At 44.4% G+C, this 72,089-nt stretch overlaps 1 protein-coding gene and 1 long non-coding RNA gene across 8 annotated transcripts; both read left to right on the plus strand.

Annotated features, from left to right (window-relative positions):
* Positions 1–36,065: 36,065 nt before the first annotated feature.
* wupA (troponin wings up A) lies at positions 36,066–55,600 on the plus strand. Of its 7 annotated transcripts, none has more exons than XM_037421516.2 (10): positions 36,066–36,204; positions 40,235–40,280; positions 43,153–43,209; positions 45,138–45,272; positions 45,865–45,988; positions 46,626–46,726; positions 50,163–50,206; positions 50,374–50,403; positions 50,860–50,968; positions 55,245–55,600. In XM_037421516.2, exons 2-10 carry the CDS (start codon positions 40,272–40,274, stop codon positions 55,293–55,295), a joined length of 660 nt encoding a protein of 219 aa, XP_037277413.1. In that variant the 5' UTR covers positions 36,066–36,204; positions 40,235–40,271; the 3' UTR covers positions 55,296–55,600. The 7 variants fall into 7 exon arrangements, with proteins under 7 accessions (XP_037277413.1, XP_037277414.1, XP_037277417.1 ...); XM_037421517.2 differs by lacking the exon at positions 46,626–46,726 and adding an exon at positions 48,498–48,598; XM_075876440.1 differs by lacking the exon at positions 36,066–36,204 and adding an exon at positions 38,608–38,754.
* On the plus strand, positions 40,993–41,803 carry LOC142775108 (uncharacterized). Its single transcript, XR_012886662.1, has 2 exons — positions 40,993–41,125; positions 41,471–41,803. It is a non-coding gene; the product is annotated as an uncharacterized LOC142775108 (long non-coding RNA).
* Positions 55,601–72,089: the final 16,489 nt, after the last annotated feature.

Here is a 72,089-nt window from a genome sequence, read left to right on the forward strand (position 1 = left end):
GTTCGTGCAACCATCCATGCTTCTGTGCGTCCGTGCTTTTGTCCATCCGTCCATTCATTTATCTGCCTGCCTGTCCGTGCATGCTTCCGTCTATCCGTCCATCCGTGCTTCTGTCCATGAGTCCATCCGTGCATCTGCTCGTCCGTATGTCCGTCTGTCCATCCATTTGTTCTTGATTCCGTCCGTCCATACGTGCGTCAGTCCGTCCGTGCTTACGTCCATCTGTCCATGCATCTATGCTTTTGCCATCTGTCCATCCGAACGCACGGACGGATGAACACACGGACTGAGGCACGAACGCACGGATAAACGGATGAATTAACGGAGGCACAGATGGACTGATGGGAGCATGGACAGACGCACGTACGGATGGGCGAAGCGAGAATGAACGAACAGACGGAAGCACGAAAGGACAGATGGACAGACGGGCGCATGGACAGACGGACAGACGCTTCACCCCACTCATCATCATTCACTCCTTCGATATGATGTGATTTTTCTTTCATTAGAGCGAATAATGAACAAGCGTTTTGGGCGCGGATGCCATAGAGTAATTGTGACGGTGAATTATGACGTAATGAAGCATAGAAACATGGGCAAGTTCACAGGGCATCACTGAATATACGAATAGCGCAACCTAGAAGTAGTTAAAAGGTAACTACAGAAGAAATAAACGAGGACGGAATAGAGCGCTGACTTTCAACAATGATTTATTAGCGGAGTGGTGTACATATCTATACAAAAGAAATAAAATGGGAATTCGTACAAGGGTGCAGTTAACAAAAACCACGATACAATGTCTACAAAAATCTTGACACTTGTCGATTGAGCTGGTGAAATATGAGCCCGTGTGTGATATGCAACACTGTGACCTAATTTATGAAACGATGACAAGCGACTCAGGAGTTGCCTAATATGCGCGCATTTTGCGTTTGTTACATTCGAAGAGCTCAAGCGTGTTCTTTAATTCATAGAACAGTACGAACTATAAACTCGGTACACAGAAATCACTCCATATCTAGCGGGCTAACAATTACGTTTTCATTTGATGGACAACTATCTAACTTTTTATTTAAGCATAAGAAGTGCAATTTTTAAGCATGGTTATCGCAGTTCCCGCTTATCGGTACAACGGGACTGGGGTGCACGCACCTCATCGAAGCACAACACGAATGGGTTATTGACGTTTCTCGCAATGGATTCGAACCACGGAAACGAGGCCAAAAGATATTGGTATAACGCTAAGGAACGGCAATCGGAAACAGTATCTGAACACAGGTGGCACACTTTCGGGAAACACGCCAGTATCCGCCTCCCAGGTTAGATAAATGAAAGAACAGAGACGCTGTACAGGCCAAACAAACAAGGTGCTTCCAAAATAGCCCAAAGAGGAAGCCAACGGCACGACCCATCGAGTAGAACGAACGGTGACCGACGGTGTGCCCCGTTCGAGTGCATCGATCTCAACTAGAATACGGAGCACGGAGTCAACGTCATTTTCTATTCCGTAATAGAAGGAAGACGGTGGAAATGATCAAAGCTACTTTTGCCCTCATCGGGTTTGTTTTATATACGAAGTCGAAAAAGAAAACGATAGGTGTAACCTTGATTGATATGTGGCGTTTAATGTCCCAAAACCACCATATGATTATGAGAGACGCCGTAGTGGAGGGCTCCGGAAATTTCAACCACCTGGAGTTCTTTAACGTGCACCCAAATCTGAGCACACAGGCCTACAACACTTCGATCTCCATCGGTAATGCAGCCGCCGCAGCCGGGATACGAACCCACGACCTGCGGGTCAGCAGCCGAGTACCTCAGCCACTAGATTACCGCGGCGGAGTTATAGGTGTAACCTTAAAAGACAAGAAGAGAGCAGAGTAGATTAGGGAACAAACGGGGGTTAAGGATATCATAGTTGAAATCAAGAAGAAGAAGTGGACATGGGCCGGGCATGTAGCGTCTTGGCAGGATAACCGCTGGTCATCAAGGGCAACTGAATGAATTCCCAGAAAAAACAACCAGGTTAGAGGGAGACAGAAAGTTTCACAGCGACTAGATCTTGCCAATAAGATAAGGGAAATAAGCTGCCGCACTGACGTATTTAAAATGTCATTTTTTTCCCGGGACGCTATCTTGGTGGAATAGGTTGCCTTCTGAAGCAGCAGAGGTTACTTCACATGAAGTTTTTTTAAGATTGCTTTAGGGTATAGAGTAGTGTACTCGCGAGGATGTGTAGGGACGAAACGGTACTGTGAAGCTGCTTTGTATTGTCTACTACCACGTGTCGCTACGTATAGTTGACAATGAATAGCGTTATTATTGTGTTGCAGAAGTGTGAGTATCTGTATTCAGTGTTGAAATTTTGTATCCCCCCCCCCCAGCACTGTAATGCCCTTGGGCGCTGGTACTATGATAAATAAATAAATAAATAAATAAATAAATAAATAAATAAATAAACAAAGTTAAGTCGGCACTTGCGATTAGGAAGTTTGCGGGTATAAAGTGGCAACAGCAAGCACAGGACCGAGTCGACTGGCGGAACATGGGAGAGGCCTTTGTAATGCAGTGGACGTAGTCAGGATGATGATGATGATGTTGATGATGTTGTTGATGATGATGATGAATGAAGTCTAGGAATTTATGCCGTACGGCTTAGTAGAGAAAGTGTATGAGCATGAGTACATGGTTTGGATTTCCGGCTTCGATGGTCGCTTTCTGATTGATTGATATGTGGGGTTTAACGTCCCAAAACCACTATATGATTATGAGAGACGCCGTAGTGGAGGGCTCCGGAAATTTAGACCACCTGGGGTTCTTTAACGAGCACCCAAATCTGAGCACACGGGCTTACAACATTTCCGCCTCCACCGGAAAAGCAGCCGCCGCAGCCGGGATTCGAACCCGCGCCCTGCGGGTCAGCAGCCGAGTACCTTAGCCACTGGACCACCGCGGCGGGGCACGGTCGCTTTCTGGCCAGATCGAAAGGAATTAACACCATTGTAGAATTAGAATAAGGACAACTTTGTAGGAGCACTGGCGGTAAAAATTAATGTTGTGTCATCCACTACGGCTAGCTTCATACGATACCATGGACATATAATTAGCGAAGGCGACGGTCCATTGACAAGCGTAGCGGATAAATGGTTCTCAGCTGCGGATCAGAAGCTCGCACGTGTGATTCAGGCAGTGGTGGTCAAATGTAAATGAAGGCGAAGCGTTAGATGCTCATGTACTGTAGCTGGTCAGCGCTCGTTGAAGAACACCAAATGGTCAAAATTTTCAGAGCTCTCCCCTGCGGCGTCCCTCGAACTCATATAGTGGTTTTGGTACAATAAAACCCCAGAATTATTTACAAATACTAATTCTTCACGTAAAATTAGCTTTGTATATTTGAACCCTCTTTTTTTGATGCCGTCCCATAGAAACCTGCGATATTGACAATGTTAAACAATCTGAAGGCGTATCGTTTGTTAGCCGACTACGTGACAAGAGAGAGAGAGAGAAATAAACTTCGCCTGTGTGTGTCGGTAGCTGGGTGGCTAAAGCGCCAAGCGCCTACCCTCATAGGTGGAAAGGTTGTGCGTTCTCGTTCACCATACTTTTTATTTGTCATTACTGCTTGTGAATTTTAGCTACGCTTCTATGGTAGAATTCATGCCCGTGTAGCCTTCGGGGACCTCGGCGGTGGGCTATGTCTGCATGTATACACTATCAGAAACCCTGCATTTGCTTCAGCCAAGATTCAAGTTCTGAGCCGAGACAAGATCGCTGAAGGCGACGAGCTCGAGACCACCATTTGCGTTGGTAATTCAGAGCTGGAAGACGATGACGTAGAGCAGAAAGTGCCGCATGATTGTTGTTCTCCGTTCACCTTTCAGCACTGCATCAACCGCGTAAATATTCCAGCTAGCACAACGTTCCATTTATTGTAGCGTCTGGTCTCACAGGAAGAGGTAGGAGATCGTTCAGGTTGTAAATGCCAGCTATATTGAATGGTAGTTGGGTTTCATCGAATAGTCGCCGTTGCTTGTTCGTTCTTTACATTCTAGTTGAAATAAAACTTGATGTAGGCGAGTTTACAGTAGTGATGTTCAGGTGACACTAAAGAGCAAACGATTTTTCGCGTATCAGTAAAGTGAATTTGTACAATCCTGAAGACACCCCTCTTACCGCGACACGATGCTCAGTAAGCGACAAAATGCACGAAAGTAAAATGCGGGTGGTGCCAATACCATGAGACTCCCGAACCAAAAGCCGTGGCGTAAGATATGTTTTTCAAAGGCTGTACTGGTTCCTGCGTAGCTTGTAATCGATAAGAATGAAGAGCATTGCAATCTGTGGCTGTTATGTGGTGTTATATATTCGGAGCACTTACGGTAATACTGTCTAATACTCAATGCGGAGCCAGTCTATTCTATTGGCAGATTGAGAGAGAGAGAGAGAGAGAGAGAGAAATAGCATTTATTTATACATCCGGTGTGTAGGAAGTCCCCGGCCTCGCAGGGCGCGGATGTTCTCTTAAGGTTACTGCTATTAGAGTCCGATAGTCTCAGAGCCTAGACCTCGAGGATGTTGTGCTCCGACTAGGCGACAGTTACTCGGGTGCCTCCACGCCCGTTAGACGGGTCGTCGGCTTCTTTTCTCCGTTGCTTCGGCAGAGCTTCCCCAAGCCGCTGGATGGCCCTTTGGCGGATCGACAGTGTTCCCTGTTTGTTCCATTGGCAGATCTGGAGCAGCTCCGTCATCAGATCCGCTCCACAGAACAACCTTTTCATCTCCGAATAAATCAGCGAATTTGACCGGTAGTCGCAAGCGCCCCGCGACTTGAAACAGTGCCAACGTTCGGTGGGCCATTGGGTGCCGGTCGCGTTGGTTGCGCCTCGCGTGGGAACTCGTGTTTTGCTAACGTAGCGTCACTGTGCGCAGCGCGCCCACTCGTGCAAGAAGAGAGACGCGTGTCATCGTGTTCCATTCTGACCCTGCCACTTCCTTCAGAAGGAGTGCTTGTGTTCCATTGGTAGGTTCCCGTCAGTTGTCCTCCGCGAGAGTTATAGTGAACTAGAATACGATCATATTCTAGTTCACTATAGCCAGAGTGGAGTGCTCCGGCGCAGAGTTCGTCGGCCACTCCGCATCTGCCAACTGATGACACCGACAGACTTAGCATGCGCAGTTTGAAAACGTTTCATCGAGCCAGTGCCATGAAAGTACCGATAATACATTTCGAAATTTTTTACGTCACACACTGAGATTTTGGCATGACCCTTGATAATTAAATTGCAACCTTGATTTTCTTCGCTAGTAATGAAGTTATGATAGTGAAGCATAGGACATTAGAGTTCTCAGAGTACAGTTTGTCAATATAAACCAAGTCAGAGTTCATCTTTAGTGTCCCTTTAAGATAGAGAATGAACGTTCGTCGTAAATAGAAATTTTTGATCACCATTAATTTCCTTCTTCTTCTTCCTCTTCTGCTTCGCCAGCAGATGTGCGCAGATTTGTGCGGCGAGGTGTGAATTAACGTGATGAGTGAGAGAACCAGTATAGAGAGAGAAGGAAATAGATATAATAAGATACACAGTGAGAGAACTTCTGGGCTAAATATCTCTTTGCGAGGCGTTATTCGAACTAGCTTATCTACGATATGAGGGTGAACGTCCTAACCACTCTGCTATCCATGCACAATGGCAAAGAAGGTGATGGCCTTGTACGGTATAGTACAACAAGGTGATGGGAAATGAAAATGAGAGTGAGGAGGAAAGGTGTGCGAGGAAATGAGAATAAAATATTGATTACAGAAATGGGAAGAGAAAGAGAGAAACAAAAAGGTGAAGAAACACTAAAATAGAGGGTGAGACACAAAGGGCACAGAGAGAGAGATAAAGAAACGAAATCATAGAATGAAAGAGAAAAAAGAGAAGAAGGGGCAGAAAGAAAGCAAGACAAAAAACACAAAAATTGACAAGAAAGGAAAGAACATACACGTCGATACAAAAAAGGAATCTTTTCACAGTGACGAATATACTAGGTCTATGGCCAACGGCAGGTCTTCAGAAAGGAGCGCTTGTCGCCTTCAGAAGTATCTTGAAGAAATAAATATTTTATAGAAATATTGACCTACTGTATACGATGTCAACTTCTCTTTTATGCTATAAGAAATTTATAATATGGAAAAAAGAGTGATATTTTGTGTAATAATTTGTCTCGGCGTGAACTGACCTTGTGCCTAGAACTTGTGTACATATAAACTTACTAGGCGTATCTGAACTGCCATGTGATGTAAACTGACATTGTGTGTGGAATTTGTATACATATTAATCCATTAGCCGTATCTGAACTGTCATGTGATGTTTGGCATTCGAGTATAAGGACGTAGTACACTCTACTGTCTTGCATTTTGTGCCCTTATTGTTTTTTTACGACATATTTTGTCGGCCAGGTGAGGAAGAGTAGCTAGTGCCACCGTAATGGCACCAACCTCTCTTATTTCATCATTTAAAGAAAAAAAGAGAAATTATCGCCGTTTACACTACAATACAGCTCGTATAGTTTGCCGTGTGGCGTATAAAAAGTATACCTTCAACGAACCGGCATGCGCTGTCTTCGCTAGCTTGTTTCTCTTCTTCGTCTTTTGATTAACAGTCAGAATGCTTTCGCTGGATTATCCCCCGTTTGTCTACCAACTCCGTTGCAACACTCAGCATTGGAGGACTTCGCGCAAGCTGCACTTTTTTTTTGTTACGGCGAGAATTTGAAAGGCAATTTGTCGTGCATCCGGCCGCCCTTTGGTTCTTTTTTTTATGCTGATGGTGTCTCCTCCGTAAATTATTGTAAGTTGCCGTTTAGCGGGTTGTTGGAGAAAGGAATCATCCTTCCAAAGCTGGGCAACACCCCCGGACGCTTTATGCAACAATAACAAGCCCAGAAAAAATCTTCGTATCTATTGAGTGTTTTTTGTCAAACGCAATATAACAGCAAGTCAGGTAATATGTTGCTACCAATGGTTCACTTTATCAACTGACCAGAGCTATATATGGCCCCGCCGCGGTGGTCTAGCGGCTAAGGTACTCAGCTGCTGACCCGCAGGTCGTGGGTTCAAATACCGGAGGCGACGGCTGCATTTCCGATTGTGGCGGACATGTTGTAGGCCCGTGTGCTCAGATTTGGGTGCACGTTAAAGAACCCCAGGCTGTCGAAATTTCCGGAGCCCTCCACTACGGCGTCTCTCATAATCATATGGTGGTTTTGGGACGTTAAACCCCACATATCAATCAATCCAATCAGAGCTATATATGCCTTTCAGTCAAGCTGCGTATGACAAGATGTTGCTACGAGCGCTGCAGCAGTCGTGTTTCTCTCCCATCAACTGCAGATAAGGTGTTTGCTGGCGATCCGAAGTTAGTGCTTTTCCTCAGCCTAAGCGTTGCAACAACGCGAGGAAAGTCAAGAATCAGTTACCCGTTGTCACTAAAATTCTTGAACTGCATGCAATCTTCAGCCACTGTAAGCCGGCTTATATAAGAAGCAATTCCAAGACAAAGCGAGCGTCTCGGAATGCATGCCTGTCCTGCATAATCAAATATTTGTGTGGTATAATGCCGTTCTTATGTATGCATTATGCACTGAACGATAACTTAGGGTGCGAGAGCCTACTCGTACACTCCCGTATGTGTGCTAACCATAAATAAACACTAGAGTATTACATGATCGTATTAAATACTTTGTTCGTGGACGCTACCTAACGCAAACAATAATGAGCAGTTGTTATAAGGTCGCGCGCTGTTCAATAGCTTCGCAGAAATGCTTAAGCTGTTAGAACAGAGCGGGGAGCACGTCCGCCTTAGTGTTCGGCTGCTGACACCAAGGTTGTCTGTTCCACCCCGGCGCTCAGCGGTCCCATATCGATTGAGGCGTAATGTAAGGAGACGTGTACCTTGTAGTAAGACGGTAAGTTGGGCCAGTTGGTTAGGATCCATCGTGAACTTACTTACAGTGCAACGCCAGAAAACATACAGGACAGGGAAGGAGTAAAACAGAAAGAAAAGACGGCGCTGTTTTCTTTCTGTTTCACTCCTTCCCTGTCCTGTATGTTTTCAGGTGTTGCGCTGTAAGTAAGTTCACGACGTGTAGCTTGTAATGTCAGTGCACGATAAATAACATAAGATGGTCGAAATATCCAGAGCTTCCTCCACCTTACGGTGTGCCTTATAAATTTGTTGTTGTTGTTGTTGTTGCAAAAAATAATAAGCAAAATGTGTATAGAAATACTTTGGTTGCTGTAACCACAGAGTTTCCTAAATATACATTAGAGGGAACTATGGCGCTAGTGTCTATGGGAGCTCAACGCACGGCACTTCAGCGAGCATGGGAATGATGGGTAGTACGCGGATTTGTCTAATCTTCGTACTTCTGATTTCGTGTGTGTTCGTGCGGCTTGGAGCTGTTTTCTGATGAAAAAAAAATCAGCAAATGTGCAGCGGTTGCGCTTCACGATGTTATTGTTCTAGGCTGACCATTTCAAATTGGGCCACGAAGTTCTAAAGGGTCCGTTCTTTCTTCGGAAACAACACTGAAACATCAATAAATGAAGCCACAATTGCGATTCACCGCCCGCAAGTACTTAGACTAGGCAAATCCGTGTACTACTCATCATTCCCATGGCCGCTAAACGATCGCTGCGCGACAGTTCCCTTTAGTTTATTTTGGCAAACTCCATGGCTCGTATTCACAATCTTCATCTTGAAACTTGAACTGAAGGGATACGTGAGGACTGTCTCGCTTTGAGACTTTTGCCACCTCAAAAGTCCCAAGGATTTCTTTAGGTGAAGTTTCGAGTCGAGGAGCGTTTGTCAATATGGGCCTATGATTGTAACTACGACAGTCGAGCTCAAGCAATGGAACTCATGCGAAGCTGATGCGAGATGTTCTTTTCGCTAGATTAATTAAAATAGGGCGCATTGCACCAATAAGACACACCTGAGAAATGCAATCACACGTGTAAAGTCCACAACGGAAGGCGCAGCGAAGAACAGACGCCGAGTTTTAAACAATACCAAAAAATCAGATACATAATTCAAAGTTCAAAAAGTAACAGTTTCGCTCCAAGGGCGAAGCAATCAACGTGATAGCAACAAATAGGAATATCGTGTGAACAACGGCAAGCAAATAGAAATGTGCAGCATGCTCTTCAAGCACAAAAGATGCACGAAACGCACACACAGTTATATACATGACGAGCGAGCAGCAACAAATGTCACAATTGTTGCTTGGCTGTGTTTGAACAATGGACTTATTTTGCAAGCGCGGCCTCTACAGCTAGCGAAGTGACCTCTCTGCGCTCTTTAACCTAAACGCATTCTTTCCGGTGAAAGCACACTACGTACAAACTGCGCCTTAAAGGGCAACTCACCACCACGATTCGAAGGCAAGGGGGGATTTTCTCCTCTCCTTCATAACTACAATGCATCCTCCTCGCCTCGTAGTTGTTAAATGCACGTAAACAATATCAGCCCTAAGTGCTAGAGCATACCAGAATTTCGGGCTTCTCAGCTGCACGCTGTTATCACCGCTGGCGCCGTTGATTGATATGTGGGGTTTAACGTCCCAAAACCACTATATGATTATGAGAGACGCCGTAGTGGAGGGCTCCGGAAATTTCGACCACCTGGGGTTCTTTAACGTGCACCCAAATCTGAGCACACGGGCCTACACCATTTCCGCCTCCATCGGAAATGCAGCCGCCGCAGCCGGGATTCGAACCCGCGACCTGCGGGTCAGCAGCCGAGTACCTTAGCCACTAGACCACCGCGGCGGGGCACCGCTGGCGCCGTTGTAAACACAAAAACGAAGTCTGATGGGCTGATTGTGCACGATGTTCATGCGAGACAAAAAAGAACGGATGGGCGGCTGCATGGCAAAGTAGTGCAGGAGACAAACCACATGTGATATTTTGCGTATATCAACCAATCGAGAGCATGTACGCTGTATACGTCACAGGAACTACTGTCTATGTCACAGTATATATATTGTCGCGACGTGAAAACAGAGGTCGTATTTGAAGACGCTGAGAAAACAGCAGCGGGTCGGTCTTTTTAGTAACCGCGCACACCAGAGAGTTCCTCGTCTTTCTCGTGTTTGCGTTCTGCATAAAAGCGTGCAGATGCACGTATGCGCTCTCGCCTTCGTCTCTTTCGCGGGACACACGTGATATTTGCCTCCCTCCAAAAATAGAATCGTCCCGATGCGCAGCCAAGGCGCTCTACTTATAAAAACGCACGTATGCACCGGCACCCACAGGACGAACGAGAGTTAGCTGGACAAGTAGGGTTTCATCCGGATGACATGCACGATTTCGGGTGAGCGGTGTCGGCGACTGGAACTGCAATCGCCGTCGGGAATAACTTCGTAGTTGATGTCATTCAATTGTCGGGTGACTCGATATGGGCCGAAGTATCGTCGTAATAGCTTCTCTGAAAGTCCGCGTCGATGTATTGGGATCCAGACCCATACCTTGTCGCCTGGTTTGTAGGTTACCAATTTATGTCGTAGGTCGTATTGTTTCGCATCTTTGTGTTGCTGGTGAGAAATACGCACGCGGGCTAGCTGTCGGGCTTCTTCGGTGCGCTGACCAAATTCTTCGGCGTCAGCGTGAGTGTCGTCACACTCGTGCGGCAACATAGCGTCCAACGTTGTAGTGACTTCGCGCCCGTGTATTAAACTGAACGGTGTCATTCCGGTAGTTTCCTGCCGGGTGATATTATAGGCGAAGGTCACATAAGGCAAGGTTTCATCCCAGTTCTTGTGTTCTGTGTCGACATACATGCAGAGCATGTCTGCGAGGGTCTTATTAAGCCGCTCTGTTAGTCCGTTCGTTTCTGGGGGGTACGCCGTTGTTCTCCGGTGAGCTGTACCGCTGAGCCTAAGAACTGACTCCAAAAGTTCTGCCACGAACGCAGTTCCTCTATCCGTGATGAGAACTGTTGGAGCACCATGCCGAAGGACGACGTTTTCTATGAAGAAATGAGCCGCTTCTGCTGCTGTGGCCCTCGGCATGGCTTTAGTTTCTGCGTAGCGAGACAAGTAATCGGTGGCGACAATGATCCATCTGTTCCCTGTGGTAGAAGTTGGGAATGGGCCCAGGAAATTCATTCCGACTTGGGCGAATGGCTTTGCTGGTACTTCGATGGAATGTGATAAGCCTGCCAGCCTACCGGGTGGCGCTTTGCGTCTTTGACAGTCGGCACATGTTTGGACGTGATGTTTCACAGCAGCAGGTAGGTTCGGCCAGTAGTAACTGTTTTGCAGACAGAACAATGTTCGAGTGTAACCGAGGTGTTCGGAGGTGACTTCGTCATGGCAGGCTTCTAGAATTTCTTTTCGCAGCGATGCAGGGACGACGAGCAAGTATGGGCTGCCGGTTGGAAATAACTTTTTCTTGTATAGGACGTAATTCCTTAAACAAAAAGATGACACTCCTCTCGCAAAAACTCGCGGCACGTCTTTACGTCGTCCTTCTAAGAAGTCAATAAGCGGAAGCAGGTCAGGGTCATTGCGCTGCTTTTGTGAAATAGTGGCCGCGTTGATGACTCCCAAGAATGCGTCCATAGACTCGTCATTTATAGCGGCAGGCTCGACGGGTGACCGCGAGAGGCACTCTGCGTCGATGTGCTTCTTCCCTGATTTATAAATAATGGTCATATCAAACTTCTGAAGCCGAAGGCTCCAGCGTGCTAAACGGCCGGATGGGTCTTTCAAGTTAGTGAGCCAGCAAAGCGAATGGTGATCACTGACAACCTTGAGTGAGCGGCCGTACAGATATGGTCGAAATTTGAAAACCGCCCAAACCACGGTGAGGCACTCTTTCTCGGTAGTCGATTAGTTCTCTTCCGTGCGAGAGAGAGCTCTACTGGCATAGGCTATCACTTTCTCGCAGTTATCTTGCCATTGTATCAGTACGGCGCCCAGGCCCACATTGCTTGCGTCGGTGTGAAGTGCTGTTGGCGCTTCCTGGTCGAAGTGCGCAAGAACCGGAGGTGTTTGGAGGCGTTGGCGTAATTCGTCGAACGCTGTTTGTTTCTTTTCGCTCCGAAGGAAGGGGACATCCTCTCGTGTGAGCCGCGTCAAGGGCGCCGCAATAGACGAAAAGTTGGCGTTGAATCGTCGGTAATAATCGCAGAGGCCTAAGAAGCGTCTCACTGCTCTTTTGTCATGCGGTGCGGGAAACTTTGCGACAGCGTCGATTTTGCCCGGGTCAGGATGAACACCTTAGTGGCTGACCACGTGGCCTAAGAAGCAAAGTTCGCTGAAACCGAAACGGCACTTCTCTGGTTTTAAAGTGAGGCCAGCCGAACGTATAGCTTGTAGAACTGCGAATAATCGACTTAGGTGTTCCTCGAACGTAGCTGAGACGATGATAACGTCGTCTAGATAGACCAAGCATGTCTGTAACTTCAGTCCTGATAGCACAGTGTCCATTAAACGCTGAAAAGTGGCTGGCGCAGAGCATAACCCGAATGGAAGCACTTTGAATTCATAAAGACCGTTCGGCATCACGAAAGCAGTTTTCTCACGGTCTCTCTCGTCGATCTCTATTTGCCAATAGCCACTTCGCAGGTCCATCGATGAGAAATAGCGTGCATGCCGCAGCCGATCAAGAGAGTCATCTATGCGTGGCAGTGGGTAGACGTCTTTCTTTGTTACTTGGTTTAACTTGCGGTAATCTATAAAGAAACGCAAGCTGCCATCTTTCTTTTTAACTAATACCACGGGACATGCCCAGGGACTTTTTGAAGGCTGTATTACGTCATCTTGGAGCATCCTCTGAACTGGCTTTTGGATCTCCTCACGTTCTTTCGGAGCCACACGGTATGGATTCTGACGGATCGGTCTCGTATTTTCCTTAACGATGATTCGGTGCCGGGTCAGTGGTGTTTGCTTGAATTTCGACGTGCATGAAAACAATTTTTGAACTGGTGTATCAGCTCTAGTAGGCGCTGTTTATCCGAGGGTGAAGGGTTGAGCAAATGTTGACAGACAAAGGTGTCGAGGCTGGGATGGTCGCTTCGTCCGGTTGCAAAGCGAAGCAATCTCTGGCTTGGTCCACGTCGTCGTAGTAGGCAATCGCGGTGCCCTTCTGGATGTGACGACGCTCGTTGCTGAAGTTGGTGATGAGCACTTCTGCCCGCCCATCAATTACTGCCAGAACGCCTCTCGCTATTGAAACACCTTACGTAAGCAATAGCGTGTCTATTCGCTCCATTATCACCTCATTACGGCACGGCCGTTCACATAAGACCGAAGGCAGCAAGATCTCGGCAGGAGCATCACATCATCGGCTACACGTAAACGTTGCAGTTGTTCTTAAGTGGTGGCGTCGACATAAGTATGGGCGGAAAGGGTGACGATACGTTCTGCAATGTTGTTGACGGCACCGTACTCTCGCAGAAAATTCATACCCAAAATCAACTCTTTACAACAGTCCGGTAAAATGACAAAAGTCGTGACGAAGCTCGAATCACCGATTACGAGCCGAGTGGTGCATTCACCCGTTGGCGTCATTAGCTGACCACCAGCACTCATTATGCTCTGCCCACTCCACGGCGTCTTGACCTTCCTAAGGCGGTCGGCGAGCTCTTGTATCATAATAGAGAAGTCAGCACCAGTGTCAATTAATGCTGTTACGTGGTGTCCGTCTATAATAACGCTGAGGTTGGCACGTACAAATTCATTGGCATTAGCACTCGCGGTTGTCGTCGTCTTCGTCATCACCGTCGTCACGTCGTCTTTGTGTAGAGGCAAGGGGGTCTTTTTGGCGTCTCGGCGATTGGCAACCTTGCCTTCGGAGGTCGTGGCTGTTAGTTTCCCTGCTGGGACGGGCTTGCGGAGCGGTTTCTGACAGCGTCAGCGTAGCTTTGGAGATTCGGGGAAGTGTGACCTCGTGCAGGTGAGGCAGACCGCCAGCGACGACTTGGTGAAGACGCTTGGTTCGCCGGCAGGTGATCAGCACCATGGTCAGGACGGTCTTCAAAATAAGATGAAGCAGGCTGAGAAAAGTTTCCAAACCGGGCTTCTCGATGACGGCAGTAGCGCGAGATGTGGCCTGGTTCGTTGCAGTGAAAACAAAGGGGTCGACGGTCGGCAGTGCGCCACATGTCAGTGCGACGTACTGGTGGTCGCCGCACAGGTTCCCGCTGCACCACGGCAAGGTAACGGGCCGTGGCTGAAAGAGTGCTTCTTCTGGGGCAGGCGGATGACGTCGGACGGCATCAGCATAGGTCAGTGGACGTGGTTCGGGTGGTGGCGCCGGTGAAGGAAAGGCTTGCCGTAGTTCTTGGCGCACAATTTCCGCAACAGAAGCAACTGGGGGCTCGGTAGACTTAAGGCCGAGGGCCCGCAGCTCTTCCCGCAGAATTTGCCTAATCATTTGGCGTAAAGAGTTTTTAGAAACAGCAGCGTTTTGAGCGGCGGCACCAACAGGCGGCATTTGGTCGGGCAGGCGGTCAAAGTGGTGGCATCGTTGCTGGAGCGCCCGCTCGGTGACAGTCGCCTTTTTGACGAATTCATCCACTGTTGTTGGTGGATTTTGTACAAGGCCGGCGAAAATAGTTTCCTTAACTCCCCGCATCAGGTGACGAACTTTCCTTGCCTCAGGCATGTCAGGGTCAGCGCGGCGAAATAGACGGGATATATCCTCAGCGAACATGGCGACGCTTTCGTTCGGCTCTTGCATGCGGGCTTCAATCATCTGTTGTGCGAGATCCCGTCGGTCCACACTCAGGAACGTCTCGAGAAGCTTTTGGCGGAAATGGTCCTAGGTTTGGAAAGTAGGCTCCCTGTTCTCGTACCACGTGCGAGCGCTATTTTCCATTGCGAAGTAGGCATGGCCAAGTTTTTCCTGCACGCTCTAACGATTCACCACAGTGGTCCGCTCGAACTGGTCGAGCCAGTCCTCGACATCTTCATACGGTTCTCCACGGAAGACTTCGGGAACACGAGGAGTCTCAAAAGTTACCTGGTAAGGATGAGCCGTCTTGGCCGGAGGGAGAGCCGCAGACGTTCAAGGGGCTGCCATCTTGGTAACAGATGATGCCGTCAAGAGTTCTGGACTTAGGCCTAGGAGGCGCCGGCTGAATCGGTGTACTGGAGTCGTAAGAAGATGTTGAGGCTCCGGACTGGGTGTACGATCAAGAACAACGCTTTCTTGCATCAGGTTGCAGGCCCCAGCACCTCCACCAGTGTCGCGACTTGAAGACAGAGGTCGTATTTGAAGACGCTGAGAAAACAGCAGCGGGTCGGTCTTTTTATTAACCGCGCGCGCCAAAGAGTTCCTCGTCTTTCTCGTGTTTGCGTTCTGAATAAAAGCGTGCAGATGCGCGTATGCACTGTCGCCTTCGTCTTTTTCGCGGGACACACGTGACGATATAGTGCGCCAAGAAGGACGAGAAATATCAGAAAAGAATATTGCGCTCTTATTTTATGGGCACTAACAGCGCACAAAGTCACGGGACGAAGAGAAGAGAAGAATTTGTGTTGCTTGTCTTCGTCCCGTGAGTTTGTGCGCAGTTACTTCCCGTAATGTATCACCAATTAGCCCAACTATCAGTCTTGCTCTTTTTTTTGTATTTTGGGAGCTTGGTAAGTGGCCTTTTAACAGCGCTGCATGGGAACGAGCGGCGTGCCAAGCGCGCCCTTTGCACCTTTCACGCCATCACACTGGTAATGCATAAGGTGCACGTTGATATTCCCCTGAGATCGGCGTACCGAAAATGGTTATAATAATATGGGGGGCTTTTACGTCCGGAAACCACGATATGATTATCAGAGAAGCCTTATTGAAGGGCTCTGATTGATATGTGGGGTTTAACGTCCCAAAACCACCATATGATTATGAGAGACACCGTAGTGGAGGACTCCTGAAATTTCGAACGCCTGGGGTTCTTTAACGTGCACCCATATCTGAGCACACGGGCCTACAACATTTCCGCCTCCATCGGAAATGCAGCCGCCGCTACCGGGATTTGATCCCGCGACCAGCGGGTCAGTAGCCGGGTACTTTAGCCACTAGACGACCGCGGCGGGGCATATTGAAGGGCTCTGGAAATCTCGACCATCTGCATGGTGTTCTTTAAGGTGCACTGAAATCGTACAGTACACAGGCCTCAACAATTTTGCCTTGATTGAAATGCGACCACCACAGCCGTGGTCGAACCCGCGACCTTTCGGTAAGCAGCCGAGCACCCTATAGCCACTGCTCCACTGCGGCGGACTAGCACTAGCGGTAAATGGTGTATACAAGTAGCCCGTCATTAGTAAAGTATAATATAAATAGCTTCCTCGCAGGCTGCGTCGGGAATGTTGCTGCGAACGCTCAACTAAACCTGCTTTATTGTACAGACAGATATGCGCGTTCACTTGACCATAGAACTTCTCGCTCAGTCCTATCTTGCAATAATTGCAGTATACAATTCTCTGTAATAAGTGTTTTATTCTAGAAAAGTTACTAGGGGGTAATCGAGCACAGAAGTCATTACGGTAGCATTAGGAAAGTAGTCAGTGCCTCAAATATGCCTCAAATATGTTGTTTCGAACGTCCTTGAGACAATATTTACAATATGAATTACAAGAAGACTTCACATTTTGAAGCTCACAAAGCTAGCGATTACGCTCATACGAACAATGGCGTTGCATTTATGTTGCAACGTATTTGAAGCGAGCCGTTTTGCAGTCGCTAAACCAGAACGATGTCGTGCACGGCGAATAATATATATAGCGAATATCATTCGTATAAACAGACTGACTGCACATAGATGTTTCATAGGCGTAGAGGGGGGAGGGGAGGGGAGGAGGGGAGGTCGTTCGAATCCTCGCTAATATTTTCTAATTTAACATGTGTATATTGCCACGCGCACATCTAATCTACAGTTACGTTTCATTCGGTTTTCGGCCCCAAAGCCTGCCTGGAATGTTCAGCGCAAACTGCGCCTCATTGTTCTAGAAGGTTCACGATTAGAGTAGATCGTTTTCTTAAGATTACGTCCACTTCACAAGCACCTACGTGGCTGCCAGCGATAACGCTAGAATGTTTGACGCCACGTGTATAAATACCGACGCGGTTCACCGCTTGTCAGTTAATCACCGGCCGACGCTCCGTTCGCCGCTATCTGTGCGAGTCTGCCACTGTAATCCGACTTTTCGTTTACCGGGCACAGGTTCGCCCAAATAAACAGTTTGATCTGAACATACAGTCTCAATGTCTTCGGCCACGTCACGACCCCCCGTGACAATATGCACACGCACTTATGCTAACTGACACACACACGAACACTCACACTAAGTTTGGTAGAACACCCCTCTCCAATTATTGCTGGTCTAATTGGTACATACTTAAAGACATAACTTAGCCGCATAATAAAACACACACAAAAGGGAAAAATAAAAGGGAGGGCTAGTCTTCATGTTCCTTTCTTTTGTTGTGTTCTAATTCGTGACTAAAATTTTTCTTCAAGTAGCCCTCCACCCTTCCCTGAAAACTATTTTTGGCTACACTATATTGATGCTTGAAGCAGCTCTTTTAACCACCGAGTTTTATCACTCAATATTTACGATTGATGTGTGGAGTTTAACGTTCACAAACCACCATATGACCATGAGAGACGCCGGAGTGGAGGACTCCGGAAATTTCAACCACCTCGGGTTCTTTAACCTGCACCCAAATCTGAGCACAAGGGCCCACAGCGTTTTAGCTTCCATTGAAAATGCAGCCGCTGCAGCCGGGATTTCATCCCACTACCTCCGGTTCAGCAGCCGAGTACCTTAGCCACTCGAACACCGTGGCGGGGCACAAAAGAATCGATCAAAACTACAACCAAATGGGAAAGTCGAGGCACGTAACAACGAGAACAAGTTACAAAACGCTTCACAAAGGTGGGACAAGAGAGCCCGAAAATGTCCGTGATGTCCTGTGTATCGAGCGGGAATCGCGCGACGCTTTGAGGAGGTGGGGGCCCCGTCTGGTCGGCGCCCTCGCGGGAGATCGTTCCAGGTTTCGGACGTGTTTCGACCCCTTTCCCTTTAACTGGCATGGTCTTTAGTGAAAGCAAAAAATAGTGTCTATATAGACGTATTCTCGCGTTCACATGCGGAGCTCCGGCTGGGCGATTGCGTACGCAAGACGACTTGTGCGGCACAATTAATAATAATAATAAAGATGCAATAATAAGAAGACGTCATAATAAGGACGCAAGACGACAATGCTTGCACGTCACGCTGCCTGGTGATCTCGGTGATGTGGCGTGCGACTCACTACAGAGGAAGGAGCATTCAGATAGATACATTTAACTCCCTTGACTTCCGAAATCGAAGGCGTTAGGTCACAAAAGCTCCTTACACCACAATTACATTTCATTACAACTAAGAAACAATATAGCCAAATTAGGCATAGAAGCAGTATTTACATTTATAACTTTATTGTAGTAACTGTGATATATACGTGAAAAAATCGAAATGAACAAAAATTTAAAGAAGCCAAGCGTGGTGTCGCGCATGGGATTTGTACTATTTGATGTGTATTGCAATACTTATGAAACAATGGGAACAAATGAAAGATATATAGAAGACTTTGCATCAATTTTCATTGTTTTGCAATATCCTAATATCTACAATAGAGTGTAAAGACTGCAAATAATGACCACTATGCATTGCTTGGCTGCATCGTCTATTGGTTCACACTAATGTTGCATGAAATAAAACAAAAACAAACATTTATATTGCCTTTCTTTCATTTGTACGTCAGAATTGTCTTCAATATTAACAAATAAATGCCAGTCAGTATGCTTAACGTATGACTATGGTGAGAACATACGACAATTATATTCACGCACAACCAACTTATTTAACAACGCACAAACATAAAAAGAATGATTCATTTGGTTTTGTTTAGATAAGTAGTCCTGAAAAACATGATAACTGTCGAGGCGTTGCATCCGAAAACAACGATATGATTATAGAGACGCCGCAGTGGTGAACCCCAGAAATTTCGACCACCTGAGGATCTTTCACCAGCACCAGAATCTAAGCACGGCGGCGAGTATCATTTTTGTCTATATCGAAACGTAGTCCTCAAAAACACCAATGTATTGACAAAAATTAAGAAGAGCAATCTGCCTCTGGTCCCTCGCATTAATTGAAACCAACCTATATTTATGACCACTGACCAGTGAAAACAACTAGTACGAAAGTAAATGCCCTTCATTTCGAAGATATTGAGAGTTTTGTTTCATAAAAATATGTGAGGTTCTTTGGCAGCTTTGACTAATTTAAACCTTTATACTAATGTACATATAAATTGACGTAGTCCGTTATGATATTACCAAAACGGCCCTAGATTTACGTAGTTTTTTGTCAACTTTAACTATGGACAGCTGAACAAATGAGGTACTATAGATGACTAAACAACAAGCGTTACTATCCATGAAAGTTGTCGGTCGAAGGCCGGCCGCAATAAGTGAATATCAGTTGTGAAGATGTGCAGCCTCTCGTTCTTGTCATTTTACTTTGTAATGGACAGATCGCGGAACAAAAATAACGGCGCTCCGAAAACGAAGTACCTTGTATTAAGCTAAAACGCTAACACGCTTATAAGTGAAACATGGATGTCAAATGTGTCACTGATTTCCACCCAATTGTAATGTTGTACCCAAGAGAAAGAAACATGCCATATTATAATTAATGACGCACGCTGTTGTTGCTGCATAAGGCAGTGTGACTCGTAATGACGAGAAGTATACTGCAATTTCGCAAATATAATACAACAGCAACCAAAACAACAGAAAAGATCTTGTGAGTGAAGTTTGTACGACGCGCCTGTAGTTCAATAGTTCTTTTTTACATCTGGTTCTGAAGCATCATTTGAAATAAAGCGATTAGTTATCTTGTGAAAGAATGAAAGCAAGGAGGAAAGATGAAAGTTGAGGATGTTAACCAGTGTGACATAACGTCCATGTTGTGAGACTTGAATTTTTTTTCTGCACTTTGGGGCTGTAACATGAGCATCATAGCCTGCGACATATACACAGATTTTGTTCAGGATATCACTCTGCACAGTCTGTGTCACACTAAGGGGAAATCTTTAGGTGCATCTCGGCCAGCGCTGCATTCTCGCACTGGCAGCAACTCGCGCTTGTCATGTTGCTCGTGGAGCGCGGAATTGCACCACATCGTCGGCGATGGTGGTGTGCGCTGGTCACATTATCGGGAAGTCTGTACTTTTTTCCATCGTTGCTGCGGGAACTATAGGTCGATATTCTGTACAAAACGTTGTGCGATGCCAACCTCTCAGCCTTCATTGGCGATAATGGGTTCTAGAAATAGAGTGTGACAGCGTACGGTGTTCGCTCCCTCGAAATGCCGTGGGGCTAAGTGCGTTAATGTATATGTTTTTCTTTGTGTTCGAACCGCAGTAGGCTTCGACGTGGAGTACCATAATGAGCCCGCACCGTGCGTGGAGTTTATTTCACGCAAAAAAAACAAAAAAAAACACACACACACTATTTAGCTATTGCCCCGCAGCTACGCGTGTTCAACAAAATAAAGTAAACGAGAACGACTTGAGGAATCCTTCAGTGTGCGTCAATAGTCGACGGCATTTCACTACTTGAGGCAGCACTCGCTTGCCAGAGTGGAAATTAACGCGTGAAGCTTCTAACTTCAAATAAATACCCCATCATGTTCCTAGCAGCAGCAATGACGGCGCCTATTTTGGACAGCAGTGGCGCGTGCTGTAACACGATGAGAAATATCAGCCCAGTTCCCGTAGAAACCTTGAAATTCGCTCACTGACTGACCACCACAGCCGACCACGTGGTTCAACTATTCAAGACAATGCTCCTCAAGCGTCGACGCATGCGGGATCTGCTGCCGGTGCGCGATTGCCGTGCTGGCCGCATCATGGCCGCATCGTGAGGCTAGGCTATAGGCGCCTCGAGATTTCCTCCAAGTGTGAAACAGCCTGTACGTACATTTACAGTGTCATTTTTCGTGAAAGGGAACACGGGAGCGTGTGACCTGCGCGCTCCAGCGGTTGGTGGCAGCGCGTTCAAGTGGAAGCGAAAGCAACCACAGTCTCTTTTCGCGTCATCTCGCGGCGAGCAAACCAACCATTCGTAGCTGATACAGAACGGCGAGATTGCAAACGCTTCCCCTTCAATGTGATTACCTAGCTACTCTCGCATAATCACCCAGAAAGAGGAAATGGTCGCGATCTTGCCGCTGGTTTCATATCAGCAACGAATGGTTGTTTTGCTCGCTGCGAGATGACGCAAAAAGAGACTGTGGTTGCTTTCGCTTCCACTTGAACGCGCTGCCAGCAACCGCTGGAGCACGCACGCCACGCGCTCCCGTGTTCCCTTTCATAAAAATTGACACTGCACACTTGTTCTCGCGTACGTTGAGGTTAGATGGCTGTAGTACTGTGTTGAAAATGCCATTGAAGGGTGTCCTAATGCCTCTTTCCATCAACTATAAAATTAGCATGTTTGAAGAAGGGTAGCGAAAGTTTTATGGCCGCAAGAGATATTCAAGATGCGACTGCAATAAAGCGGTGATGTAATTCTTGGTAATCAGTTAGTAATTATTGAGAGAGAGATTCGTTAGTCAGCGGGAGTTAGGGAGGCAGGAAAATTGAGTAAACATTTTGTTCTGAGCTAGTGAATAACAAATGTTCTCTCACACACCTTGGGTAGGAATTCAATGCTTACATACGTGCCTGTAGATGTCGCTGACGTGCCACAGTTCTCCGTCCATTATTTCTTCATAAATACTTCCAAAACCTTTTTATTCTTCCGGGTACGAAGGAAACACTTCACAAAGCCTGCTTCTTGAGTAAGCTGGTAACTTGTAAACAGCAATTCATAAAGTTCTTGGATGCGCTTAGTTGACAAATACGAACTGAGGCACAAAAAACACACCTGCGTAAGTCTTTTCACTTCTCATATGCGAAGCAGCGTTTTCAGCAGCTGATTTCGGTATGAAATTTAACCAACTCGTCCATCTTTTTATAGCGTATTTGTCACTTGCTGTCCTCTACGTTTGATCAAAAATTTGGTCAGCAAGCATCGACAGCCAAGCAGCGCTTCAGAAATGGCTAAGCTGCAACGCACAGTTCTACTCACCACTATGCGGAACTGGACGGCCAGATCCTTGCCGCTGCGAGTCATCTTGAGGCCGTTGCAGATGACGACGAGAAGATAACAACGGCGGTGGTAGCAGCAGCAGCAACAACAACAACGATAAGTGACACTAGTCGCCGGTAGTTCTGGCCAACGAAACGTCCGGCTGGAGCTGTGGCCAGGTGAAGGCAATGGTGTTGCAGCGTAGCAGTCAGGAAGGGTTTAAGTATTTAGCAGGTGCGCGCACGGAGCGCTTTGGCGCGTTCCGCACGCCCGACGATGACTGGCTGAAGCCGAGCGGGCGCTTGTCTGGGCGGCAGGCTGGACACGTGGTTCGGGCCACCACACACGCGGCGTCCGACGCCGGCTCCGCCGTTGCCGGCTCCAAGACGACCCTATTGATTTGACACAGCGGGCGCGACGACGGGAACCGGAAGCCAAGGGCGTCCCCCTCTTCCTGGGAGCACTCTTTGTATACGAAGCAAGCCCGGGGCACATCATCGACTGTTCCATTCTTGGCTGTCGTGTATGGCGCACACGAACGGCGGCGTACCCTTTGCGTCCGTCTGGGTCATCCGTCTCTGTGAGAGTGTTTGGGGTCAGTGGCACGAAGCGCGTACGCGGCTTGTGCAATCTTTTTGTATATATTGCGAAAAATGTGTAGGGTTTCTGCTGTTACTACGGTTTATTAGCGCTGCCAGTTTGCTATACAGTATACGAAAATACTATACGGTAGTGGTTGGTTCGTAGGTTTTCAGTCTGCGAAACCTACATTAGCCGCCTTGATGACCTCGTCCCGTCACCGTGCACACCTCATGTGGCTAAAACGTTTAAAAAGCTTCGTGCCAACCGCAATAGTACGGAGTTTCCTTTCTTACCGAGCTGTAAGCCGGCACTGCTAAAACACACCGACGACTGGCATCAGTTGAAGTACACTACGAATTTCTTTTTTTGAACTCAAGAGCCCTCGATGGAAAGAAAAAAAAATGCTTGTTTTCATTTAGGTTATCACTTGTTGCGACGAGGAATACGACTCATCGTAGAGTGTACGCTAAAAGGAATATAGGCCAAGAACTGGAAGTAGTGTTCAGAACACGCAAAACAAGGAAGGAGTATTCAACTCAGCTGGTTTGTTTACGGCTAACAGTGGTTAGGGCAGCGGAACTAGAAAACAAGGCAGGAAGAGAGCAAAATAATGGACGTCGTTGTGCTCAAAACTGAATTTTATATCTGTGTGCACGGCCAAATATAAAGCTTTCCAAGCACGGACGCCAGCATATGCGCAGCATTGATTAGCACCTCGGGTAGTTTCTATGAGCTGATGCTAGCTGCAGGAGAGATAAGACACTTCTTGTCAGAATTGACGTTGCACTGATACACGTGCTTTCTTCTAAATCAATTTCGATGGCTTCCTCGATTTCGCCGCTTAAGTTTGTCGCTTCTTCATTCGTTAATGCAGACTTGTTGAAGATACTCCGGGCATGCGCATCCCTTGCGATGAGGGCTCATTGGACAATGTGGTAGCGTGCTAAGTAGGACAGCATGTTCCCTTGTCCACTCATTGAGACATGCCAGCATGAGATCGTTACATTGTATTTCCTTGTGATGCGCACAAATCTACATTGACCAAGGATCATAAAGTGCCTATCAAAAGCCGATTGATACCATTCGATTAGAATGTGTGAACTTGCCCGTACATTGTTACCTCTCCTTCCGTGAACATTACCATATGCAGGCTAAACAGGCAATCCGTCCCCTAAATTAAGCATAGTTTTAACGACAGGGTGCTGCTGCACTGAGCTCTTCCCTTTGCGTGTTAATTTGGCAGATGATCTTCGACTCACGCTTCAATCCGTTCGGAAAGTTAGCAGTTCTGGATGCCTTATTTCCTTTTTTTTTCATTACATTGTTATGTGATGTCTTGTTTACCTCTCCCTTACTTTCCAACGAATATGTTGTGCCCAAGTGCTACAAGTCCCTGAACGTGACCACGCTTACATATCCTATAAATGAAGTACTGGTACAGGTCACGCGAAGCACAGAAAATTAATAATTACGTCACTTCACCGTGAAAACAAAGGACTAAAATGAAGGTATAGGTAGCGCATATTTGTGCATCTTACTTGTTAAACATTATGTGAGAGCTTTACTTACCATTGCCTACATGCCACACTTACGCTATACTTTTTCGCTATTAACGCGATAGCATTTAAGGCCTCGTTTAGCAAAAATTTCGGTGTCGGCGTTGGCGTCATTTGTTGCGAAAGAAAAATCCCCGTTGTCTGTGCGGGAAAATTTGACATTGATGTATAAGGGAAGAAAACTAAAATAATATCTTCTTTCTGTGGGAATCTAGCCCACCAATTGTGCGGGGCACACAGGTGATTACTACCAGAGTGCCCCGCCATTGCTTGAAACAGTATTAAAAAGAAATGGCAGCATATCCACGGAGTGAATGATACAGAGTGGGGCGAAGCATCCGTCCGTCCATTCGTTCTTGCTTCCGTCCGTTCATGCGTGCGTCTGTGTGGCCGCCCGTGCGTCCATTCACCCGTCCATGCGTGCATCTGTTCGTGCGTTCGCACGTCCATCTGTGCGTCCTTCCCTGCATTCGTCCATGCATTCGCACCTGCGTCCGTCCATGCGTTCATCCGTCAGTGCAGCCATCCGTGAGTCCGTGCGTCCATCTGCCCGTCCACGCGTGCGTCTGTTCGTGCGTCCGTCCCTGCGTTCGTTCATGCATCCGCCCCTGCGTCCGTTCATGCGTCCATCCATATATCTTTCTGTGTGTGCATTCGTACATCTATTAAACACTTCAAGTACCACCATCTCACATCTTTTCATCATATATTCCGCATACAGAAGCACCGCCATCCAGCGGACATTCCAAGGACTAAACGAGAGGTGGCACGCGCACACTTTCTTACGGCTTGCGCTTCGTATCTACTTCCAACATTTAACCACCTTGAGTTCATGGTATATACTTGTTCACTGTATTCATAAAACTGCAGCCCAACGCTCGCTAAACCTTTCTAAAAACAAAGGAGGTTGTGCCCAGCGAGTATAACGTAGCAACCTTTTCCCTTCAGATAGTGCTCAATGTACGCGCTTATGTCTGCTAAGGGGGAATAAGAGACAAGAAAATTCGGCTTTTAGTTAACGAGAACGCTGCGAATTTTTTATTGTTCAACAACGCACAGAAGAAATCTCTCAGCGGCACCACCTTGGAAGTCAAAATGTAAGACTGGTTACAAACTACGACTACTACTGCGACTACGAGGGGCGAACGGGTGCTGCTATAAGGAGCTTCACCCCTAAAAAAAAAACTATATGAAGGCCGTGTACTGTAAGCAGTGCCTTAACGTACGTCATATAGCTTGGCAGTGGCGTAGTATTACACCAGGCGTCAAAACAACGATTGGGCAAAGGCTGGTTGGTTTAAAGATCTACCAATTACAAAGCGTGCAGGCATATGTAAGGTAAACCAGCGCGAAAATAACACCCAACGGACAGTTAAAAGACGTGACCAAGCACTGTTTGGTATTATTCCTGTCCGCCATGACCACCTTGGTCGGAAGTGGGAGTCGGACAGGCAGTAGTGGCTGAGAGTCATTTTGTGAACGGTATGCCACAGCGAAAACAATTTCGGTGGAGGGGGAAGGCACGGCCCCAGTGTTCTACCTACTGGCTACGCCACTGCTACCAACTGTCAACATGTGATTGGGATCTTTACACATAGGTTTTTAACTAGAGGTGACAATGTGTGCACATTATTAAGACATTGTGATTGTTTCAATGCTGTTCATAGGGCGCACTGAGCGTCCTCGATTGATTTGATTGATATGTGAGGTTTACCGTTCCAAAACCACCATATGATTATTAGAGACGCCGTAGTGGAGGGCTCCGGAAATTTCGACCACCTAGGGTTATTTAGCGTGCACTCAAAGCTGAGTACACGGGCCTACAACATTTTCACTTCCATCAAAAATGCAGCCGCCGCAGCCAGAATTCGATCCCACAACCTGCAGGTCAGCAGCCGAGTACCTTAGCCACTTGACCACCGCGGCGGGGCCTTCTTAAATCAGAGCAGGACAGACTGTTGTATTGGCGCGTTCGATTAACGCGGTGTTTGCACACGAGATACTATAATAGAAAGAATCAATGTATAGATTGCTTTCTATTATGGCGTTGTAGCTAACGACAGTAACTACACAGCAGTACATAACTCGTCGATTCTAAATTTGGCTCGCTCGCAATCAGTCATATTGTATGTGACATATTGTATGTGAAATTTAAGCCGTGACCATTTAAGCTCGAGTATTGCCATGATAAATATAGCTTCATTGTGCAGATTTCATTTCTTTAGAAATCATTTTTAGGAAGGGCATTCCTCAAGAACTAAAGCTCCCAGACAGTCAACCATGCATTTTTTGCAGGGGCCATAAAATAAAAAGCAATTCGAGATAGGTTTTTCACGTAACTATACTGTGTTACGTGAGCAGATTATGGGGTTCAGTGTAGCTGGATGAAGATATGATCAGGTTGGTGGTGAAATTCAAATGACATGCAAAATATAGCCCTTTTTATCTTTACTATTTGAACAAAACAGCAGCTATTTTTGAATAATATACTCACTATAAAGCTTGCAACAGTTTGTGATGGAGGAGTGACACCTCGTTTCACTAAAAGTTTCATGTTTATTCTTAGAGTCATATAATAGACAACGATGTTCTCTATGGAGATATAAAAAGTAAGTAGAAAAACCATTCACAGGTGTGAATTTTTGTATCATGGATTTCGCGTACTGATCTGTTTTGCGCAGTTTTTCCTAGCTAGCCATGCAAGGGATCAGAAGTGCGAAGTCGCTAGGAGTTTACTCGTTCAAAGTAGCGTTGTCATCTATCTATCTATCTATCTATCTATCTATCTATCTATCTATCTATCTATCTATCTATCTATCTATCTATCTATCTATCTATCTATCTATCTATCTATCTATCTATCTATCTATCTATCTATCTATCTATCTATCTATCTATCTATCTAATCTATCTATCTATCTATCTATCTATCTATCTATCTATCTATCTATCTATCTATCTATCTATCTATCTATCTATCAAGCCCCGTCACGGTGGTCTAGTGGCTAAGGTAATCGGCTGCTGACCCGCATGTCGCGGGATCGAATTTCGGCTGTGGCGGCTGCATTCCCAATGGAGGCGGAAATGTTGTAGACCCGCGTGCTCAAATTTGGGTGCACGTTAAAGAACCCTAGGTGGTCAAAATTTCCGGAGCCCTCCACTACGGCGTCTCCCATAATCAAAGTTGGTTTTGGGATGTTAAACCCCACAGATCATCTATCTATCTATCTATCTATCTATCTATCTATCTATCTATCTATCTATCTATCTATCTATCTATCTATCTATCTATCTATCTATCTATCTATCTATCTATCTATCTATCTATCTATCTATCTATCTATCTATCATTTACATTAAAAACTCCTGACCGTTTAATAATGGTACCAATACCAAACTTGGTATGGCATAACATTACTGCACGAAGAACATATTTGACTAGTCACAACATGAAAATCATGACATGTATGTCATTAACGTCATGATTTGCATTTCATGGTCCTGCAGTTCTTGAGGTGGTTTTGTTCACATGGCATTTTGCGAAACTGGTATGGTATGGCATGATTACATGGCGAACGCATACGACAGACCGTAACATGAAAATCATGACATGCATGTCATGTAACACTATAACTACATGCCACGCTCATGATGCGCTCGCGGCCGTTTCGATAGCGTCACATATACCAAATTGTGTAGTACAGTACGTGAATGAATAACGATGGTATGCGACTGGTGCAAAAATGATAATCATGAGATGCGTATCATGTAACAACATGACTACATGATACGTTCATGATGCGCTCGCGGCCGTTTCACTAGCTTCACATGTACCAAACCCTGTATTACGCGATGTGAACGGACGACATAGATAAAGAACACATCCGAACATTATAATCATGCCATGCGTATCATGCAACAACATGACTATATGCCACACTCATGACGCGCTAGCGGCCGTTTCGCTAGCTTCACATATGTCAAATTTGGTATTACGTGGCGCCAATGGATGATGAAGGTAATTGACTGGTGCAAACATGATAATGATGAGATGCGTGTCATGTGAGAACATGACTACATACTACAGTCAAGGGGCCAATACATTTCGACGTGACGCGGTGCGCGTGCTCACCGGCGTTCGTTTCGTCGCGTCACGCCGACGTTGACACGCCAGGCGCCGGTCCAGCCATATACTCGCAGGCGCGTGCCGCGCTGTGTTGCTTTGACGCATGCGCGTTTCAGCGCGTCTGACATGCCTCTGTCATGAAAAGAGGGAGACGCAGTGTTGTCTTGGTAACGCATCAGCGCGAAATGCAGCATGTCGCATTTCGCGCCGGTAGCCGTCGGGCCGCACCGATGGACGCTGGTCGCGCCGGTCGCGCCTAGCGTCAGACTATAGAGTGCTCACGTTTTGTTAACGTAGCATCGCTGTGCCCAGCGTGCACGAGCATCAACGCTTCATTGAAGTATATTGGGCCCTTCAGCTGCACTCGCGGCCATTTTGCTAGCTCTACCTATTGTCGCAACGTGCAAAGAACAGGACGCAAGGCTTCCTTTCGACGTTAACAGCAAGGCTCTATCGGCACACAAAAACTAAGCGCAAGAGCAGACGCGCAACGTCGTCTTCCTCGAAAACGCCAGAGACCGCCACACGTGATGCTGGCTTCTTCCTCCTTTTGTGCTTTCGGCTAATAACCGTGACATTAGCCTCCCTCTCCAGAAGGCATCGTCCCGATGCTTCGTCATCATGGCGGAAGGTTTTGTAGTGAGCCCACGGGTTCAATCGGACAAATAAGGTTTCATCCGAACCACGTGCACAACTTCTGGTGCATGTCGTTGACGTCTTGAACAATGTGGACTGTCGGGAATCACCTGATAGTTAACATCACTGAGACGACGGAGGACTTTACACGGCCCAAAGTACCGTATCAACAGCTTCTCCGAGAGGCCACGATGGTGAACTGGGGTCTAGATCTTAACTTTCTGTCCTGGTTCATAGGAGACAGGTTGATGACGAAGATTATAGCGCCTTGTATCATAGTCCTGGTGGCGACGAATACGTACGCGGGCAAGTTGGCGGGCTTCTTCAGCAAGCTGAGTTAAGTAGTCTACGCTTGTGTCAACGCCATCACTTTCATGAGGCAACATAGCGTCGAGCATGGTTGTGACGTCACGGCCATAGAGAAGACGGAATAGTGTCATGCGTGTTGTCTATTGCTGTGCCGTATTGTAAGCGAAAGTGACGTAAGATAGTATCTCGTCCCAGTTTTTATGTTCCGCATGCACGTACAGCGGTGAGCACTGTTAGGGTGAACACACGAGCGCGTGGCCCACGGCACTGTCAGCGCCCCGTTACGGTCATCACTGGAAACATTGCGCATGCGCATCACGCGCTTCGCGAAATATTGTTCCACCGCGCGCATGGCGTGATGAATGCACTTGTTCGTCGTCTGCTAGCCGCATTTTTTTTTCTAAGCCCATGCATCCTGCATTTTAAGATTTCTTTAAACATCTGTGCTTGAACAGAACAAGACAAAAAAAAAAACTTGTATATCTGTGGGGGCTTGTCTATTCGTTTTCTTCAAAGTTGTTGTACATGAAACGCCGTATATAAAACAACCAAACATGTTTTGCAGCCGTTCATTCTGTCACCAGATCGTATTATGGCTAGAGTTCCTGATGATGAACGGCGCTCAATTGTCGATCTTTCACTGAAAGGTTATTCCCAGTGGTATATTGGCGCTTTTGTTAATAGGCCCCTGAAGTCTGTGAACAGGATAATTCAAGCTTACAAGTATGAAGGTCGCATTCAGGATGCACCCCACGCGCCCCTCCCTAAAGCTACCACAGACGATGAAGACGCCCTCATAGTTGCAGCTGCTGTTCGTAACCCTTTCTTGCCAGCCCCAGCAATACGCGAGGACTTGGATTTGGACGTTTTGGACACTACTGTTCGACGTCGCCTGCGTACGTCGGGCCTTCGCAGTCGCATCGCAGCGCAGAAGCCACTACTAACGGCGGCATACAAGGACACACGACGGCAGTTCGGTGAGTTGCACGAAGCATGGACGTCAGAAGAGTGGGGTCACGTCATCTTTTCGGATGAGTCGACGTTTTCGACGCGACAAGACCAAAGATTGCGTGTTTGGAGACTACCAGGCACACGGTGAGGCAAACTTCCTGCTTTGAAAAGTAATTGTATTAGTTAACGTCAAAAGGCCACGCAGGAACGACCCAGACAACGTGCAAGGTGTTTCTGCCAGTGGGAGATCGAATGTGAGCGTGTGGCGTGCTGTTTCAAGATAGGGTTCAGGGCCCCTGCAACGTATACGTGGACACTTATTGTCGGAACATGACTGCAACATTTTGAACAATGTGCTGTTGCCATATGGGAGCAGTTTATTGCCAGACGGTAATTACCTGTTCCAACAGGACTGCTCACCGTTACACACGGCGCGGGCTGTCAAGGAGTTCCAGGTGGAGCAACACATGCAGCTACTGGAATGGCCTCCGAAAGGAGCGGACCTGAATGTGATAGAAAACGTGTGGGGCCGTCTGAAAGCTTCTTTGGCAAGGAAGCCCCTTTATTCCGTGACTTCGGACCAGTTGTGGGCGCAAGTCAGCAACCAGTGGGAAAGGCTGAAAGCGGATCGGGAATATTTTCGATCACTTTACGACTCGTTACCGTACAGAATAGCTGCAGTCGTTGCTGTAAGTGGTCACATGACTCGCTATTAGATTTGCTCATGTGTTTAAATTTGTTATCCTGGTCTTGTTTAACTTTAATTGCAAAAGGGCAATTTTCTTGAGTAAAAAGTTTAATATTTATCCTTCTTACACTCACTTTTTTCCTTCATGCGCCAATCTTCAATCCAGATGGACCTTGAAATGCAGAAGGTATCAGCTCAGCGAACAAAAATGCGGCTAGCAGACGACGAACAAGCGTATCGATGACGTGATGCACGCGGTGGAAAGAGTGTTTCACAAAGCACATGCTGCGCATGTGCAATGTTTCCAACGATGGCTGTTACGTGGCGCTAATAGTGCCGTCGGCCACACGCTCGCGTGTTCACCCTAACAGTGCTCACCAATGTACATGCAAAGCATATCCGCAAGTGTTTTCTTCAGCTGTTCCGTCAGACCATTTGTTTGTGGATGGTATGCCGTTGTGCGCCGGTGAGATGTTCCACTTAAACTTAAAACTGTGCGTAATAGCTCGGCTGTGAACGCTTTTCCTCTGTCAGTTATTATTACAGATGGAGCGCCATGCCTCAGGACTATATTCTCAATGAAAAACCGCGCTGCTTCACTTGCTGTGCCGCGCTCCAAAGCATTGGTTTCGGCGTAGCGAGTAAGGTAGTCTGTGGCTACAATTCTCTATTTGCGACCAGCAGCTGAAGTTTGAAATGGTCCTAGAATATCCATTCCGACTTGAGTGAATGGAGTTTCCGGCACATCAATTGGATGGAGGAGCCCTGCTGGTTTGACGGCTGGCACTTTCCTACGCTGGCACTCAAGACAAGTCCGAACGTGCCGTTGAACGGTTGCCGTCAGTTTCGGCCAGTAAAACTTCTGTCTCACTCGGCATAGCGTTCGTGTGTGGCCTAAATGACCGGATGTCGGTTCGTCATGGCACGCATCTAGTACTTCCTTCCTGAGTGGTGTTGGGACGACAAGTAAGTAGGTGTTGCCGCTCGGAGAAAAGTTCACCTTATAAAGGACCTCGTTGCGCAAACAAACGATGCTACCCCTCTTGCGAAGAGCTTTGGCATAGCAGATGTGCGTCCCTCTAAGAAATTAATAAGGGGTTGCATCTCGGGATCGTCGCGTTGCTGCTGTGCGATTGTAGACGTGTTGACTACACCGACAAACGCCGCATAGTCATCATCTTCAGCATTTGCGTCTTCTAATGGGGCGCGAGAAAGATAATCGGCGTCTGTATGTCACTTTCCGGATTTATAAACTATAGCCATATCGAATTCTTGAAGCTTGAGGCTCCAGCGCGCCAATCGTCCTGACGGGTCCTTTATGTTCGTCCACCAGCAAAGCGAGTAGTGATCACTGATGACTTTAAACGGGCGGCCGTATAAATATGGACGAAGCTTCATGACCGCCCACACCACCACAAGACACTCTTTTTCAGCGGTAGAGTATTTCTCCTCTGTACGGGAGAGAGTCCGACTTGCATAAGCAATTACTCATTCGGCGCCATCTTGCCACTGAACGAGCACAGCTCCTAAGCCGACATTGCTGGCGTCGGTGTGAACCGCTGTCGGAGCGTCATCGCCGAAGTGTCCGAGAACTGGTGGGCTTTGAAGACGTTGTCGCAGCTCGTTGAACGCTTCCTGCTGCTCTTCACCCCACACAAACGTAACGTCTTCTCGGGTGAGTTGTGTTAAAGGTGATGCGATACGCGAAAACTTCTCAATGAAGCGTCGGTAATAGGCGCACAGGCCTAAAAATCGCCGCACTGCCTTCTTGTCTGATGGCGTAGGAAAACTTGCAACAGCAGCTATTTTGTCTGGGTCAGGCCGTACACCTTCACTGCTGACAAGGTGTCCCAAGAAAAGAGGCCCTTCGAAGCCAAAGTGACATCTTTCTGGCTTGAATGTTAGTCCGGCCAATCGTATCGCTTGAAATACCGTGTGTAGTCGCTTCAAGCGCTCGTCAAATGTCGCTGAAAATAGAATTACATCGTCCAAATATACCAGGTACGTTTGCCACTTTAGGCCTGACAGGACTATGTCCATGAGCCGCTGAAACGTTGCCGGTGCTGAGCACAAGCCGAACGGGAGAACTTTAAACTCATAAAGACCATCGGGTGTCACAAATGCCGTTTTTTCTAGATCTCTTTCGTCAACTTCTATTTGCCAATATCCGCTCTGTAAATCCATCGACGAGAAAAACCGTGCATGGCGTAGTCGATCGAGAGAGTCGTCTATATACGAGGCAGCGGGTAAACGTCCTTTTTTGTAACCTGATTGAGCTTGCGGCTAATAACCGTGACAATATATCAACTCTGGTGTTACGTGACGTCAATGGATGACGAAAGTATATGACTGGTGCAAACATGATGACCTGACACGTGTGTCATGTGAGAACATGAGAACCTACCACGCTCATAGCGTGCTCACGGCCGTTTCGCTAGCTCCACATATACTAAATTTGGTATCAATGAAGGTAAACGGCACATCCAAACGTGATAATCATGACACGTAAGTCACATACAGCATAACTTACCTCGACCTCGTAACATTGTGTTGATTTTAGAGTGACAATTCAACCTTCCTCATTCGTGTTTCGCATATCATCGATTCCGACTGTACTTGGGATCTGCCATTTTTTAAGTATTCGTGCCTACTGCTGAATATTCTTTTTACTGTCTGTTGCTTATTAGCAGGTGCGTGAAAAAATCTTATACGTGTACTTGCTACTATTAAAGGCTACAAAAACATAGTATTCTAAGCTCAGGGCTTTGTAATATTAACGCTCGACAAATCCGTGCTTTAAAGAACACGCATTTGCCTCTAGGACAATGCAGTAGGAACACGAGTCTGGACGCATCATGTAACATATGCTTGCATCGCTGATACATTTAGAGCAGGGACAAGTGTTTAAACAAGTCGTGTTCCCCATAATGCCCGAGGCTCATTAAAAGGCAGTTACGTGCGACAAGAGTGAGGCGGTATGAACAAACCAGAGGCACGTGCCGAGTCTTGCCTGAAAGATTTAGCGATAACCGGGACTGGATGTCCGGACAGCATCGTTTTTCTCTCTCGTTTAATTGTTAGGGTGAGCAGCCAGCGACACCTAAAACAAAAAAAGCGGGCACGCATTTAGGACACTTCCGACTTCCGGCTCCAGATGGCGCTACTAGTGCTGTGCCACTGCAACCGCCCAACGGTTTTCAAGATGTTGCTATTTTGTCCCAGTCTCTTTTCTTTCCTTATTTCTTTCGCTTTTTCCCCCCCTGAGAAGCTGTTGAATTTTCTGCAGTGCACTCTGCCCACGGTGCAAACGCCGGCACTTGGTTGTGGAGGGGCAGGACACCAGAGATAACACATAGGGCTTCCAACGGACCCCGGGCCGCGGCCAAACATAGCTGCTCTATTTTGGAGTTCGTGGCGGCGGTTTTCAGTGGTGCGAGAGGAGAGCAGCGAGGTGGGAGAAGCAGTGGTGGGCCCGTAGTCGAGACCGGGGTCTCAGCACGCGCGGCTAGTGTCTTCTCGCATGGAACGTGATAGGCTGGGAGTGAGGGCGAATAGCGGTAAACGCGACGGTTGAACCCGTCTCCCCCACGGATGGGTCACCCAGCAGTGATTTTATGCCTTATTTTCTTGTTCGCGTCTCGCTTTTTTTCTTGTGTCGTTTGTTTGCGTTCGTGTCGAGACTGTGCCTGGCTGGGTTCTAGCGGTTCTGCGCATAGAGTGCGTGTGTCCTGACCCACTGAGCGGGAAGAAGGCCACACAGATGCGCACGAGATGTTTCTTTACCTGTTCAGTGAAGCTGACGTCGCTGAAAACACTTATCAGGAACGGGCGTATGAGAGAGGATTTAGCGAGCGGTGCGATAGGAAAACGTTTGTAAAATTTGCGTTATTAGTTCCAGAGAAAGCAAATGAAGAAATCACAAGCGTGGGGCACTACGAAACATGTCACCGGCCTAATAAATAAAAGTTGATATTTCGAAGTCAGCCGGCGCACACAGAAAAAAAAGTGTACGGCTTCGTTCTCAATAAGAAAAGAAAGATTCGAAACTCAAAACCGTGGGTAGCTAACTATGTTCAGTGCCAAAAAGTTTGCGGTGAAACAATGCTTCGAACAAGGATACCTTTTTGTTTATATATAAGCGCAAATAAAGAGCAATAGACTTTGTTGAAACACATGTTCCTGTAGAAGTTGAAATATGAGAACCTCACATTGTAATGAAACTCAAGCGTTTTGTCCAAATTAATGAAGTTAGCAGTTTATGGGTGATATCAGAAGCCCCTTTGTCTTATATGAGCAAGCGTGCTTGACAACGTGACGTGTAGGTAGATGACACTCACGATATGAAATAAGTCACACAGTTGGTAAAATTGTACCCCGGAAAACAAAGTATTAACGGTATATGCTGGACGAAGTTGGTAAATTAATAATTTTATTTTGCATAAACACAAGTTAGAACTTTTTGAGCCCCTCAATTTCTTTTAAAACAACAAAAGAAATGTAAAAAAAGTACACGCACCAAGATGAAGAATGCCTCGTTATTGCTAAACCCCTGTCAAATCTCAAACAAGCAAGAACGGAATGAGTAGCGAAATTAACATAGAAAAATAGACGCCGCGAACAAACTCGCTTCGAGGGTGGCATGCTGAGTTTATCGCCAACGTGCGCCTACGTCACATACACGCACGGGGCAGCGTCGAAAATATGGAAAGGGTGATGCCGTTAGCATAACGCTCGAAAAGGCACGCAAATACCAAAAACTTTCCGCTTAGTTTCATACCCAGTGTGGGACGGGGTGCCAAAAACCACACAAAAAAAAACTAACAAAAAGAAGTGAAGGAGCCGGATCAACAGAAAGCGCGGCGGCGGGCGAGGCGGGTGGCATGCGCCAAGTAGAGAGGGCACGCCCACCTCTCTCGGCGGTTAGCAAGTTGCGTCGAACGTCACTTCCGCCAGCGCGACTACGTCACATAAGGCGCCGTGCACTTGGATGGAGAAGATCTCGCCTCAACCCCTCGCCCTCGCGCAGGCCCCTCTCTCTCGGGGTGTTGCGTTTCTCGACTTCCGGCGAGAGCCGTGCAGATCTCCCAAGGGCTTAGCGGCTTGGATCTCCGTCTGCCTAGTCCCAGGGTTGCGCCGCATCCGAGGAGATCCGTCGCGTCGCACCTCCGAAGCTCCCCGTAACACCAGGTAAACCTTCTGCGCCCATCTTCTACGCCTACGGAGCCCGCGCATGCGTAGCTGTGCCAGTGGACTGCCCCTGTTACAAGCAACGTGGTTTATTGTTCTACTTTGGCGTTACCGGTAACCGACTCCAACGTGAGCATTACCGATCTCCACGGGGAAGGCCCGTTGAGCCTACACCTTACGACTTTTCACTCGATGGCGGCGTGCTAGTGCATTGTGTCTATTGGAATTTTTTGTCTTGCATTAAGATTACATGGCTATGTTTGCGGTCAATGGAGAGCCAGTCAGATAAACGCACTTAAGCGTTAGACTTCGATCGTTTCTGAACAGTGTTAGCGACAGTCATACAAGGTCAGTGGGCGGTATATGGATGTCAATGTGTGTCTACCACCGAGGCTAAAAAACGTGTTTTGTTTCGTGACCAAGCTATCAGACCAAACTAGTGGTAGTGTCTACAGGATAGGTTGGACGGAAAAGAAATTATGTAATGATCCTCTCTTGTTTGGCATGATCCTCTCTTGTTTGGTTGACAATCACGAGAAAAAAATTCATTGGTTGTTACTTTAAAATTGGAATTACACTGCCTTACCTTGTACGAAGGCTCAATGCCACTCAGGGAACACATGAACGAGTGTTATTCATGGGAATGCTACAGAATGGTTTCCTTCTGAAAAAGAACGTGTCGGGATTGGTCAGATAGAGTCATTGGCCTTGAGAATATTAGTGCACGCTGTGTAATGCAGAACGATTAGATTCGCCATGTAAGGTTGTCATTACTTTCAGCGAACATGTGATTGCAAGTTTAATGAAAATATAATTTCCAAAAGCTGGGTGTTCTAATTGGTATGTTTCCTCAGGTTCACAGTAATTTCGCATATTGTGACCAATTGACTTGTTTCATGCCGTTACGCTGATAACTGCGGACACCTTACTCTGTAATGCACAGATGATGACTATACACTGGTATTGTCAGAGCATTTGTTGGGTCAAATTCTTCCGAAGTCACTTTGGTATAATTCATATTTTTGATCATTGTTGCTTGTAGAAGTCGGTCAGTTTTTTACTTAAGTAGAACACAGAATTCACGGTTATATATTGTCAATTCCTTCAGACTGCAGACGCACTCGGGCTGTCTGAGCGTTGTAACGTGTCGTGGGCGCCTTTTGATTAACAAAAATGTAACTTACCATGAAGATGCAATGTAATTACCCGATCTCAAGGATCTACGAGCAATATGCCGTTTACTGTGATCGACGGATATCGTGGTAACATGGCGTACAAGAAAATAACTGATCTGTAGTTTTATGTTGAAGCAAGCCTAAAAAGGGTACCTAGACTCTATGTGACTTCAATGCGTTCTGTCAACGTTGACCAACAGCGAAGTTTATTCTGTGAAAAAAAAAGTTCCTGCTTCTATGCAGCTCTAAATTTTTTAATCAAGATTTGGTTTGTTTCCGTTACAACTAGATAAGAAGCCATGTTTGTGAACAGTTACTAGCTAACTTTCTCACTTAGCTATGTCAATGTAAAGCTCGTGATGCTAAATAAAAATATACTTTTGCTTTATCCGACATCATCACACTGCAGAAGAGCGATAACCTTTCAATATAAATGTTTCTAACTGGCACTTATCAACACAATAGCTGCGGCCGTCCGTGTAGAGAGTGGCAACATGTACGAGTTGTCACAGAGACCGTTTATTGAGAGTATAAGTTATGGATGGAGTATATTCGCCAGGAATCGAAAGTGAAATGTGGTGTGCCCTCGAACCCAGTTTACCATATGCTGAATCCTAAAGGTATCATGTTCAGCGTCCAAACACGTGGTAGCATAGTGTCGAAAAAAAAAAAACTTTACTAGGATTAAGAGTGACCTTGTAAAATTCGCACAAACTTCCGTCGCGAACGTGTTTCGTCTGTCAAATCTATTAAAGAAAACACGTTAATCCGCATAACGTGCGTGCACACACGCGAACACTCCCATAACGTACCAGAAATACTTCGCTTTATTATAAGAGTTTATATTCTTGAAACTTATAGAATGTTGCGCATTGAGTTAAGAACCAAAAAAAAAAAAACTTTTGAGGACTTGGTTACAACATCGGACGTGCGAACCAGAATATTGATAATAAAAACGTTTGGTTCTCTCCACTATACGCACCGGTAGCAGTTTCTGGACACTTGCCAAGTCAATGTAAAAAGAAAAAAAAACAAGTGAGGGGAAGGGTGAGGTCGTCTCGCCAAAATATACCCGTTGGCTGCCGACCCCAAAGACAGGATCAAAAGCTATGTGACATTAACGCACTTCCGCAACGATTCCGGGCGACTGACGTGACGCAATAGTACGAGAGCACCGCGTCGGTCCCACTCGACGTCCGATGCTCATTCGAGGAGTGCCCGTACTCCGAGCCAAAGGCTTAGCCATTCCTGCCTTGCCCGAGGTCCGCCACCATATATAGTTGCCGCCACGGTGGTGAGCGCTCCTAGGAGCGGTTCGTCGGCCGTCCCGCCGCGGCCGTCGTATTTTTAGACCACGGAGCCAGGAGATGGGACGGTACGCAACCTCGGGCTTCGGTCGCAAACTCACTCGCGGCACCGAACGTATGCTGAAAAAACGTTTCGAAACGCGTAACAATGACTGAATATGAATCAAGGAGCACGCCAGAAGGCCGAACGTGATGAATAAAGAATTCTTAATCTGAAGAAAGTGTACCTTTTAGAATTGAGGGCACCACGGCTATGTCAGGAAGGACAATCAGAGCTTCTATGAAGCAATTAGGTAAACGGTTCTTCCGCCGCTATACAGGCGAGTGGGCGAGTAATCAGATAGTGCGTTTTGGAACAAGAGCTCGAAGCTGCCATTTTCATTCATGGGCCAATACTATGACACACATAGCCTATCAATCACGATAACGCAGACAGCCAATCATCCAATAACAAGTACACACATACCGGCAGTCGAAGTTAAATACAGAGAACTAACAGACAAACAAGCCTCATTAACTTGTCAATAATGTGGTGTCCAACAAAGAAAACCAGCCTTCAAATTTTCACTTCGTTTTTTCACAGCAGGCGGTGAGAGACAAGGAGCGCTTAGAAATAACAATCTTTCAGAATTCAACTGCATCATGATGCAGTGGCCCACACATTTCAGTGTGCCTGTTAAACTGAGATCGCATTATTTTCACGAAAACATTGCGCACTCATCTTGAAAGAGGTCAAGGGGTGCTGACACCGATACAGGACAAACAAACTGGACGACACGTTTACGTTACCAGGCTTTTTTCTCTTGTGTTCATGCCTTCTTTCCTTCCATGATGAATCCATAACAAATCACCAAACTTTCTGTTGTTTTATTTTTAATTGCAAAGAAAATTTGGAAAAAAAAAGGACTGCCTACGTAAACTTTTAGTGCAGATGAAACTTCCTCTAATTATGATACAGTGCAACGGAGCGTTCATATTGGTAAAAAGCGCTTCGGTCTTACTCCGAAGCTAAATCACACCATTGAGTGTTTTCTGAATGTAGAGTGGCTTGAAAAAAATGAAGGGAGAGAACTGAATATTGTCTATGATAGATAGATAATCAGATGACAGATGACCTTGAAGAGGACTTTATATTCATAGTGCATCTGTTTGAAAAGTTTTGGTACGAAAGATTGAACTACCTTTTATAATAGTTAATTAGTGAAATGAATAAAAGATTTCAAAATGTTACCGACGTAGAACTGGTCGAGCGTAGCAAAAACAAGAATGTTTCACATAACTCAGCAGGTACAAATAGGGCCAGTGCAATTAAGCAAATTATTTTTCGCATATTGATGCAAAGCTCAGTTTGACAACAGCAAAACTGTGACAAAAAAGCAAACAGCCGCCTTGTGAATTAACAGAACCATTACGAAAATTGAGGGATGCCCGTGCCACTCGTTCGTGCAAATATGGTTTCAATACACTTTCTTTCTAAGTTCTTTGCAATTATTTTTTACTTAGAACAGTTGAGTACAGTGTAATACGTTGCGAACTTTTCTTTCGCAGAATTCCTCAAGTACAGTAAACAAACAAGGCTAGCAACATGGGAGACGTAAGGTGAGTGCACGTTGAAGAAGTGTGCAAGCTCCGTGGATGTTTTATTCAACAGACCTATAGTTAACAGAGACGGAATCAACATGCTAACTACTCAATGTAAAGCCTAGCCAATTGTCCCCTAGCCAAAGCCATAAATATAACTCAGTGCCGTTCCCATCCCTGCAGGTTTCAGAATCTTTTCCTTGACACATGACATTTCGGCAGAAGGAATACCAAGAGCCTTCAGTAAAGGAATCTGTTCTGCCAAGGAAAATTACGTTAAGGTTGCATCAAAAAGAAAATGAAGAGTGCCCCAAAATTCGCAAATCAAGTTTGCTAATTTAATATTGCTCCCCACAACAACGCATGCAATGCTGCAGTTTTATGGCGACTGAACACGAAGCTTGTTAGTCATGAGTTCCCAACGTTTTATGTTCTCGGGCATGTTGTCTGTGTTTGATAGCCCGTTAAGGTGACACAGTAACGAACCAGGCTCTTAGCAAGCCCTTAATGTTTTCCGCAAGTTCCCGATAAAGTGCATAATATAGGCTAATTTGATTATCTTCTTTCTTCCTTTGTGCTTGCATTTCATTTTACGTCATTCTCTGTACCCCAATAGTAAACGAAACGACTTTTTCAATTGAAGGCATAAAGATAATCTTCATAATTATCAAGAAGTGCGGTCGTACTAACAGGAGTATAGAGCTAAGTACTTAGAAAGATCCTTTGACGGTAAAGCACTTCCAACAATCAGACGTGAGGGTAAGAGAAGTGACGTAAGATCAGATGTTAGCAGATCTCCTGTAGAACAAACCTCTCTGGTGCTCGCCACGAAGAAAGCTCTGGAATTCACACTATAAGGTGAGAATAATAATTCTTTTAACTGTTTTATTAGTAGTTGTGCCTGGTGTGTATAATTTAGGCCACTTTAGTATAAACAATTTGTAAAAAAATATCATCAGAACAATGGAATGACCCACCACAGAAAATGGTGTGAGAGTAGAAATGATTGACCGTACCAGGGGTCTATGCAGAAATATGGTAGTGTTAGAAATATCAACAAAGAAGGATTTTTCAAAGATGTCTTAAATTTTTTGAAGAACAAATAAATTTCTTTGCATCAGATGAACGAATAAGAAAGTATTATGGGTATTGGTTAAGAAGTGAATTGACTGCTCACAAAGAGTTTTTTTTTTTCTTTTACAGGTTAAAATAGTATTTGAGACACCACAGAATAAAGGTAAGTGCATGCATAACGAATGGTCACCGTGAACGCTGACGTCACCAGTCACGTGAGTTCATTTCAATAGGTGTGCTAGATTCCTCCTCACTCCTTTGTGAAGTAGCCGTGTGTGTAGAGTAGTGGTTATAGTGTGTCTTGTATTATAGCACCTTGCACACTTTTCCGTGCGTACACTCAAGGTTATAAAACATTCAGAAACCTTGGCACAAGCCACTTAAAAAATTTAGGTTGCCGGCAGTCGCAAATGGAAATCAGAAGAACACGGGTAATTCCCAAAGTGTCTCCTTTAAATTAACCTTTCAGCGTCATAAATTGTGCATAATACTGGAAAATGTAACTAGACTAATACGGTAGGCCCGTTAATATGAATATCACGCAGATGTTCTGACAGAGAGCGGACGAAGTAAAAGCGCTGTAGGCGACGACGTTAGTTTATGAGCTGGTTTATATAGCATTTTTTTCTGGTTGAAGCATATTTTGCAGGCCATAAAATAACACTGACAAGCTTGAAGATTTAGCAATGTTCTTCAAAGCTTGAAAAGCATGCTCGTGGAAAATTTAAAGGCTGTGTGTGGCTGAACGACAAATACATAAGAAATTTAAGCTTTTCTTTCTGCATAAATATGCACACGAGAAAAAAAACTTCCCTAGCGAAATCAGCGAAGCGAAATACGAAGACATTTATACGAATACGTATAAGAAGAGCCGTCATAGTTTATGTGATACAGACACGCACTGCCTCCTAAGTATTCTGTCAAAAGCCATCGTACATGCTAGTCACCCCAATATAATGTTTATTCTTTTTTCGGCGCTTATATTCGCCCACTGTTACTACGTAAAATTGATGTATCATATCATATAATAAACTTGTATTCTTGTTTCTTTAACTAGAATCAATGGCTTTTTGAGCAAAATGTCTGAAGAGGAGTGTTTTAATGCTGTTAACGTGCATGCGCAGAGTAATATACTAGCATTCAGAACAAGAATAAATGTCTACCGTTTAATATATTGGCATTTGATTGCAGTGGAACGTGAGACCTTCATCAGGTCTGGTAGCAGAGCGTCTGTAACGCGCAGTAAGAAGCGTGTAGGCCAAACTGGGAAAAAGGAGAAACTTAAGTACAAATGAGGATGCTCCTTGATGCGAGAATTTTTTTAGTGACTTGAATTTGTTTCGAACAAATTCTCTCCGCAAATTAAGGGCAAACGCCTTACGCTATGCCCCCTCCTCCCCCTACTGAAGGAGAGAGATGATAAGTAGACCATATACGAGTCATCTTCTTAATGTAATCAGGCATGGCGACCATTTACAGTGTATTCTTTCCTCTAGTTTTTATTTTCAATGATGCATCCCGTTTCACCTCTCATTACGATTCCCTCTTCGCCTTCTTTAAGCCTTCCCAGCAAAAGTTCCTCTGTTTCTTTCTTGGCATACGTGTAATACCGGCATAGTATATAGAAATGCCAGGAATTCCAAGTAGTGCTCCTTTGTTGCTATGTGAATAACCTACCCCGGCCCTGGCGTTGTGTTTGCCAGCCGGCGATCACACGTGGCTGTGCGGAGCGTAGCAGTAGTCGTAGTTTCAGCTCCGACACATGCCGCAGTGTTTGTCTGTGACTAATATATTTGTGTTTCATGTGTTAGACCGACGCCGATCGCAGGAGGAAGGACGCCGAGGACGCCCACAGGCGACTCAAGGAAGTACGTTGCCACTGGATGAACTTATTTTGCGGGAGCAGAAATGCAAACACACTGTTCCATGAAATGTTAGCGACAGTTCGCGGAATCAAAACGCTGGATCACTGCTGCCAAAGATTCCTTAAGCGGTCGTATCATTCGAGCAACTGAAGTTTACTTTAATTAACGGTTAAAGACAGTGGGAATGAAGCCTAATTTTTTTTCTCTTGTACGTTCAGTATGTTTCATTTTAGCAACAAAAATTTCTCAAGCGTGGTATATACAGCTACCACAAGAGCAAATCCAATCTCGTTGCTCCAAGAAAGGCATCTGTCGGCAGCAACTTAACACACCGTCAATACAACAAAGAAATTTTAGTCCTGAAGATAAAGTTGTTGCCTTAGCAGGATGTTAGAGTTAAACCGTTATGCAACTCAATCAATAGAACTCGGGCTCTGTTATGTGCAAAAAGCGTGAATACCTAAGGGGCGACTTTCTGAGAGCTGAGATTTCTTGAATGTTTATTATTAAAGCTCGAGAAAAAAAACATATCAGGTGTTTTGTTAACATTACTGCCTAAAACATGTAACATAGCCGCACTATCATTTGCCGAGATTGACTGCGGTAACTTTGACGAGAAATGAAACTAATTCTACAAATTAGGGCATCATGAAACGTAGCATCATTGAGCAGATTGCGCATAGGTACGGTGCCTCATAACGCGTTACTTTAGCCAAAATATTAATCAACTGAAATAAAATCAAGCATCTGCCGATTTCTGAATTTGCTCTCAGAGCCCCGTACTATTTAACGTAGATCCATTTTGTAGACGTGTTAGCGTGTTGTGATACATGGTGTGGTCTGACGAATTCACTGAGAACAGGGGTGACGAGGAAATCAATACGGTGCTTCAAGACTAGGCTGTGCATTTGCTGCTGCTCTTTGCTAACCAATTCGTCGGCCAAGGTGAAGTTCGCATGCTGCAATACAGCTTGCTTTTTTTTTTTTTGAAGACGCATGTGCAATCTTCGCTTTCCTTATCCGTTTGCTGCAAACCAAGGTAACGTCCTACATCATGTTTTTTTTCTGAAGTATGTCTAACCAGAAGATTCTCTTTGCATTTTCAATGCTCTTTTCATTTGCTGCTTTTGTTGCTTAATACTTTATGCGCGGACGGTTGACGCGTTAGCACTTGCGGGTGCTTTCGCAAGCTGGTGTGGCTCAAATTACTGTTGGTTGGCAAGCGCATAAAGTATTTGTGACGCCGTGCTTGTTTTTAGACAATGACCGGCGGATCGATCCTTCTTTGTTGGGTCTTATGAAAGTATTGCTAATCATGCTGATATAATTTATTGCTTTTGCTAGCAGATATTGAGGAAGCCTCTGCAAAATTTCTCGCTGTACTTATTACTGTCACTACATATCGTATTTTATAAAAAAAGAACGAAGAACAAAATATATAAGATCAATTGATGATTAGTGCACGCAACGCTGTGTGCAATGCTCTGAAAGTGCTAACAACAAGCATAACATATATTTTTTTCCATGAACTACAGCTTATGCTTCGTCGAATAACATCATGAAGTACTGCTATAGTGAACCAGTGGGGCAGTAGAAGCACTGAGTAACCCTCTTGATTAGCGCCTGCAAGTTTACCCCTGGTATCTCTTTAGAAGTATAGTGTGCTGTTGTGTCATGTACAGAATGAACGTAAATGTACTTTCGCATTTGTATGTTGTAGTTTGGCTACGTGGCCTAGCCGAACTTTAGAGTGAAGAAACGAGTTTCATATAGGAAAGGAGGGCTGACAGGTGAGGTAAATGGTAAAATGTGTCGACAGCTTATCAAATAGAAGAGGAATATTTATTGAAATTTGCATGTTCATTTTAATAGACGTGTTACAACTTGTGGTATTAACACGTTTGTTTATGCACACTACGATGGGGTCACAGGAGGAGAAGAGGAAGATGGAGGAGAAGGAGAGGAAAAAGGCCGAGGTGCGCAAACGTCTTGAGGAGGCGGCGAAGGCAAAGAAGGCTGGCGGAAAGCGCGGATTCATGACACCGGAACGCAAGAAGAAGCTGAGGGTAAGTAAAAAAAAACTTCTCCTGATAAAGAGCCTCTGGGTATATCGGTCTCCATAGTATGCAGTGAAGTAAATGAACCTTCATAATGGGAGGAGGTTTTCGGGGGAGGGGTGGAGGCAAGAGAAGTGGTTTATTTCATATTCCTTTGTTCGCGGTGGTTGGACTCCTGATTGAGCATAAATGGTTAGACTGTGCATGGTCGTTGTATTTAAAGGATTGTGCTGCTCATTCTGCCTAAATGCGAGTGGAATTCCTGTGTGAGTACGGCAAGTTTTGGAATGAACGATGTAGCAGACCAGCGACGTGACACACGAAAACACACACAGACTCGTCCAAGTGAGTTCGTCTGACTGTGAGTAACATCAAACATTCGCGCAACACACACGAATATGTACACCAGACAAACGAGAATACATCTAAATACAAGTATTTGAAATTTCCCGGGGGCTTCACTACAGTTTTCCAGTTATTAAAAGTGGAATGGTTACAGCGTTCATTGAGTGAGGCCCCACACATAATGTGTCTGAGACACAGCCTCTAAAGGTGGCGTGAACGATCCAACGAATGCTTTCTTCCATCTTTACGTGCGCAGAATCTTCTAAGGAAAAAAGCCGCCGAGGAGCTGAAGAAGGAGCAGGAGCGCAAAGCCGAACAGCGCAGGAAGATAATCGCGGAGCGTGTTGGCCAGCCCAAGCCCCTGGACGGCGCCAACGAAGGTCTGTAGTTACTTGATACCTTCTCTTAATGCACCCCATTAGACAAAAGCATACTAGTGCTCCTTTACGGTGAACACACGAGTTGTTGTGCTGGTGTTGATTACACCCGGAAACCTGCAGCGAATAGGACTTGATATTCTTGCCCACGTTGTTTTCCAGAGGTTAAAAGTACAAGACGCACGTTTGCGTGTCATTGCGAGCCAGTCTTTAGATGATATAAACCTTACGTGTTGTGCCGATTATTGTCATAAATGGTCTATGTTACTGAATCAACATGCTGACTATAAATACAGGACTTTATTACTGATTTAGTTTAGAAAAGAAAATGTGAAATGGTTTGGCCGGATTTAGCAACAATAGAATTAATGGAAACACGAAAAGGGTTTACAATCCCAACATATTAAATGCGTCAAGCCATAGAGGCTTCTTTTTTTTGAGTGTTTGGTCCACATGCTTTCTGCTCGCAGAACCGTATTACACCGAAGACATTGATGCTGGTGCGCACATTTGCAAGAACTGAAAGCGTACACTCTGAACACTCAAATTAATTGGCACAGCGCAGCATTGACACCAACACATTCTCGAGGAGGCTTGGAATTGCTGATAACCCTGTGTCTCTTGCTCTCACGCATCTCAGCAACCCTTCAGGGAATCCTCAAGCAGTACCACGCCCGGATAGCGGCGCTAGAGGACGCCAAGTACGACCTGGAGTATGAAGTCAGGCAGAAGGACTTCGTGGTACGCGCATCCATTCAAGTCGGCTCGATGCGTCGTCGGCGTCGCCGTGACGCCCACACAACAACACAACCAACGCTGCGCGGCCCCGTCGGACAACACGGCCTTCCCTTGCCCCTCTTAAATTTACCGCTTCCCGTTAGATTGCGCTTTACGCAAAGGGCACGAAGGTATCGTGAGCAGAAGTACAAAGAAACTGGCTGCTTCGAAAATACAATACTGGATTACCCTTCAACATGGCGCATATGCCATCTTATGTGGACTGCACTCGCATGCTTCCAGTTACGTACTCAGTCACTGGATAAAGTTTATTTCGAAACACGGCCTCTTTGAACACGCTTGCTCAGTGAGGTACAGTACATGCCTATAGAGCATACTTTCGGGATATAAGGCGTAGTTAATAACCGTGCCGCGCTATAATTTAGATTGTGGATTCCAGTTCGGTATCGGAACACCTCTACATTTCTTAATACGGTTAGCCGAATAGCACACGTTCACGTAAGCGCAGCAGTGCTTGATGATAATGACAACTTACGTACAGGTGGAAACAATGAAATGTGTAAACGGTCCGGGAAAGAATAATTGAAACAATGTCGTACTGTCGGGCCTTTGGACACTAAGCGAAACATCATTCAAAGCATTTCGCCTGGCGAGAATGATTTATAACGCTGAGCGTTTAACTGTGTGAAGCTTGAAAGAAACTTGACAGCCTGAGCTTTATTGCCGAAAATCTCTTGGATGAACAAAGGCACTTGCAAGCCTATGAGTAATTTTTTCTTCGAAAAGTGTGACATACCTGTGTGCCTTACAAAAAAGCGTGGTACCTTTTGACGCTTGAAATGATTTGAATGCAACGATTTTTCACGTAAACGATGCGTAACTGTGTGAAGCTTCAATTTTTTTTTCTCTCTTGCATGCTGTAAGAAGCGCTGGAGTGTGCTCGTGCTGTAACTGATGCCTTCGGCTGCGAGGTTGCAAATATTTGGCTTGCGATAACGATGCAGAATTTGAAGCGTTAACATCTGGCAGATGTCCGGCTTGAGTGAGTTGTGTGGCTAATAACGTTTTTTTTTGCAGTGGCGCAGAACGAAATATTCGATAACTACGCTTTCGTTTCAGGTCATCGTCAGCTTAAGATACGCAACTGATCAACGATGGCAACAACGCTAATGTTTGCCTGTTAACAATGAAGTTTGTTGACTCTTACTATGACATGCGGCTTTGCAGTCACTTTAGTGCTCAGTAACGAAACGTCTGCCATATAGAATCAAAAGTCTACACTTTTGTCAAGTTGCTTTCCTATATTTCTGTGTAACTACAAAAATTCACTACGGTAGAAAAAACACTGATCTTAGAGACACAAGGTATTAAAGGCACACGGAAAAGTTTAAATGAGCTTGGAGATAAAAAGAAAATTTTGGTGCTGTTAACGGGCAAACGCAGGTGCGAACGTTTCTGATCTGAGCATTATGGTGACATTTGATAACATGTTGCTGAATTCGCCAAAGCTGCTTGTAGTCTAATCCGCCGCTTTGCTTCGTTTCCTGTCAGCTGTTTATATTCATGATGTTGATACAATATCTGAGACAACATAGCCTTTGAAATAAAGCTTTAAACATGGTTGCTATCACTGGGTGCTTCGTGTATTATTGGCAGAAAAACGGAATGTTGCTGACCGGAAGCGCGGCAAAGTTAATATGGCTCTTGCTCGACAAGCTAACCGAGTGCCTTTTTTTTTGCTTTGGCTACTTTCACTGCTGCGACCGTACTACAGCGACACTACAGGCCATCTGCAAAGAATACTACGAGCGATTGTGCAAGCTGGAAAGCGAAAAGTACGACACTGAGTACTTGGTCAGGCAGAAAGACTACGAGGTCAGTGACATGACATCGCCTGTGCCCCCTCGTCGCCACCCAAGAGCATAGAAAAAAAAAAGAATGTCCCCAATGTCCCATTACGAACGCAGATTCCCCTTTACACAGCCATACACTGATCTTCCTTTTCTCTTTCGTTTCCATCGTTGAAGCTAGACTGTAAGCTGAATGTCTTCCATCTCTTGCGGGCATGCTTTTTTGAGACAAGTTTTAAAGCAGCTGAGAATGAAGCAAACTTCACTGAGTCGATATATACAATACGACATGAAATCACAGTGTTATTACAACAATATATGCCGACCCATAATAGACAATGGTCGGTGACATGCTGACAGTCTAGCTTCGCGAGTGCATGGAAACTGTGCCATTATTTTATTCATATCTTTGAGGGAGCTATCTCAATAATTTTTAAACAGTGTCAACATGTTTGAGGGAAATAAGAGAATGTTATATGCAAAAAAAATATTGTCAACAATTCCCGGAAAATACTCAGTTTTATCGCAACAAGCAGTGTTCTTATCGCTCTTTTGAGAAGTTATCAGCAAGAAATGTTGCGGCTGTGAAGCTCTCTATACCTTTTATCTCTCACTTTTTGGCATGCATCTTTTCAATTAGTAATTGTTCCAACCACAATATCCCCAACTACACCGACAAACTTCTGTATCTGTGTCCCTCCAATATATTGTGACGCGGCCTTGTCACCGACTAATCTCTGAAGCCGTAGCATATACACTATGGTATCGTTCTTTACGTTATCACTGTCACATAACTGCCATATAAGAATAAGGCTACGGCTGTTTCATATCAGCTAGAGCCAGTGCACAGTTATACAGTTTCGAGAGGACTAGATAATCGCCAACTTGATCTAAAGTGTATTTATTTCTACAGAACCATTCTAAGAGCAATCTCAGGAACTTGAGAAACAAAGGTCAGGTAATACTTTGAATAAATCAGTAAACGAGTATCAGCGAGTGCATGACTGATTCTTGGCACCAATGTTCATGAGTGCATTGCTGTTACTACTGTTATATTGCTGTTTATCGTGATGGGAAACGTAACAAGGCCTTTTAAAGCACTTGATGATTAAGTATTTTTGTAGGCCGCTTCTCGTAACCCCTAATGAGGCGCTTTTTGCTGACGTGAAATATTTTACAAATTTTGAGTGAGATAACTAACCAAAAAAAGAAAAGGTCTGATTTAGTAGCCCGAAACATAAACAGCTGCTGCGAAATTTAAGCAAGTGTAAAGGTGATTGTTGGGGTAGACCAGTTCATTGTATAAAATGGTAAAAAAAATGCTTGAGTAAGAGAGCAGATCACAGCGCACATTTCACACGCTGAATCGCAAAGCTTAATAATACCAATGGAGGAATTTATTACGAAGATTACACTTTCCTAACGTTCCTATTGTTTCTTCAACTTATCATAAATGGACGGATCATGCATAGCTTACAAAGACAGCGAGCGCTGAATCATAAATTTATTACAGAAATCCCAAGTGAGACCAGATTTTTTGAGCAGATAGACGTTTAATAATCTCTAATCCTCTTGCGGGATCATTTCAGATCAACGAGCTGACCATCCAGGTGAACGATCTTCGCGGGAAGTTGTAAGTATCGTTGTTTCTGTGAGAAATAATATATATATATATATATATATATATATATATATATATATATATACATATATATATATATATATATTATTTTTATAGTTTTACCGCTGTAATTATTCTGGGGTCATGTTTGTAACACCTCGTACTTTGTCTCGTTTCAGCGTCAAGCCAGCCCTCAAGAAAGTTTCCAAGTAAGTTGATGTGAGCCTTTAGTTCATGCGTGAATCACTTATGACAAAGCACCGTTTTGCAATTACACTTCGATAGTATTGTGTGAAAAGCAACACGTCATGTTCTGTGGCGATGCATTCAGATATATTAAAGTGTATCGTGAAAACCTACAAAGGCGTCCAGTGTAAACGACTTAATAATGTGTTTTTAGGACACAGTTTATATTTTGTTTTATCTGCATAGTTGCTCCCTATAGCAGGACAAGGGACATTATAATGACTGATCACTGTTTTGACAATCGTGCTCATAATTGTGAATAAAAAATTATCTAGCGAGGAAAGAGGTGCATGGTAAGAGCGAAAAGCATGAGAAGTAACTCCTAGAAAGGATGACTGACCTTCGTTTTGATCTGGAAATAATTGTGTACCGAGAAAAAAAAAGTGCCAACATGTCATAACCTTTGCGTTTTTAACCAGGTTCGACAAGCTCAAAATGGTCGCCAAGAGTACCTCGGAGGTTGACTTCAGGTCGAACCTCAAGGCAGTCAAGAAGGACGCCTTCAAGCTCGACGAGGAGAAGCAGGCGGTAAGCACGAAGCTTCAAAGGCGCTTAATGCGCCAAATGAGTTGTCAGTACGTGCACTAAAAAGGTGCAAAAATGTGTACTGGCTGACACTAACCTGTGCTCTCACAAAAGAAACTTTGTCAAATTAAATTTTAGGAACTTCCCCATTGCGAATATAAATATATGAACGGAAGGGGCTGTTCACAGAAACAGCTGACGGTCTGTAAGCCGCCAGCACCTTAAATGCGATCACTTTGATGTGTGGCCAGGGCTAGTTTGATTGACGCGAGCCGCGAAGTGCTGGGTGCTTTTGCCAGGATGATACCTCGGTTGGCTTGGATAGTATGTCAGCATGTAAGGTTAGCATCTTGGCAACCGAACCCAAACAACGTACTTGGTGTCAGCGTCAAACTGCTGCAGGACACGTGGAGGAGCGTTCGCGTTAAAGGTGCTGACGGCTGTACGCACGCGAAGCGTTATGTACGCGTTATGTACGCACGTAAGAGTGGTTTGACACCTCAAAGTTCTTGAGTGAGTGAGTGCGAACGAACACTTAGTTACCTAACAGTTTGGCGTATTGGCTGATTTATGTCGGTTTGAGTAACCCATTTTAGCAAAGTATTACTACTTATATGTTGTTGAAATACGCCGTCTGCATGAACTGTTTTTGTAGCCACCATCCAATAATAATAATAATATTAATTACTGTGGTTTAACGTGCCAAAGTTACCGTACGATTATGATATATGCTGTAGGGGAGAGCTTGGGAAATTTCGAGCTCCCGTAGCCACCATTCGAGATTGCGTTGTATATCACTATTCATAATTTAATATATAAAATCAAAAGTTGGGTGCCCCCCTGTGCAGCGATTGTCAGCATACGTTCTGTTCATCCGATTTATCTTTTTTTCATAGCTTTGTGATCATTTTCACTGCCCTCTAGTGTAAGGAAGCAAATTGTTTGTATTACAATAGCCATTATTTCTACGTTTAACTTCTTTTGTTTCTCTCTCCCCTTTTCTATGCTCTGGATCTGTTTGTAACTTCGGACAGTGATATACGTGCCATAGTTTGGTTAAAATTAAAGTAAACATTTCAAGTACACCTTTACAGCTAGTGCACATGTTTGTTCTGAACAAGAAAGAAAGAAAAAGTGTACGGAAAACAAAACTCTGCTTTTGCGTAGGTTGCTCATTACTTTTCAGCTGTAGCACAAATTCGAACTCAGCCTTTTGCTATTTATAGTTCTGGTCACAAGTGTTCATGTTCAGAGAAATTTATGCGTAGAATTTGCAAACACTCCGATAAGCTGTATATGGCAGATTCTTAGAAATATTTTCGGAATGTGTAGGCATAGCATTCGCAAGTAGGTGCACATCTGTTTATGATCGTTAAACGGTGAAATAGACGCTTCGAAGAGGGCAGTGTACATTGAAATTAATTATTTGTGTGTGTTTTGACTTTTATTGTACATAACATGTATGCTTTACCGAGCTTGTGTTCAATGTCGCCACTACAGATTAAGCTGTTGTCTTTTTGTCTCCAGGTCAAGAAGGACGTGCCAGAGTGGGCCGCGAAGTAGAGGTTCTGAAATTTGAACACTGTCCCACATTGTTAACTCTCTAGATCCTAAATAAAAGCCTCACTTTGCCCAAAATTGTACTCTAACACACCACGAGGCTCGGCATGGGTTGGATGACTCATTCAAAGTAATCATTTGCTAAATGCAGTTATCTCGGTCACCTGCAGGCACTTTCGTTCTACCTTAAGCAATGTAAATTACTAAAAAAAAAACTCATTTCACATCCTGGCGTGTAACGATTGAACTTTGAGAAGAGTTTTAACAGGGGGGGGGGGGAACAATATTTGTCGTTATCAGCCTGACTAATTGATGCCCACTACAAAGACTATGGGCCTTCCTACTAAATAACTGTTTCGAATGGCCTAAGAACGATAGTGATGGCTTGCTTTTATGCACAAATTTTATGAGCTTGCCTTTGAGCTGTACCTATCAATAATCACAAAGAAATATGATACGATTGACAGTGCTTCCACGCTTCTTGAAATTGACAATGATTTCTCATACCAATAGAAGTGGCCAACCCATGTTGAGTTAAGGACAGAAGTTTAATTTAAGCTCCCCAAATAAAATGTTCAAACCTTACTTTTTCTTAAACTTACGCCCCAAATCTCTTCTTGGCACTATTTCTCCCTTTCGACAATTGCCAAGAATTTTTTTGCCCTTCTTGAAGGACTTGAAGGATTTCTGAGGAAGTTGTTGCATTTTGAGAACTATGCAACGTTTTTTGAAAGGGACAGTGATTCCTATTCCAGAGCTTTAAAGCTAGAGTTTTGTACTGCCATTTTTTGTGTTTTCGGCACATACTGTGCCCTTGCTGCCATCGGTTGATAAAAAAGAAATAACATGCTGAAATTTCGAAGTTCTAACCGATGCTGTTCCTTTTTTTTCTTTCACTGTTTTTCGCGAAAAGACAAAAAAATCTCTTCACGCTTGATGCCACAGCGACGGGCTCAAGTTTCTCAGTCTTCACAGTTGACACATTTTGTGACGTTGCTGTGATTGACCGCTTCTGCTTGCTAACAACTTTTTCCTGCATACACTGACGCAGCACTAATCATACGGCTACCATGTGTTTTTGATAAAGTCCCGTTGCAACTTTTGTGATCTGTCGAAGAATTTTGAGAAACACGTTTGAGATTTTGAAACCGCAGCGCTGTACTTAGTTTCAAGTCAGTGATCAAAGGCCACTTTTTTCCTGCATTTTTTTGTGGCTTACTTGTCTCCACATTTTGTTCTCGAGTTTCATCTATTTTGTAAACCATAGCAAACCTATTCCAAGAAATAACAACACTTTTGTTGAGTGATAATCTCCCTGCCACATTAATGCATCAACTGAGAAATTACCCAACACGCATCACATTAAAAAAAAAAACAATCACCCTGTATCTATCCCCTACACCGGAATGGGAACATTTCCTTGAACCCGCAGTGTGAAAACGTCAACATAGGTGAGATGATTATCTGCTTTAAAAAGACTTGATTTGATAGCGGCAACAGAATATACGCTGTGTAGCTCGTTCCAGTTAGAAGTGCCCTCGCATGACGCCTAATTGATTTAGCAACGTAAATTAAAATTTGTATAGCTCTAAACTAGGCATTATACCATACTGCGCAATAAAGAAAATTTCACAACGTCCTTTTTATTAGCACGACCTAATGCGTGATTTGTTTTGCGTCATGGCTGAATGCAGTTCTCGTGTGAATTTCAGCACAAGTCTGAGGCTATCTCAACTGAAATGATAACCTAGTGTTTTATCTTATCGACGAAGTAGGCAGTTACGAGGATTCAAGTTCACCAGGCCAATAACAGCAACTTTATTCCTGATTCAAGCTCAAGCTTTTATCGATTTATAAGATTGTTCGCATTACGTTTTTGTGAGTTTGTTGTAACGTCTCAACTAAAGCAAATGCGGCGTGTGATTGTGAATGACAACATGCCTGAGCACGTGCGCTTATCGATACTGATACGGCAGCGGCAGGCACCAACTGAAGTGCAAACGCTTAACTACGATGCAAACTGATATCAAAATCAGCGCACTTTTGTATCACTGCTGCTCTACAGAGGTATGTTACGCAGTTGTGGCTTGTGCTTTTCGTAAGTGACTGTTCAGTCAGTTCACAGATGCTTTGTTTTCTCACACGCACCCAATGCCGCTCACGTCATAACACTGCTTTTTTTGTTGGGTGAACATTTGCCAACTGCGTTGTTGAACTGGATAACAATAACAGGCTGCTGTGTTGCAAAGCGATACTCTTATATCCTAACTGCTTTTGAAATTCGCTAAAGAGTGATGCCGAAAACAAAACATGAGAACTCATTTGTCTCAATGCGACGGATGCAATGAGGCTTACTGCAACCAAGAAACGCGAGTGCATTTGCGTTCACTGTGCAATAAAACCGTGTGCCTATGCAGTGACGGGCGCATGGATCGAGCGGCTCACCTGTATAAACGGCGTTTCATACAGCTCTTGGTATAACACGTACAGTTTTTTAAATGAGTTCTGCGAAAACCTGCGAGGTGGCGGAAGGGTTAAAAAATAGAAAGAAGACAACCATCAGGTGGTTGTCTTCCTTCCCTTTTTTAACGTAAAGTTTTTAAGCGATCTAACTTATGGCGAGGCTAAATTGATTTTGCACGCTTGTATTTCCTGGGCTTGATTGGGTGATTACTTTAATAAAATGAAAACGTTAATTCATTCGCTATGTTTTTCTTAGGACAAGAAGCCAGAATGGGCCCTCGGTTCAAAGAAGGAGAACGAGGAATAAGCAACAACACCACCAACGATCACGACAGGGAAGTCGACCACATCGAAGCACCTGGTGCGGCAAAGGATAAAAAAAAAAGAAATGAACAACAACAAAACAAGCGAAATACCAAAGCCCCAAGTCCAAGCATACAAACTGTCGCTACTACTTCCCTGGACGGAGACGCTGTTTTCTTTTTTTTCTCTCTTTTTTTGTTTTCGCCAGAGAACATTTCATTTGTTATCGGTCTTTAATTATTTTGTAAGCGACACAAAACTGTGGTTGCAGTCACTTCCGAATGAATAAACATCGGTTGCAGATGGTTATTTGCCTGACGTATCAGCCGTGATTTCTTTTCACCTATTTGCACAGTTTTTGGAACATCTGTTTATTCCGGAGAGTTTGTCATCGTTTTGCGTTACCATTGGCACCCTCTTTCAGGGTATCACGACAATTATTTTTTTTCATCTCTTGTACATGTCTTGGCTTGCGCTGAGTGTAACCTTTTCTGTGTATCAAGCGAGGCTGACACAACTTTGGGGGTGTTTACTGGGTTACTTGAATTCATACGCAGAGTAGTGAACTTCTGTATACTCATTTAAGGAAAACAAAATATGCTGGGATTTTGATTGGTCACTTCGTGGTCTAAGTCCTCTCTTTAGGCAATTACCTCATAATATTAGCACGACGTACAATTAGTACTACTCTGATCCCATTTGTCGTGTTGTTCGGGCTGACGCTACTTTTATGCTTTAATTATAAATTGGCAAACTCAAGCAAATGTTTTCAAGGGTCATTTCTTTTTATTTTTAGAAAAACAAATAGTATTTGCGTTGTAGACACGGGAGGAATGTGACGTAGGTGAAAAATAAGACATGACACAAAATAAAAGTAGTAGAAACAAGAATAGGCCTTGCTTTCTATATTTCTTAATGAATTCTCTCTCCACTATGGAACTCCAATATAAATAGATGGTCTCGGTGAATTATAAATTTAGAAATCTCCTCATGTGCCCGTTCATTTCGAAAAAAAAAGACAGTTACTTGGACCCAAGCATAGCAGCCACATAATTATTAGCAATGTACCTCCGAGGTAAGCATGCTTTTTTTTCTTTATTCCAGCAAGAGCATAAATAAAAAAAAATGCCTAGCTTGCATTGACGGTGCAATGTTGAATAGACAGCAAAGCTTATGGGTAGCTTCGGACTGATGGTGCCAATGATGAAAGCCGTGCGAAGCTGGAAAGCCTTCTTTGCTTTTCCTTAGCTTTAATGTGATAGTGTTGCCCCGCCGCGGTGGTGTAGTTGCTAACGTTCTCGGCTGCTGAACCGCAGGTCATGGGATCGAATCCCGGCTGTGGCAGCTGCATTATCTATGGAGGCGAAAATGCTGTAGGCTCGTGTGCTCAGGTTTGGGTGCACGATAAAGAAACCCTAGTGGTCAGAATTTCTGGAGCCCTCCACTACGGAGTCTCTGATAATCGTATGGTAGTTTCGGGATGTTAAACTACACCTATTAATACTACATTGATTGTTACATGTTTTGATTGTTATAAGAGGTTTCTGATAAAAAGAAGATCGTAGGGTACACTCTATATCTAGCACTTATCCAGGTATAACTATGATTTAAAGCGCACGAAAAAACAGACATAAAGAGAGGACAAGCGCTTTCTCGCAACTAAACTGTTTATTTTATGCGAGATGTTGTGAATATTGTCAAGATTTTTAAGGAAACAGGCAAGAAACTAAACTTTTTTTTTAATTGCCGCGACTAAATCAACTGCAATTTCTAGATCTCAGCTTGATCTTTGAACCCCAGCATGTTTGCTGGTTTTATTGTCCCAGATCTGTAAAGCCATACTTAATTACAGGTCGAGCCACTCTAAGCTGGTGAAGAGAGGTATCGTTACTACGAGTTTGGGTTTTGCTCTAAAAAAGTCCTGTCAACACAGAATGAAAATGAGCTTTCATAGTCAAGTAAAGAAACTAGTAGAAGCAGGGTATCGTAATGATGTCATTACGTCAGTTTGTAACAACATGATTAAGAAACTTAAATTTGAAGGGAATCACTCAGAGCGTCGTGAAAAGAGCAGAAGGGATAGGAGGATATCAGTGATTCCTTACCTTCATAAGACTTCACATGAACTTAAGCAATTAGCTAATAGATATAAAGTCGATGTGCTTTTCTCAGCCAAAGGCAAACTACAGTCTATTTGTTCACGCATGCGCAAAGAGTTTCCGCAATGTCACATAAAGCACAGCAAAAAGTTCGTGGAGTGCGCAATGGGCGTTGTTTACATGACTCCTTTTAGCTGTGGTAAAGTGTATATCGGTCAGTCCGGAAGATGCGTCAATGTTCGTCTCAGAGAGCACGATTCTTCCTTGAAATCTGTAGTTGCATCGCATCTTGCGGCTCATTGCAGAGAGTGTGGTTGTCACCCTCTTTTTCAGGATACTGAAGTGGTTTTTCGGTCAAATAATAAATTAACTCGCGAGTTGACAGAAGCGTTTCACATAAGAAAAAGAGGGGATCAATGCGTCAGCCAGCCTTCTGTTTTGCTGCACGATAAAGAGTTTATTTTTCTTGAGTATGTTCCGAGATAATCTGTTTTCTTTTACCATGTGTTCTTGATGTGCCACTGATGTACTTTTTTGCCTGCACATGCATGAGTCGTGTTTTTCAGTTGCCTGTATATATATTCCGCCCTTTCTAATAAACAGTTTAGTTGCGAGAAAGCGCTTGTCCTCTCTTTATGTCTGTTTTTTCGTGCGCTTTAAATGATAGTTATACCACGCATATCCAACTAGCCCAACTTTCGATTCTGTTACTTATCCAGGTGTTGTTTTTGTAACGACGCTTAACTGGCCCATTTTCGTGACTTGCAAGAGCTTGACAGAGGTGCTTTCAGTAATACTATGTCATGCAATGCGTAAAAAGCTTATCAAATGCTACTTCTCTTTAAGATGACAAATGTGAGTTATATCACAAATGAAGTGACACAGTACGAAAACGAAAAAAAGTGCAGAAAACAAAATTTTTCCACTCCTTCGTGCACAGTGGTAAGTTAGTAAACTGGCATTCATATAGTTCCAGCGCGACGCATGCTACTTCCCGCACTTGGAAAATACTATTTTTTATTCTACGTCTGGTATTGCGCAGACACGGACAATGAAAGGCCAGTGCAAGTAGAAAACAATATTTATTTTTAAACTGTTCAGCTACAGTACGAGTTGTGTCGATAACTTTGGGGTCTTTATTGAGCTCTAGCAGCTTGAAATTCAAACATGACCCCCCCCCCTCGCCCTCCTTCTGCGGGGATCCTCTTACGCGCGAAGGACAACGGGCGACGAGCTTGTTTTCCGCTTGAAACGCTATTCATCGACTGCCTTCGGACTTTTTCACTCGCACAAAAACTATGACACGCTAGGCGATGTTACGCTCCTGCACTTTATGCGGAACCTCACGGTGTCGGCGCTGCCAGAAGTACTTGCACAGGTTGTCTATATATCATTCAAATCGCAATAAAAATAAGCAGGCCGCAGCATTGCCCCCAAACGTCACACTGTAGTGTGGTACACCGCAAGTGAGATCGCTGTCATTAGCCTTTATCAATTTTAGATAGTATGGTATGGAATTTCAGTACAGTATACTTCCAGAACACTCTCCCTTTCTCGTTCGTTGTGCTTTAGTCACTACCAGTTTGAGTGACACTGAGTTCCTCGAACGACACGTTTTTTGTTAAAAATACTTAGGCTGATATTACACTATGAGGCGTGAGAACCCGGTAGAGATATTGAAAAAAATATTTCTGATGTTCAGGTACCTTCATTGGAAATATAGGTGCTGCATAAGCACAGCGAACAAAAAGAAAAAAAAAAGAAGGGCGGTACGGCTATACTGCATCACATTTTCGTACCTTATTTTTGTAGCCTACTAAAAGACTCTGCTCCGCGATTTCAAGTCTACCGCTGATATTCGTTTGTAAGAACCAGATGTACAATTGAAGGAAAAAAAATTACGTCCTGAATTGACGTGGTGAAGGGAATAGCGCAACGGTGATTCAATGTGAGCGTTCTGCGAAACGCCGGAGAAGGTGTCTAGTTGAGTATTATATTTTTCTCAATGCACGTAGGCATTGTGGGATACTATAGTCACATACAGCTCTATTCTAAAACAAGTGGTGAACATTGGGCTAAGATGAGCAAGGCTTGAAAAAGTGATATCGAAAGATAAAGACGACTGATTTAGTCGTTTCTAGGTTGATTCTAGGCTGTTGCTAGGCTTTGTCTAGGTGATTTTAGATTGTTTGCGCATTGATTCTAAGCGTTAAGAGTTTCGAGTTAAACATGTAACAGACAGTCACAGACACGGCATGGATGGCTAAACTCTAACAACAGAAACTCGCACTGAAACTGCTTGTTCGCAGCTCTGATAGGTCTATAGGGACATAGGTCAGACCTAGGACATATGTGGGGTTTAACGTCCCAAAACCAAACACTCGGATTGAGCCGTGCGTTTGAGTCTGAGTGAGTCCGGGTGAGTAATACTTTTGTGAGTACCGTGTCCGAGTCAGTCCGGCTCAGCAAACGTTTCTGGAGACATAGTCCCAGTGAGTCACGTGCACAATATATATTGCCACGGACGCTACGGATGTGCGGTCGTTGGCGTACGCCTAACGCCACTTCGGGGTGTTCTTGCAGTCGCCGCTGCCTTTACAGTTTTCTAGTATTATTTTGGTTTACGTACTCGCGGTCTTCGGCGCGCCGTCGTCGCCCCGCAACTATTTGTTGCGCCAGCTGTAGACTTCTCATTTTTAGTGAAACAGAGGTGAGAAGTTGGACTTGCGTAATTTTCGAGGCCAATATCCCTGCCCTCGAGGCCAGCTGATGCAAGTCACGAGGGCTGAAAGCCCACATTGACACTCTCTGCATGGGTGCCGAGAGCCAGCGGTGCCTTAGAGTGAAAGCCCTGCCACGCGTAGTTGCCCTGTTTTTTAGGGGAAACGCTGTCTCTTGCAGAAACAACGTTTTCTTTCTTTTTTATCCGTTTACCATGGTGGTATTCTTCTGATAAGCCCCAGAAAGAAACTACGGCTAGCTCAAAGAGCTTCGCCGTTGAAACAATGTTGTGAACTAAATCCTTACTGTCTCGGTGATTTGCGTAAGCTTGTAGACAAAAATAATAAATGTAAGAACAACGCATCTAACAATGACTAGTGCAAAATACAGCCACAACTTCCATAATTGTGTTCAATTTCACTCTTCATCGCTTACAGGAGGCTTTTGTAAAACGCATGAGACACATTAAGAGTGTAAAATGTTTCAACATTCATATTGAATGTGAAAAAAGTGTGCAAAGGAATAGTGGTGCACAAAAGGTGAAATGACCTGTGATTAGCAGGCAGGCACGCTTGATGCCAAGCGCATCTACGCGAGCCTTTACGTATTTTCCTTTAGGTAAGCATCAGGTAGCTGTTGGCGCCTATATTTTTAAGTGAGCCTGGCTCTTCTGATAAGCAACATTAATTAGTGTTATCTTTTTTACTTACAAATCACCGGGAGACCTACTAAGCAAAAGGCAAAGCAAAAACATTTATATTGGGCGTAAAAGATAAAAGCAATATGAAATATAGACTTGGGACAAAAAGAGGATATGGTTTTGCTCTTAATTTAAGCGCAATGACCCCCATTTCAAAGAATGCAGCATCTTTCACTCAATGGTTGCTATTGAGGGGCCGATGTATTACATAGCTCGAAGTTTACGGCTGCTGCTCCTATCAGCATCTAAGCGGCTCCTTAAGTAGACTTCTAAGTAAGGTTAAGACAAAAAAAAACAATTGGTTCCAAATCTGCATGTTTCACAGCAAATGTCGTCGAATGACGATAGTCTTCTGTCTGAAGAGAGTGCTGAGCGCAGCTGGTAGCTGCTACCCCTGTATCGTCTTAGCAAACCGCTGGAAACACCCGCCTTTTTATGCATAAGGTAGCATTCTCCGCTTAACGTAATAAACGTTATGTTTCTTAGAAGTACAAATCTATAACTTTTATCATAAAGAAACACACCACAGTATATTGAAGTGTTGATGTTATGTCTCAAGTATGCACAATGACTGTTTTCCTATCAAAGATAGATAGATATGGCGGGTTCGACGTCACAAAACCACCATATGATTATGAGAGACGCCGTAGTGGAGGGCTCCGGAAATTTCGACCACCTGGGGTTCTTTAACGTGCACCCAAATCTGAGCACACGGGCCCACAACATTTCCGCCTCCATCGGAAATGCAGCCGCCGCAGCTGGTAATCGAACCCGCGACCTGCGGGTCAGCAACCGAGTACCTTAGCCACTAGACCACCGCGGCGGGGCTGTTTTCCAATCAATGCTACACAAAAGTATGAACGCGGAAACCAGAGCATTGTTAGTGGGCGCTGCAGATGTGGTTGGATTTTGAAATTAAAGTCAAGCGGTGCGAAAAAAAAGACAAATCATTTTGGGTGATAAACAGACAAGTTAGTAGACAGATCGAAATTTTCACGCCGAAGTATCTCAAAAACTATCGTCTCAAAAAAAAAAAAAAGACGTGGCAGGGGCGGAAACGAGACGGCGCCGCCAGTTAAACTTAGAAAGCGGGAACCTCAGCCCTGCAAAGCTGATGTCTGGTGCCGCAGTGGTCGTGGCTGTGCTGAGTGGCCGTTCGCAGTGGTGGGCTCGTGTGGGAGAATGCTTTTAAAGCAGCCACCGGGGGTCTCGCTGCCAGCTACAGCGTGAATTCCTCCCGGTCGGCTGGCATTCTTAGAGGAGGCGCCGTGACTCTGACCCCGTGTCATATTGCGCTTAGTGCGAAGCTCCTTGGCAAGGGTGGCTGTAGGGATGCTGTCTTTAAATAGAAAAAAAGAAGATGAGTGCGAAAGCAATAATTGGGTGCGCAGCACCGGAACATTAATGTGGGACGCCCATGTTGTGTCACTCCCGGATCGAGAGACATTTGCTCTTAGCCTTGCTTAGCGGTGAACGCATACTTTATTAAAATATACGACCCGCTGAAAGTCGTTGTGCAGGTGATAAAGCAGGCATAGCGAGAGGTCTGCTTGGAATGTCATCCATTCACCTGGGTGGAAGCCTACAACGTATAGTTCATGCGCGCTTGTCGAATTAAAGTTATCCTGAACTAAGACGAATCATTGAAGTAGTTTTTAATCACTTTAGTAACAGTTCATTTAAAAACAGGGAAAGCTTGTTTTGGTCATGCAAAATATGTGGAAGTTGGGATTGGTGAACGAAAGGTTTCTTGGAAGATAGGTGAGATTTTATAGTCTCAAGGTTATACTGCCATAGATGTTGAGAAATGACACGTACATGATCAGTGACACTGCATGAAGTGAAAAAAAGTAATGGAAAAAGAACAGGAGAGTAAAGGTTGTTGAAGGAAGAAAAGCACGAGCCTAGTGATCCCCTTCATTCAGTGAAGACGACACGAAGCTGACAGCGAATTTATCTTTTTGCTCAGTCGAAGTATTGAACCTGGCCCGACACCAGCTGATAGTTTTCTGCCCATAATGTGGTGATGCACAACCTCCAAGATCGGAGGCGTTGCTACTTATCTGCACTTCACCTGGCTGTGCATTTTCAGTTCATTTTTTTCATTTATTTTTTTATTTATACAGTATTCTTGAACAAAGAACTGTTGGGCCAGAAGCCACAGGCTAGTGTAGGCCCATAATCAATATACATATAGCAGCTACGACATGGAGTGCATATCTAACTCTTAGGTAGAAATATTTTAATGGGGAGGCAAAATACATAAACTCAACATTAAATAAAATCAAACAGTGCATGCTACACTAACTCCGAGAAGGAAAAAACTAATTTGGTACAATACGAGATACATTAGAAGGAATTTAGGGAAAATCCCAGAATTTTCGAGAGGTACAACTTTTTCACACCAGGCGTTGAATGATTAGCCCTGTTTACTTCTTGGGGTGTTGCGTTTCAAATTTCGGTGCAATGAAACTCGAGCAGTCATTGGCCGTAGGTTTTCCGAGTAACTGGCAGGTTGAAATTAATATTTGTTGCATTTCTTGTCTTGAGGTTAGGTTAATGAACAAGCTTGGTAATAACGAGTGATTACCACGAAAAATATTACTTATCAGAACGGCAGCTTTCAATTCACAAGCCAAGGAGAATGGTAGTATACCAAGCTCATTGTAAAACAAGTTATCATTGTGTGGTCGTGTGTATGTAGTAATGCGCAAAGCCCTTTTCTGTAAGCGAACGATATGATTCAAGTATGTTTTTTATGTACCAGGCCTTGATTCGGAACGATATATGGTGTGGTAGTTAAATAACGAAAAGTAAACAATTTCATGTATGCTAAGATTAAAACATTCTCTGCATTTTATTAGCAAAAAGCAAGCGAAGCTAATTTGGTGCTTATATTAGATATGTGTGGTCTCCAGCTTAAGTTGCAGTCCAATATTACTCCTAAATACTTTATGTTCTCTAGTTGTTCTGTTGTTCCACCTCCTAGCTGAATTTGCAAGTCTGTTGTGTCACACTTGGCATAACGGGAATGAAATACCACATACTTTGTCTTGTCTCTGTTCAGTGTTAATTTATTACATGCAAACCAAGCTGATGTGCTACATAGCTCGCTGTTTATTGTATTCTGAAATTCGCTAGGGGATTTTGCTGAGAATAATAGCGATGTATCATCGGCATAAATAACAGATTTTGATGACTGTAGTGCTGATTAACGTATAGTGGGAATAGTATGGGCCTTAATTCTGATCCTTGCGGAACTCCCGCAACAATAGGTAAATATTGAAAAGCAAATTAACCAATTCTAACATATTGTTTTCGATCATTTAGGTAACTCTAAGAAAGGCTCATTGTAGCTTCGCTAAAACCGTACGTTCGCAATTTTTTCAGAAGTATGAAATGACAGACCCTGTCGGACGCTGTTCTTAAATCTAAAAATATCCTGACAGCAAACTCGTTCTTGTGTAAAGTTGTGTATATATTCTGGGTTAGCTCTAACACTGCTGATGACGTTGATCTCTTAGTTCTGAATCCATGTTGAGATTCTGTTAGAAGCTTGTTTTCGTTTAGGTACTGCTTCAGCTGAGCCGCGATTACCCTCAGTACTTAAGATGCTGAGCCCAGAGATAAGCCGATAACTTCCGGGTTCATTGATATCGCCACTTTTGTATATAAGAGAGACTCGTGCAATTTTTAAAATGTCAGGGTATATGCCTCGGCTGATTGAATTGTTAAGTATTTTCGTGAGTACTGGCACCGGAACATCCACTTTGTCTTTCAATGCTTTCACAGTAGTTCCGCCATGGCCGGTAGCTTTGTAACAAGGCATACTTGATATAATTGAGGTTACTGTATTGTGCTATAACTGAGGTTACTGTTACTGTAATGAAGCTTACTGTCCACTTGATTCAAGAAAGATGTCATATGAGTGACCTGGCAATCGACATTGCTTTCAGTGGCTGGAATTCGGTTGGCTAACTTGTGACCGATGTTAATGAAGTATGCATTGAAAGTATCGGTGCACTTTGCGCCGATATATTCAGGGGTGAACGGCTTCTTATTTTGTATATCAATAGTTCCTTTCAAAACCTCCCACATCTTTTTTGTATTGTCCTGGGCTTGTTGTTATTGGAAGACGTTGTATTCTTTTTTCTACCACTGCGTAAGAGCTATTACTCGATTACAAAATATCCTAAAATTTTTGCATATAGTATGTGTTGTCTTTCTGCTTATTCTATTTTTCGTACCACCAATCCTTTTTCTTTGATAGCAGTGAGTATAAATTTATTCATCCAAGGGCACTAAGATTCCTCATACTTGCTGTGTTTATATGTCGTGGACTTAGATATTGTCTTTGTTAAAGCAGTTGCAAAGTTTGCGCATTTAATACCAGTGTCACTGTTAAACACATATTAAAAATCTTTTTCTGTAGTTGTCCGCTGTCGTTTTTTATAATTATTTCTTCAAATTTTTTGAGTAGTTCTTAGCGAAAATATGTTTTGCATACCGTAACAGTGCAACAACAGGGCAGTGGTCAGTGAGACTCGTATCATATACACCAGACAACATGTTATCACTGTTTAACAAAACATCCTCCATAGTCGTAGATGCACTGGTTCAAAATGTAGTAGGTTCACGGATTGTATTCTTAATATGTCTGCAGCAGGTGTATGTAGTCAGAATTTAGGTCTTTGCTGACGTCAACGTTAAAATTGTCTACAACAGTTATAGTGCCATAGTTCTTAGTACTGAGGGTGTAAATGATAGATTCCAACAATTGATAAAAAAATAGGCAGACCCAAGCTTGGCGGTTGGTGTATTATGCCAACAACCACACTTCAGTCTAAACGAATAAAGAGAGATTCAGCTGAACTGTTACTGATTTCAATTTCTGGGAGTTTCCTATAAGACAACGCCTGCTTCATTAGTAAAGCCACTCCACCACCACGTGATTTAGCATCCCTCGGATTGCTTATAAGACTGTATCCGGGAATGGAGATGCGCTCACCTTTTCTAACCCAAGTTTCTGATAAACCGATAGCATCAAAAGCAAAATTGTGCTGTGCTAAAAACGAACACAATATATCTTCGTTTCTACGAAAACTTTGAATGTTACAATGAAGTACGGGTATGCACAGTGTGTCGTGAAATTCGCGTTCAAGTTCACGATTTGAAAATGCTATGCTTGGGGGGGGGGGGGGGGGATCAAGACCTAAATTCAAGAGTCCGCTACACTACCCTTCCGAGGTCGTCCTCAGAGGTGATGTTAAGTACACGAGAATAGTCTGTTATCCGCATTAGAACTTCGGCCTGTGATACATAAACATACTTCAAATTTTTCTTTCTGCTCATCTGGCGTTCTTTTGCGAGAAGAATCTTATTCTCTTGGTAGAGATGTTCCTTGATGAATATAAACTCATTGTTTTGGAAGCCAAGTGTGGATGTTGACATGACCTCATTTTTAGCATTCCTGATCATTTTGTCTCGAACTGCAATGGAGGTAAATCTTACCACTATGATCTGTTCAACTTTATTTTTGGTCGGAACACGATGCACTACATCGATATCTTCAGCCGGAAGTTTTATTTTCAATGAATTTACAAACCTATGTATCTAAATATGGCCTCTGTAATCGGGCTTCCTTTGATCAAGCTACAACTTCATGTGATGACGTCAGGATGATGTCTTTTGGTGACGTCACCCCGAAAGGATGATTTCTCCCGCCACTCCTGTTGGCGCCGACACGGCGAAACACGAGTTCATTTTTTTTCCCGTCTGATAATGCACCCAACGCTTTCGCCTTAACAACGTAGCTGAAATATGAGAGTCACCAAACCAACACGGTCACAACGGTTTGACCTTTGAGAATTCGTTATCATAAGGCACAGACATCTAGCTTCCGGACGAGCCAGGGCTGGGACCAGTTGGTTGTGCACATCGTGAATCTTTAACGTGCAACAGGAATACAAAAGTCACGTACATAGTGCAATGCCATAATTTGCGCCGGGCTTTTTGCGAACCTCGATTTAAATAGCAGTGGTGTACGCTGGCGACTGATCTTTTAGTTTCAGACTACAAGCGCCCACCATTATTTCTTGCCCGCTAAACATAGCAGTCTATATAAAAATAGGAGAAGATCGAGTGGGTGGCCCGGCTCTCGTTTTTTTTTTTTTCAGGACGACAGTGTTTATGTTGGACAAGGTGATACGCTTCACTGTTTTTGTACCACATTGAGTGACAGCGAAGAGAAGGAAGTAGCATATGAATGACTACAGACAAACAGTTCGTGCGTCGGCCGTTGCTCGCAGAGCAATAACCTTCAGGTGGTCTAGTGCGATATGAACGATGCAACGTTAAGTAGAACGGTGCTTACAGGACAGGTAAGCTGTGGAGGTTACTGCGTGCTGTCTGGATGTGGCGCAGTTTGCGGAGCCAGGATTTGACCTCGGAACCAGGGGGTGTCTGATTACACGTGCCGGTGTCATTAATGCTGCTCTGGCGGATAGTTAATCGTGCCTTTGTTCATATCGCGGTTGTGTCGTCGGTCAATTGACCGAACTCTCCTCGAGTGTTTAGCAAAATTTGTTAACAATTTAGAGTACTATGTACTCTATTATGGGAGAGCAAAAAGCCGTCACGTGGGCCTCACATTTGATGAGGCCGCGTCGACGAAAATTATGCATCAAGGTATTTCGACAAAATGGCATATAATTTAGAGTACTTGATTATATGCTATGAGAGCGCTAGCAGGGGGCGCAAATGCTCGCAGAGAGCGTTGCGCAATAGGGTAGAAATAAGAGAAAGAAGTAGTTCGTGCAGACACACGGCAAGGTTCGCTTGCCCCCATTTTCCTCACAGAGGCCGGGCTCCCAGTCTTTCCAGTGCCCGTGACGTAAGTGCAATGGCTGCACGTAGAGTCTCAGGTAAGTTTGACACCCACTACTGCGGCGCTGTTTGTTTATTGCACAACTAGAAGGAGCACGGGAAAGAAAAAAAGCTTCAGGTAACGTTGCCGAGTCGGCAGTAATAGCTAAGCACAGTCAGCTTACGTCACCGCACACGTGCGATGACGTCTGCGATAACCGAGTGGTCTAGGGAGGAAGGATGCTCGTTATATTCATGATCATCTGCTGTAGTTGCTTTCCTTCCGAGACGAAACGGAGACGCTTTCAAAGTTGGCGGAAATTCTGGACATTTAACTCGTAACACTAATTCTGAGTGATTTAAGGAACATTTTGTTAGCGTACGTATCATCGGCAGACAAAGAATATTTCATTAATACTTTGCGTGCCACATCGCGTGAACTTCACTTACTGTTGAGCAGTTTTGTACCGGCTAACACAAAGAGCCTGTTTATACCTTTGGATAACTCAATAATTGTCCTTTATTGAACAATGCCTTCCAGGGCATATCAAAGCATAATAAGACATTGGCTCACTTTGTTTTATATTTTGGAACGTTCTTTTCATTTAGCAAACAAAGATTGTCGTACAATGACTAGCATTTTATTATCAAAATACCATGGCAAAAAATACAACTGTATTGATATGCAATTTACTTGCGCACCACGAAAAAAATAGGTTTTTGCTTCCTTTAGAAGTGCAAACAGGGCATCCTTATTTGACTGAAATGGTTTAGGATCTTCGGCAAAGCTTCAAAGATCCACTATAGTCTTAGACCTCATGCACAAAGTTCATCCATAGACACGGTCACATTACGCCCTTTCGATTCGCAGTGGCTTCATGGGAGGCCGAGTATCCCAAGGGGCTGCCAATGGGTATCTCACGTCTGTTAGGAGACCGAGTATCTATCTGTGAGGCTCGAGGGTCGTGAAGCTGTAGGCATTGCCACCGTCAGACATACTTCTTTCTGAAGAGACGGCGATTTGGACACCGTCCAACGAATGCGTTTCTCCTGACAGCGCGTTCTCTTTGCCCCTGCGGTCACAGGCCCCTTCAGCCCGAGGCTCCCCAACGCAGCAAGCGTTGCTTCGCTGCTTCGACCCACGAATGCGTGTCGCACCACCGAATGTCGCAGCAGCTCGTCGAGGAGCGACCCAAAAAGCTAGACAGCGGCATTCTATGCTTCCTCCTATTTCAAGATTCAGAGGGGTTGCTCTCTTGAAAATGAACTTGACTTGAAGGTCACGTTCACAGATATGCGAAGAGATAAAAGCTGTTGTTCACCTTTCGGTACTCCGTAGAAGAATGAAAAATTACCAGGTGCGTGTCAGTGAACGTCCTCACTATCATCGAGTGCTTATACGACAGTCGTGCTGCTAAAATGAATGTTAAACAAGTAGGATAAAAGTTGTGACTGCGTCATGCATACTCTATGTTTAATAATTTTGGGGGTTTAACGTTTAAAACCCACGATTTCGTTATGAGAGATGCCATAGTCGATGACTCCATAAACTTTTATTATCCGAGATTCTTTAGTGTGAAAATAAATTTAAGTACACCAGCCTCCCTAATTTGCGCCTCCACAGACAATGCGGCCGCCGAGGCTGGGATTTGATCACTCGAACTTAATAGTTTAATAGTGGTCGACCCTCAAGCGCCATAACTACTAGACCACCATGATGGGTCATACTACATCTCTGCTCAGATGAAATTAAGTAGTAAATGCAAAAGCAAAATGCAAAAGATAGGGTGAGTTTTCATTCCACTATGATAGGTCTGGCAAAGGAGAATATTTCTGCTTTTCTGTTTAAACAACAAGTCTAGTGAAAGTTTCAAAACTAACACTGTTCCTTTAAATCGTGCTGTGAACGCAACTATTCTAAAGACGGCTAAATTTGCTCCATTTTTATAAGGGGGGGAAACACCTGTAGCAATGAAATGAAAGCAAGTCAGATTGAAAATGGCGCTTTTAGTAAAGTTACTTCTATCACTTTAATAGAATATTATTAAGAAAGTGCTTGTCAGCAAACATTTCTTAGTTCGTGCCCCTTCTGAAATTCTGCGCGCAAAGTGGTCATTAGGCGCTCGAAGAGTATAGTCAAATGCACCGACGTGCGATTTCTAGTAACCATGAAGCAGTCACAGTGAGAGCCAGATAACAAACAAGGCTTGAGACAAGCACGCAAAGACTGGATCAACGATAATTTGTAGAGCAATATTCATCAAGCGTGACCATAAACTTCCCGCAGAGGTTGCTTGTAGCTAGTAGAATGAACGCGGCAGTCCCATTTTGATGGATGTTAGACGGTCGTGCATCGTGCGATGTATGGGAACTCTAAAGAACCATAGGTGGTCGAAATTTCCTGGGCTTCACATCACACTGTGCTTTATAAACAGGCCGCTTTTCTCGCCTGTAAAATCGAAAAAAATAATAATAAACTTCGATATTCTCATTCATAGTATCAAAGGGCGCACTGGTCACTTTACCATACGCACTAAATTTGACCTCAGTGAAGTGCGTCTAAGATGCGCTTCAGAAAGTTTTACCACTGAACCTGAATGAAAAAAAAAAGAATAAAATAGTCAATAATAATATATGAGATTTTACAACCAAAAACCATGATATGATTACGAGGGTTACCGTACAGAAGGGCTCCGAAAAATTGGACCACCTAGTGTTCCTTAACGTGCCCTGACATTGCACAGCGCACGGACCACTACCATTTCGCCTCCATTAAAATGCGACCGCTGCGGTAGGGAGTGATGCCGCGAACTTCGGTTTAGCAGCCCAGCACCCTAGCCACCGATCCACCGAAGAAGACAGAATTATGTGGTCAGTTCCCGAAGAGAAACTCCCTAAAACTGGTCATGAATTAGGTGCAGATTTGTACATTAACACGTAGTAACGTTTCTTTTATGATCTGGCATACACTTGGCGATGATGAAGGAGCTGCAGCGCACAGCAGCTGAAGCACGCGGGACATGTCTTTGTTGCTCGGAATGTGGTTCAGCGCCCACTGCAATTGTTATTGTACAGTAAGTAGCACCTGCAGACTAACATAACGTGGCACTCGTAACGGGCACTCGACCGTTTCCGCGTTTATGCCATCGCATCACTTGGCATTTCCGCAGTGCGGAGGCTACAATTTACTATACGTTCCTCTACTGGGAAGCACATCACAAAGACTTATACCACATGGCTTTAGTAACACCTCTGTTATGAAGTCAGCGGCCTCGCTTGTTCTTGTTCATTACTATCTCGTTCACAGGAAATACATGTTAGCACAAACCTTACATTCGTGGTCATTTTTCCGCTTGAGTCATTCCTAATTTGAACGAGTACATGTTCACATTATTTGAAATTCGTTAGATTGTTCTGTGAGTATGCGTGTGTGCGGGCGTTCAATGTGCAATGAGGAAGACGTAATGAAGAAAATAGCATGAAAACGCGAAATCAAAATGATGGCTTGTTCATGTTGGAGCTCTACGTCTGTCGTTAACGTTGGCAAGAATAATCGGAAGTAGCTAGTCGATAGTAGTTCATACAATATCCGCTGCCATGCCTGAGACCCGTTTATTGCGCCGATCAGCAGCATCCTTGATGATTCCAATTGTTGGCAGCATCCATTGTAATAATATTAAATCATAATCAATAAACCAATATATTATAATCATACAAATATACCATAAACATACAATACCTATAACCACAAACCAGTAAACCATTGCTAATAATAAAAAAAACGTCCCCAAACCACCATATGATTATGAGATACGCCGTAATGGAGGGCTCCAGGGACTTCGACCACCTAGGGTTCTTTAACGTGCACCTAAGCTAAATCTAAGCACATGGGCCTGAAGCATGCTCGCCTCCATCGAAAATGCGGCCGGGATTGGACCCCGCGACCTGCGCGTTAGCACCCGAGCGCCTCATCCACTATATCACCATGGCGAGTGATCAGCAGTGTCTCGACGACAACATTTGCAAATTGTGGAGTAAATGCTGCTGATCTTAGAATGTCTTCTCCGATTAAAACATGTATAAAGAAGGGGCGAGGAAAAAGTTACTCAGACATATTATTTTTGATGGCAGGAAAACAAACAAGCAAACTAACAAACAACGGAATGCTGCGCATCACAAGGCAGCGAATTAACGAAAATTGCATTGAATACCACCGAGGCGAATCGCATAATGCTAGATTCCTTATGTATAAAGAAAGAAGTAATGGCCGTACCTATACATAACACGTTCAAATCCTAATAATGTTCCGTGATACTTGAGCACTTCATAAGTTATTTCTTTGTTACAACTAGCCTGCTTAATACTTTCTGTCAACAGATTAAAGCAAAACATAAGCATTTCGCGGAATTTAGCG

Source organism: Rhipicephalus microplus, chromosome 2 (genome assembly GCF_043290135.1).
Source record: "Rhipicephalus microplus isolate Deutch F79 chromosome 2, USDA_Rmic, whole genome shotgun sequence".
Taxonomy (NCBI): Eukaryota; Metazoa; Arthropoda; class Arachnida; order Ixodida; family Ixodidae; genus Rhipicephalus; species Rhipicephalus microplus.

Coding starts and splice junctions, on each gene's coding strand:
- wupA (XM_037421516.2), top strand. Junction 45,989..46,625: donor CCTGGACGGCGCCAACGAAG/GTCTGTAGTTAC, acceptor CACGCATCTCAG/CAACCCTTCAGGGAATCCTC. Junction 50,404..50,859: donor GCCCTCAAGAAAGTTTCCAA/GTAAGTTGATGT, acceptor GTTTTTAACCAG/GTTCGACAAGCTCAAAATGG.